Source organism: Falco biarmicus, chromosome 8 (genome assembly GCF_023638135.1).
Source record: "Falco biarmicus isolate bFalBia1 chromosome 8, bFalBia1.pri, whole genome shotgun sequence".
Classification (NCBI taxonomy): Eukaryota; Metazoa; Chordata; class Aves; order Falconiformes; family Falconidae; genus Falco; species Falco biarmicus.
In genome coordinates, this window is record NC_079295.1 from 527,839 (window position 1) to 599,927 (window position 72,089).

At 47.9% G+C, this 72,089-nt stretch overlaps 1 long non-coding RNA gene and 1 other non-coding gene across 5 annotated transcripts; both read right to left on the bottom strand.

Annotated features, from left to right (window-relative positions):
• Nucleotides 1-32,498: 32,498 nt before the first annotated feature.
• On the bottom strand, nt 32,499-59,340 carry LOC130153551 (uncharacterized). 4 transcript variants are annotated; one of them, XR_008823450.1, is made up of 6 exons: nt 58,905-59,340; nt 57,702-57,801; nt 41,416-41,541; nt 38,885-38,931; nt 37,010-37,078; nt 32,499-32,827 (listed from the first exon to the last, which is right to left on the bottom strand). It is a non-coding gene; the product is annotated as an uncharacterized LOC130153551 (long non-coding RNA). The 4 variants fall into 4 exon arrangements; XR_008823452.1 differs by lacking the exon at nt 32,499-32,827 and adding an exon at nt 32,834-33,478 and having other exon boundaries at nt 37,006-37,078; XR_008823449.1 differs by lacking the exon at nt 37,010-37,078.
• LOC130154514 (small nucleolar RNA SNORD45) lies at nt 57,212-57,296 on the bottom strand. The gene has a single exon (XR_008823778.1). It is a non-coding gene; the product is annotated as a small nucleolar RNA SNORD45 (small nucleolar RNA).
• Nucleotides 59,341-72,089: the final 12,749 nt, after the last annotated feature.

Here is a 72,089-nt window from a genome sequence, read left to right on the forward strand (position 1 = left end):
AAAACCAGACGCAAAAGACAAGACAGGAAACAGAATCTGGGCGGGAAATACCGCAAAAGACAATTGGTACCAGAAAATACAGGCAAAACAAGACAAAACCCAGTAAAAGACACACAACAGAAGGTACTATGCAATACATATAACATACAACAGAAAACAAAACACGAATACATACCATCAAAATCATCCTGCACAATAAAAGACAGCACAAAGAATACACAGAATACTGAACAGACAGTAAAAAATACTCTACAGAAAACAAAATCCATCCCATGCAATGTATACCATACAGCACACACTGTACAAGAACTACGACTCCATACACACAATACATATGCTACAATACAAAATACAAGTACCACAGTAGAAAAATACAGGCCAACTACAATGCGACACCATCCCAGACCGGACAGGAGATACCACAGGCAGGGACCAGACCCACAGTACCTACCCTAGGGTACGTACCAAATCACCAGCGTCAGGAAGATCTCCCGTGGGGCACTGCGATGCAGGGCTCCTCCAACATAAGTTGACACAGGTGCCCTAGCAGGCCGCACGAGAAGCGGCTCCTGCGGGGCGGCACAAAGAAAGGCTCCTCCAGGGCTGCGCAACCAAGGACTCCTCCAGAGCGGAAAGACAAAAGGGCTCCTCTGCCGCCAAGCCATCAGGGGCTCCTCCAATGCTGCACCACCAAGGGCCCCACCAGCATGGCACCACCAACAGCTGCTCCGCTGCACCAAAGGGGCTCCAAGAAGAGCTGGGCATCAAACAAACTGCTCCTCCGGCGCTCCCTGCTAACCACTGCTCTGCTGCGGCGGCACAAAGCCAACCTCTGGGGAGGCGCCAAGACACGCTCCTCCGACGGGGCGACAACAAGGACGCCTGCGCAACGGCACTAGCACGGGCTCCTCCAGCGCAAAGCAACAAATGGCTCCTCCAGGGTGCTGCCACCATCGGCTCCTCCGCGGCAGCGTAACAAAGGGCTGCTCCTCTGCGGCACGACGAGGGGCTCCCGAGGCGCTTTGCCACCAATCGCTCCCCTGCGGCGCTGCGCTACAGGGCTGCTCCGGGGCGGCGCCACTGGGGGCTCTCCAGGAGCAACGCTATCAGCATCTCCTCTGGGGTGGTGCGAGCGCAATGCAACACGACTCATACCACGCTGGAAAGAACAGACTTGAAATACAATACGTCATACCACGTAGTACAAACAGCCCAGCAGAAAACACAAGACGTACCATAGGATACAAAATACAACCCTACGCACACCATACCCACTAGGCCGGAAATACAAGATACAGCTCAAGAGACCCTCAGTACAATAAGCACTAAACCACGCAAAACCAAAACAATACATACAGCACAAAATACAGTCCAGATCAGATCATGCAATACTCAGTAGACACAGGACGACGCACTACGGAACACAAAACCAACTACAGTACGCTCCACCATGTACCCCCCGCCCTTGCTACAACCCATCCCCGACAAAGGACATTGTACAGACCACTTAAGAGACACAGAAGATGCCGTACAATCAAATACACCCAACCAAACGCCATACAAAAGAGCAAACGCAATGATGCGGCGATGACAGGCTCCTCCGGTGACATCTGGCAAAGGGCTCCTCCGGGGTGCCGCCATTCAGGGCTCCTTCAGCGCGGGGCGACGAAAGGCTCCACAGAGACGGCCTGGGCTGTGTGATGAACATGTCCTCTGGGGCTGGCACGATGCAGGGCTCCCCAGGCTAAACAACCCCAGCTCCCTCAGCCTCTCCTCGAGACACACACCACCGAAGAAATCGCAGGAGCCAGTACATTACAAACCATAGCGCATGTCACAAGACACTTCCAGAAACAGCGCACAAAACCAGACGCAAAAGACAAGACAGGAAACAGAATCTGGGCGGGAAATACCGCAAAAGACAATACGTACCAGAAAATACAGGCAAAACAAGACAAAACCCAGTAAACGACACACAACAGAAGGTACTATGCAATACATATAACATACAACAGAAAACAAAACACGAATACATACCATCAAAATCATCCTGCACAATAAAAGACAGCACAAAGAATACACAGAATACTGAACAGACAGTAAAAAATACTCTACAGAAAACAAAATCCATCCCATGCAATGTATACCATACAGCACACACTGTACAAGAACTACGACTCCATACACACAATACATATGCTACAATACAAAATACAAGTACCACAGTAGAAAAATACAGGCCAACTACAATGCGACACCATCCCAGACCGGACAGGAGATACCACAGGCAGGGACCAGACCCACAGTACCTACCCTAGGGTACGTACCAAATCACCAGCGTCAGGAAGATCTCCCGTGGGGCACTGCGATGCAGGGCTCCTCCAACATAAGTTGACACAGGTGCCCTAGCAGGCCGCACGAGAAGCGGCTCCTGCGGGGCGGCACAAAGAAAGGCTCCTCCAGGGCTGCGCAACCAAGGACTCCTCCAGAGCGGAAAGACAAAAGGGCTCCTCTGCCGCCAAGCCATCAGGGGCTCCTCCAATGCTGCACCACCAAGGGCCCCACCAGCATGGCACCACCAACAGCTGCTCCGCTGCACCAAAGGGGCTCCAAGAAGAGCTGGGCATCAAACAAACTGCTCCTCCGGCGCTCCCTGCTAACCACTGCTCTGCTGCGGCGGCACAAAGCCAACCTCTGGGGAGGCGCCAAGACACGCTCCTCCGACGGGGCGACAACAAGGACGCCTGCGCAACGGCACTAGCACGGGCTCCTCCAGCGCAAAGCAACAAATGGCTCCTCCAGGGCGCTGCCACCATCGGCTCCTCCTCGGCAGCGTAACAAAGGGCTGCTCCTCTGCGGCACGACGAGGGGCTCCCGAGGCGCTTTGCCACCAATCGCTCCCCTGCGGCGCTGCGCTACAGGGCTGCTCCGGGGCGGCGCCACTGGGGGCTCTCCAGGAGCAACGCTATCAGCATCTCCTCTGGGGTGGTGCGAGCGCAATGCAACACGACTCATACCACGCTGGAAAGAACAGACTTGAAATACAATACGTCATACCACGTAGTACAAACAGCCCAGCAGAAAACACAAGACGTACCATAGGATACAAAATACAACCCTACGCACACCATACCCACTAGGCCGGAAATACAAGATACAGCTCAAGAGACCCTCAGTACAATAAGCACTAAACCACGCAAAACCAAAACAATACATACAGCACAAAATACAGTCCAGATCAGATCATGCAATACTCAGTAGACACAGGACGACGCACTACGGAACACAAAACCAACTACAGTACGCTCCACCATGTACCCCCCGCCCTTGCTACAACCCATCCCCGACAAAGGACATTGTACAGACCACTTAAGAGACACAGAAGATGCCGTACAATCAAATACACCAAACCAAACGCCATACAAAAGAGCAAACGCAATGATGCGGCGATGACAGGCTCCTCCGGTGACATCTGGCAAAGGGCTCCTCCGGGGTGCCGCCATTCAGGGCTCCTTCAGCGCAGGGCGACGAAAGGCTCCACAGAGACGGCCTGGGCTGTGTGATGAACATATCCTCTGGGGCTGGCACGATGCAGGGCTCCCCAGGCTAAACAACCCCAGCTCCCTCAGCCTCTCCTCGAGACACACACCGCCGAAGAAATCGCAGGAGCCAGTACATTACAAACCATAGCGCATGTCACAAGACACTTCCAGAAACAGCGCACAAAACCAGACGCAAAAGACAAGACAGGAAACAGAATCTGGGCGGGAAATACCGCAAAAGACAATACGTACCAGAAAATACAGGCAAAACAAGACAAAACCCAGTAAACGACACACAACAGAAGGTACTATGCAATACATATAACATACAACAGAAAACAAAACACGAATACATACCATCAAAATCATCCTGCACAATAAAAGACAGCACAAAGAATACACAGAATACTGAACAGACAGTAAAAAATACTCTACAGAAAACAAAATCCATCCCATGCAATGTATACCATACAGCACACACTGTACAAGAACTACGACTCCATACACACAATACATATGCTACAATACAAAATACAAGTACCACAGTAGAAAAATACAGGCCAACTACAATGCGACACCATCCCAGACCGGACAGGAGATACCACAGGCAGGGACCAGACCCACAGTACCTACCCTAGGGTACGTACCAAATCACCAGCGTCAGGAAGATCTCCCGTGGGGCACTGCGATGCAGGGCTCCTCCAACATAAGTTGACACAGGTGCCCTAGCAGGCCGCACGAGAAGCGGCTCCTGCGGGGCGGCACAAAGAAAGGCTCCTCCAGGGCTGCGCAACCAAGGACTCCTCCAGAGCGGAAAGACAAAAGGGCTCCTCTGCCGCCAAGCCATCAGGGGCTCCTCCAATGCTGCACCACCAAGGGCCCCACCAGCATGGCACCACCAACAGCTGCTCCGCTGCACCAAAGGGGCTCCAAGAAGAGCTGGGCATCAAACAAACTGCTCCTCCGGCGCTCCCTGCTAACCGCTGCTCTGCTGCGGCGGCACAAAGCCAACCTCTGGGGAGGCGCCAAGACACGCTCCTCCGACGGGGCGACAACAAGGACGCCTGCGCAACGGCACTAGCACGGGCTCCTCCAGCGCAAAGCAACAAATGGCTCCTCCAGGGCGCTGCCACCATCGGCTCCTCCGCGGCAGCGTAACAAAGGGCTGCTCCTCTGCGGCACGACGAGGGGCTCCCGAGGCGCTTTGCCACCAATCGCTCCCCTGCGGCGCTGCGCTACAGGGCTGCTCCGGGGCGGCGCCACTGGGGGCTCTCCAGGAGCAACGCTATCAGCATCTCCTCTGGGGTGGTGCGAGCGCAATGCAACACGACTCATACCACGCTGGAAAGAACAGACTTGAAATACAATACGTCATACCACGTAGTACAAACAGCCCAGCAGAAAACACAAGACGTACCATAGGATACAAAATACAACCCTACGCACACCATACCCACTAGGCCGGAAATACAAGATACAGCTCAAGAGACCCTCAGTACAATAAGCACTAAACCACGCAAAACCAAAACAATACATACAGCACAAAATACAGTCCAGATCAGATCATGCAATACTCAGTAGACACAGGACGACGCACTACGGAACACAAAACCAACTACAGTACGCTCCACCATGTACCCCCCGCCCTTGCTACAACCCATCCCCGACAAAGGACATTGTACAGACCACTTAAGAGACACAGAAGATGCCGTACAATCAAATACACCCAACCAAACGCCATACAAAAGAGCAAACGCAATGATGCGGCGATGACAGGCTCCTCCGGTGACATCTGGCAAAGGGCTCCTCCGGGGTGCCGCCATTCAGGGCTCCTTCAGCGCGGGGCGACGAAAGGCTCCACAGAGACGGCCTGGGCTGTGTGATGAACATGTCCTCTGGGGCTGGCACGATGCAGGGCTCCCCAGGCTAAACAACCCCAGCTCCCTCAGCCTCTCCTCGAGACACACACCGCCGAAGAAATCGCAGGAGCCAGTACATTACAAACCATAGCGCATGTCACAAGACACTTCCAGAAACAGCGCGCAAAACCAGACGCAAAAGACAAGACAGGAAACAGAATCTGGGCGGGAAATACCGCAAAAGACAATACGTACCAGAAAATACAGGCAAAACAAGACAAAACCCAGTAAACGACACACAACAGAAGGTACTATGCAATACATATAACATACAACAGAAAACAAAACACGAATACATACCATCAAAATCATCCTGCACAATAAAAGACAGCACAAAGAATACACAGAATACTGAACAGACAGTAAAAAATACTCTACAGAAAACAAAATCCATCCCATGCAATGTATACCATACAGCACACACTGTACAAGAACTACGACTCCATACACACAATACATATGCTACAATACAAAATACAAGTACCACAGTAGAAAAATACAGGCCAACTACAATGCGACACCATCCCAGACCGGACAGGAGATACCACAGGCAGGGACCAGACCCACAGTACCTACCCTAGGGTACGTACCAAATCACCAGCGTCAGGAAGATCTCCCGTGGGGCACTGCGATGCAGGGCTCCTCCAACATAAGTTGACACAGGTGCCCTAGCAGGCCGCACGAGAAGCGGCTCCTGCGGGGCGGCACAAAGAAAGGCTCCTCCAGGGCTGCGCAACCAAGGACTCCTCCAGAGCGGAAAGACAAAAGGGCTCCTCTGCCGCCAAGCCATCAGGGGCTCCTCCAATGCTGCACCACCAAGGGCCCCACCAGCATGGCACCACCAACAGCTGCTCCGCTGCACCAAAGGGGCTCCAAGAAGAGCTGGGCATCAAACAAACTGCTCCTCCGGCGCTCCCTGCTAACCACTGCTCTGCTGCGGCGGCACAAAGCCAACCTCTGGGGAGGCGCCAAGACACGCTCCTCCGACGGGGCGACAACAAGGACGCCTGCGCAACGGCACTAGCACGGGCTCCTCCAGCGCAAAGCAACAAATGGCTCCTCCAGGGCGCTGCCACCATCGGCTCCTCCGCGGCAGCGTAACAAAGGGCTGCTCCTCTGCGGCACGACGAGGGGCTCCCGAGGCGCTTTGCCACCAATCGCTCCCCTGCGGCGCTGCGCTACAGGGCTGCTCCGGGGCGGCGCCACTGGGGGCTCTCCAGGAGCAACGCTATCAGCATCTCCTCTGGGGTGGTGCGAGCGCAATGCAACACGACTCATACCACGCTGGAAAGAACAGACTTGAAATACAATACGTCATACCACGTAGTACAAACAGCCCAGCAGAAAACACAAGACGTACCATAGGATACAAAATACAACCCTACGCACACCATACCCACTAGGCCGGAAATACAAGATACAGCTCAAGAGACCCTCAGTACAATAAGCACTAAACCACGCAAAACCAAAACAATACATACAGCACAAAATACAGTCCAGATCAGATCATGCAATACTCAGTAGACACAGGACGACGCACTACGGAACACAAAACCAACTACAGTACGCTCCACCATGTACCCCCCGCCCTTGCTACAACCCATCCCCGACAAAGGACATTGTACAGACCACTTAAGAGACACAGAAGATGCCGTACAATCAAATACACCAAACCAAACGCCATACAAAAGAGCAAACGCAATGATGCGGCGATGACAGGCTCCTCCGGTGACATCTGGCAAAGGGCTCCTCCGGGGTGCCGCCATTCAGGGCTCCTTCAGCGCGGGGCGACGAAAGGCTCCACAGAGACGGCCTGGGCTGTGTGATGAACATGTCCTCTGGGGCTGGCACGATGCAGGGCTCCCCAGGCTAAACAACCCCAGCTCCCTCAGCCTCTCCTCGAGACACACACCACTGAAGAAATCGCAGGAGCCAGTGCATTACAAACCATAGCGCATGTCACAAGACACTTCCAGAAACAGCGCGCAAAACCAGACGCAAAAGACAAGACAGGAAACAGAATCTGGGCGGGAAATACCGCAAAAGACAATACGTACCAGAAAATACAGGCAAAACAAGACAAAACCCAGTAAACGACACACAACAGAAGGTACTAAGCAATACATATAACATACAACAGAAAACAAAACACGAATACATACCATCAAAATCATCCTGCACAACAAAAGACAGCACAAAGAATACACAGAATACTGAACAGACAGTAAAAAATACTCTACAGAAAACAAAATCCATCCCATGCAATGTATACCATACAGCACACACTGTACAAGAACTACGACTCCATACACACAATACATATGCTACAATACAAAATACAAGTACCACAGTAGAAAAATACAGGCCAACTACAATGCGACACCATCCCAGACCGGACAGGAGATACCACAGGCAGGGACCAGACCCACAGTACCTACCCTAGGGTACGTACCAAATCACCAGCGTCAGGAAGATCTCCCGTGGGGCACTGCGATGCAGGGCTCCTCCAACATAAGTTGACACAGGTGCCCTAGCAGGCCGCACGAGAAGCGGCTCCTGCGGGGCGGCACAAAGAAAGGCTCCTCCAGGGCTGCGCAACCAAGGACTCCTCCAGAGCGGAAAGACAAAAGGGCTCCTCTGCCGCCAAGCCATCAGGGGCTCCTCCAATGCTGCACCACCAAGGGCCCCACCAGCATGGCACCACCAACAGCTGCTCCGCTGCACCAAAGGGGCTCCAAGAAGAGCTGGGCATCAAACAAACTGCTCCTCCGGCGCTCCCTGCTAACCACTGCTCTGCTGCGGCGGCACAAAGCCAACCTCTGGGGAGGCGCCAAGACACGCTCCTCCGACGGGGCGACAACAAGGACGCCTGCGCAACGGCACTAGCACGGGCTCCTCCAGCGCAAAGCAACAAATGGCTCCTCCAGGGCGCTGCCACCATCGGCTCCTCCTCGGCAGCGTAACAAAGGGCTGCTCCTCTGCGGCACGACGAGGGGCTCCCGAGGCGCTTTGCCACCAATCGCTCCCCTGCGGCGCTGCGCTACAGGGCTGCTCCGGGGCGGCGCCACTGGGGGCTCTCCAGGAGCAACGCTATCAGCATCTCCTCTGGGGTGGTGCGAGCGCAATGCAACACGACTCATACCACGCTGGAAAGAACAGACTTGAAATACAATACGTCATACCACGTAGTACAAACAGCCCAGCAGAAAACACAAGACGTACCATAGGATACAAAATACAACCCTACGCACACCATACCCACTAGGCCGGAAATACAAGATACAGCTCAAGAGACCCTCAGTACAATAAGCACTAAACCACGCAAAACCAAAACAATACATACAGCACAAAATACAGTCCAGATCAGATCATGCAATACTCAGTAGACACAGGACGACGCACTACGGAACACAAAACCAACTACAGTACGCTCCACCATGTACCCCCCGCCCTTGCTACAACCCATCCCCGACAAAGGACATTGTACAGACCACTTAAGAGACACAGAAGATGCCGTACAATCAAATACACCCAACCAAACGCCATACAAAAGAGCAAACGCAATGATGCGGCGATGACAGGCTCCTCCGGTGACATCTGGCAAAGGGCTCCTCCGGGGTGCCGCCATTCAGGGCTCCTTCAGCGCGGGGCGACGAAAGGCTCCACAGAGACGGCCTGGGCTGTGTGATGAACATGTCCTCTGGGGCTGGCACGATGCAGGGCTCCCCAGGCTAAACAACCCCAGCTCCCTCAGCCTCTCCTCGAGACACACACCACTGAAGAAATCGCAGGAGCCAGTGCATTACAAACCATAGCGCATGTCACAAGACACTTCCAGAAACAGCGCACAAAACCAGACGCAAAAGACAAGACAGGAAACAGAATCTGGGCGGGAAATACCGCAAAAGACAATACGTACCAGAAAATACAGGCAAAACAAGACAAAACCCAGTAAACGACACACAACAGAAGGTACTAAGCAATACATATAACATACAACAGAAAACAAAACACGAATACATACCATCAAAATCATCCTGCACAATAAAAGACAGCACAAAGAATACACAGAATACTGAACAGACAGTAAAAAATACTCTACAGAAAACAAAATCCATCCCATGCAATGTATACCATACAGCACACACTGTACAAGAACTACGACTCCATACACACAATACATATGCTACGATACAAAATACAAGTACCACAGTAGAAAAATACAGGCCAACTACAATGCGACACCATCCCAGACCGGACAGGAGATACCACAGGCAGGGACCAGACCCACAGTACCTACCCTAGGGTACGTACCAAATCACCAGCGTCAGGAAGATCTCCCGTGGGGCACTGCGATGCAGGGCTCCTCCAACATAAGTTGACACAGGTGCCCTAGCAGGCAGCACGAGAAGCGGCTCCTGCGGGGCGGCACAAAGAAAGGCTCCTCCAGGGCTGCGCAACCAAGGACTCCTCCAGAGCGGAAAGACAAAAGGGCTCCTCTGCCGCCAAGCCATCAGGGGCTCCTCCAATGCTGCACCACCAAGGGCCCCACCAGCATGGCACCACCAACAGCTGCTCCGCTGCACCAAAGGGGCTCCAAGAAGAGCTGGGCATCAAACAAACTGCTCCTCCGGCGCTCCCTGCTAACCACTGCTCTGCTGCGGCGGCACAAAGCCAACCTCTGGGGAGGCGCCAAGACACGCTCCTCCGACGGGGCGACAACAAGGACGCCTGCGCAACGGCACTAGCACGGGCTCCTCCAGCGCAAAGCAACAAATGGCTCCTCCAGGGCGCTGCCACCATCGGCTCCTCCTCGGCAGCGTAACAAAGGGCTGCTCCTCTGCGGCACGACGAGGGGCTCCCGAGGCGCTTTGCCACCAATCGCTCCCCTGCGGCGCTGCGCTACAGGGCTGCTCTGGGGCGGCGCCACTGGGGGCTCTCCAGGAGCAACGCTATCAGCATCTCCTCTGGGGTGGTGTGAGCGCAATGCAACACGACTCATACCACGCTGGAAAGAACAGACTTGAAATACAATACGTCATACCACGTAGTACAAACAGCCCAGCAGAAAACACAAGACGTACCATAGGATACAAAATACAACCCTACGCACACCATACCCACTAGGCCGGAAATACAAGATACAGCTCAAGAGACCCTCAGTACAATAAGCACTAAACCACGCAAAACCAAAACAATACATACAGCACAAAATACAGTCCAGATCAGATCATGCAATACTCAGTAGACACAGGACGACGCACTACGGAACACAAAACCAACTACAGTACGCTCCACCATGTACCCCCCGCCCTTGCTACAACCCATCCCCGACAAAGGACATTGTACAGACCACTTAAGAGACACAGAAGATGCCGTACAATCAAATACACCAAACCAAACGCCATACAAAAGAGCAAACGCAATGATGCGGCGATGACAGGCTCCTCCGGTGACATCTGGCAAAGGGCTCCTCCGGGGTGCCGCCATTCAGGGCTCCTTCAGCGCGGGGCGACGAAAGGCTCCACAGAGACGGCCTGGGCTGTGTGATGAACATGTCCTCTGGGGCTGGCACGATGCAGGGCTCCCCAGGCTAAACAACCCCAGCTCCCTCAGCCTCTCCTCGAGACACACACCACCGAAGAAATCGCAGGAGCCAGTACATTACAAACCATAGCGCATGTCACAAGACACTTCCAGAAACAGCGCACAAAACCAGACGCAAAAGACAAGACAGGAAACAGAATCTGGGCGGGAAATACCGCAAAAGACAATACGTACCAGAAAATACAGGCAAAACAAGACAAAACCCAGTAAACGACACACAACAGAAGGTACTATGCAATACATATAACATACAACAGAAAACAAAACACGAATACATACCATCAAAATCATCCTGCACAATAAAAGACAGCACAAAGAATACACAGAATACTGAACAGACAGTAAAAAATACTCTACAGAAAACAAAATCCATCCCATGCAATGTATACCATACAGCACACACTGTACAAGAACTACGACTCCATACACACAATACATATGCTACAATACAAAATACAAGTACCACAGTAGAAAAATACAGGCCAACTACAATGCGACACCATCCCAGACCGGACAGGAGATACCACAGGCAGGGACCAGACCCACAGTACCTACCCTAGGGTACGTACCAAATCACCAGCGTCAGGAAGATCTCCCGTGGGGCACTGCGATGCAGGGCTCCTCCAACATAAGTTGACACAGGTGCCCTAGCAGGCCGCACGAGAAGCGGCTCCTGCGGGGCGGCACAAAGAAAGGCTCCTCCAGGGCTGCGCAACCAAGGACTCCTCCAGAGCGGAAAGACAAAAGGGCTCCTCTGCCGCCAAGCCATCAGGGGCTCCTCCAATGCTGCACCGCCAAGGGCCCCACCAGCATGGCACCACCAACAGCTGCTCCGCTGCACCAAAGGGGCTCCAAGAAGAGCTGGGCATCAAACAAACTGCTCCTCCGGCGCTCCCTGCTAACCACTGCTCTGCTGCGGCGGCACAAAGCCAACCTCTGGGGAGGCGCCAAGACACGCTCCTCCGACGGGGCGACAACAAGGACGCCTGCGCAACGGCACTAGCACGGGCTCCTCCAGCGCAAAGCAACAAATGGCTCCTCCAGGGCGCTGCCACCATCGGCTCCTCCTCGGCAGCGCAACAAAGGGCTGCTCCTCTGCAGCACGACGAGGGGCTCCCGAGGCGCTTTGCCACCAATCGCTCCCCTGCGGCGCTGCGCTACAGGGCTGCTCCGGGGCGGCGCCACTGGGGGCTCTCCAGGAGCAACGCTATCAGCATCTCCTCTGGGGTGGTGCGAGCGCAATGCAACACGACTCATACCACGCTGGAAAGAACAGACTTGAAATACAATACGTCATACCACGTAGTACAAACAGCCCAGCAGAAAACACAAGACGTACCATAGGATACAAAATACAACCCTACGCACACCATACCCACTAGGCCGGAAATACAAGATACAGCTCAAGAGACCCTCAGTACAATAAGCACTAAACCACGCAAAACCAAAACAATACATACAGCACAAAATACAGTCCAGATCAGATCATGCAATACTCAGTAGACACAGGACGACGCACTACGGAACACAAAACCAACTACAGTACGCTCCACCATGTACCCCCCGCCCTTGCTACAACCCATCCCCGACAAAGGACATTGTACAGACCACTTAAGAGACACAGAAGATGCCGTACAATCAAATACACCCAACCAAACGCCATACAAAAGAGCAAACGCAATGATGCGGCGATGACAGGCTCCTCCGGTGACATCTGGCAAAGGGCTCCTCCGGGGTGCCGCCATTCAGGGCTCCTTCAGCGCGGGGCGACGAAAGGCTCCACAGAGACGGCCTGGGCTGTGTGATGAACATGTCCTCTGGGGCTGGCACGATGCAGGGCTCCCCAGGCTAAACAACCCCAGCTCCCTCAGCCTCTCCTCGAGACACACACCACCGAAGAAATCGCAGGAGCCAGTACATTACAAACCATAGCGCATGTCACAAGACACTTCCAGAAACAGCGCACAAAACCAGACGCAAAAGACAAGACAGGAAACAGAATCTGGGCGGGAAATACCGCAAAAGACAATACGTACCAGAAAATACAGGCAAAACAAGACAAAACCCAGTAAACGACACACAACAGAAGGTACTATGCAATACATATAACATACAACAGAAAACAAAACACGAATACATACCATCAAAATCATCCTGCACAATAAAAGACAGCACAAAGAATACACAGAATACTGAACAGACAGTAAAAAATACTCTACAGAAAACAAAATCCATCCCATGCAATGTATACCATACAGCACACACTGTACAAGAACTACGACTCCATACACACAATACATATGCTACAATACAAAATACAAGTACCACAGTAGAAAAATACAGGCCAACTGCAATGCGACACCATCCCAGACCGGACAGGAGATACCACAGGCAGGGACCAGACCCACAGTACCTACCCTAGGGTACGTACCAAATCACCAGCGTCAGGAAGATCTCCCGTGGGGCACTGCGATGCAGGGCTCCTCCAACATAAGTTGACACAGGTGCCCTAGCAGGCCGCACGAGAAGCGGCTCCTGCGGGGCGGCACAAAGAAAGGCTCCTCCAGGGCTGCGCAACCAAGGACTCCTCCAGAGCGGAAAGACAAAAGGGCTCCTCTGCCGCCAAGCCATCAGGGGCTCCTCCAATGCTGCACCACCAAGGGCCCCACCAGCATGGCACCACCAACAGCTGCTCCGCTGCACCAAAGGGGCTCCAAGAAGAGCTGGGCATCAAACAAACTGCTCCTCCGGCGCTCCCTGCTAACCACTGCTCTGCTGCGGCGGCACAAAGCCAACCTCTGGGGAGGCGCCAAGACACGCTCCTCCGACGGGGCGACAACAAGGACGCCTGCGCAACGGCACTAGCACGGGCTCCTCCAGCGCAAAGCAACAAATGGCTCCTCCAGGGTGCTGCCACCATTGGCTCCTCCTCGGCAGCGTAACAAAGGGCTGCTCCTCTGCGGCACGACGAGGGGCTCCCGAGGCGCTTTGCCACCAATCGCTCCCCTGCGGCGCTGCGCTACAGGGCTGCTCCGGGGCGGCGCCACTGGGGGCTCTCCAGGAGCAACGCTATCAGCATCTCCTCTGGGGTGGTGCGAGCGCAATGCAACACGACTCATACCACGCTGGAAAGAACAGACTTGAAATACAATACGTCATACCACGTAGTACAAACAGCCCAGCAGAAAACACAAGACGTACCATAGGATACAAAATACAACCCTACGCACACCATACCCACTAGGCCGGAAATACAAGATACAGCTCAAGAGACCCTCAGTACAATAAGCACTAAACCACGCAAAACCAAAACAATACATACAGCACAAAATACAGTCCAGATCAGATCATGCAATACTCAGTAGACACAGGACGACGCACTACGGAACACAAAACCAACTACAGTACGCTCCACCATGTACCCCCCGCCCTTGCTACAACCCATCCCCGACAAAGGACATTGTACAGACCACTTAAGAGACACAGAAGATGCCGTACAATCAAATACACCCAACCAAACGCCATACAAAAGAGCAAACGCAATGATGCGGCGATGACAGGCTCCTCCGGTGACATCTGGCAAAGGGCTCCTCCGGGGTGCCGCCATTCAGGGCTCCTTCAGCGCGGGGCGACGAAAGGCTCCACAGAGACGGCCTGGGCTGTGTGATGAACATGTCCTCTGGGGCTGGCACGATGCAGGGCTCCCCAGGCTAAACAACCCCAGCTCCCTCAGCCTCTCCTCGAGACACACACCACCGAAGAAATCGCAGGAGCCAGTACATTACAAACCATAGCGCATGTCACAAGACACTTCCAGAAACAGCGCACAAAACCAGACGCAAAAGACAAGACAGGAAACAGAATCTGGGCGGGAAATACCGCAAAAGACAATACGTACCAGAAAATACAGGCAAAACAAGACAAAACCCAGTAAACGACACACAACAGAAGGTACTATGCAATACATATAACATACAACAGAAAACAAAACACGAATACATACCATCAAAATCATCCTGCACAATAAAAGACAGCACAAAGAATACACAGAATACTGAACAGACAGTAAAAAATACTCTACAGAAAACAAAATCCATCCCATGCAATGTATACCATACAGCACACACTGTACAAGAACTACGACTCCATACACACAATACATATGCTACAATACAAAATACAAGTACCACAGTAGAAAAATACAGGCCAACTACAATGCGACACCATCCCAGACCGGACAGGAGATACCACAGGCAGGGACCAGACCCACAGTACCTACCCTAGGGTACGTACCAAATCACCAGCGTCAGGAAGATCTCCCGTGGGGCACTGCGATGCAGGGCTCCTCCAACATAAGTTGACACAGGTGCCCTAGCAGGCCGCACGAGAAGCGGCTCCTGCGGGGCGGCACAAAGAAAGGCTCCTCCAGGGCTGCGCAACCAAGGACTCCTCCAGAGCGGAAAGACAAAAGGGCTCCTCTGCCGCCAAGCCATCAGGGGCTCCTCCAATGCTGCACCACCAAGGGCCCCACCAGCATGGCACCACCAACAGCTGCTCCGCTGCACCAAAGGGGCTCCAAGAAGAGCTGGGCATCAAACAAACTGCTCCTCCGGCGCTCCCTGCTAACCACTGCTCTGCTGCGGCGGCACAAAGCCAACCTCTGGGGAGGCGCCAAGACACGCTCCTCCGACGGGGCGACAACAAGGACGCCTGCGCAACGGCACTAGCACGGGCTCCTCCAGCGCAAAGCAACAAATGGCTCCTCCAGGGCGCTGCCACCATCGGCTCCTCCGCGGCAGCGTAACAAAGGGCTGCTCCTCTGCGGCACGACGAGGGGCTCCCGAGGCGCTTTGCCACCAATCGCTCCCCTGCGGCGCTGCGCTACAGGGCTGCTCCGGGGCGGCGCCACTGGGGGCTCTCCAGGAGCAACGCTATCAGCATCTCCTCTGGGGTGGTGCGAGCGCAATGCAACACGACTCATACCACGCTGGAAAGAACAGACTTGAAATACAATACGTCATACCACGTAGTACAAACAGCCCAGCAGAAAACACAAGACGTACCATAGGATACAAAATACAACCCTACGCACACCATACCCACTAGGCCGGAAATACAAGATACAGCTCAAGAGACCCTCAGTACAATAAGCACTAAACCACGCAAAACCAAAACAATACATACAGCACAAAATACAGTCCAGATCAGATCATGCAATACTCAGTAGACACAGGACGACGCACTACGGAACACAAAACCAACTACAGTACGCTCCACCATGTACCCCCCGCCCTTGCTACAACCCATCCCCGACAAAGGACATTGTACAGACCACTTAAGAGACACAGAAGATGCCGTACAATCAAATACACCCAACCAAACGCCATACAAAAGAGCAAACGCAATGATGCGGCGATGACAGGCTCCTCCGGTGACATCTGGCAAAGGGCTCCTCCGGGGTGCCGCCATTCAGGGCTCCTTCAGCGCGGGGCGACGAAAGGCTCCACAGAGACGGCCTGGGCTGTGTGATGAACATGTCCTCTGGGGCTGGCACGATGCAGGGCTCCCCAGGCTAAACAACCCCAGCTCCCTCAGCCTCTCCTCGAGACACACACCGCCGAAGAAATCGCAGGAGCCAGTACATTACAAACCATAGCGCATGTCACAAGACACTTCCAGAAACAGCGCACAAAACCAGACGCAAAAGACAAGACAGGAAACAGAATCTGGGCGGGAAATACCGCAAAAGACAATACGTACCAGAAAATACAGGCAAAACAAGACAAAACCCAGTAAACGACACACAACAGAAGGTACTATGCAATACATATAACATACAACAGAAAACAAAACACGAATACATACCATCAAAATCATCCTGCACAATAAAAGACAGCACAAAGAATACACAGAATACTGAACAGACAGTAAAAAATACTCTACAGAAAACAAAATCCATCCCATGCAATGTATACCATACAGCACACACTGTACAAGAACTACGACTCCATACACACAATACATATGCTACAATACAAAATACAAGTACCACAGTAGAAAAATACAGGCCAACTACAATGCGACACCATCCCAGACCGGACAGGAGATACCACAGGCAGGGACCAGACCCACAGTACCTACCCTAGGGTACGTACCAAATCACCAGCGTCAGGAAGATCTCCCGTGGGGCACTGCGATGCAGGGCTCCTCCAACATAAGTTGACACAGGTGCCCTAGCAGGCCGCACGAGAAGCGGCTCCTGCGGGGCGGCACAAAGAAAGGCTCCTCCAGGGCTGCGCAACCAAGGACTCCTCCAGAGCGGAAAGACAAAAGGGCTCCTCTGCCGCCAAGCCATCAGGGGCTCCTCCAATGCTGCACCACCAAGGGCCCCACCAGCATGGCACCACCAACAGCTGCTCCGCTGCACCAAAGGGGCTCCAAGAAGAGCTGGGCATCAAACAAACTGCTCCTCCGGCGCTCCCTGCTAACCACTGCTCTGCTGCGGCGGCACAAAGCCAACCTCTGGGGAGGCGCCAAGACACGCTCCTCCGACGGGGCGACAACAAGGACGCCTGCGCAACGGCACTAGCACGGGCTCCTCCAGCGCAAAGCAACAAATGGCTCCTCCAGGGCGCTGCCACCATCGGCTCCTCCTCGGCAGCGTAACAAAGGGCTGCTCCTCTGCGGCACGACGAGGGGCTCCCGAGGCGCTTTGCCACCAATCGCTCCCCTGCGGCGCTGCGCTACAGGGCTGCTCCGGGGCGGCGCCACTGGGGGCTCTCCAGGAGCAACGCTATCAGCATCTCCTCTGGGGTGGTGCGAGCGCAATGCAACACGACTCATACCACGCTGGAAAGAACAGACTTGAAATACAATACGTCATACCACGTAGTACAAACAGCCCAGCAGAAAACACAAGACGTACCATAGGATACAAAATACAACCCTACGCACACCATACCCACTAGGCCGGAAATACAAGATACAGCTCAAGAGACCCTCAGTACAATAAGCACTAAACCACGCAAAACCAAAACAATACATACAGCACAAAATACAGTCCAGATCAGATCATGCAATACTCAGTAGACACAGGACGACGCACTACGGAACACAAAACCAACTACAGTACGCTCCACCATGTACCCCCCGCCCTTGCTACAGCCCATCCCCGACAAAGGACATTGTACAGACCACTTAAGAGACACAGAAGATGCCGTACAATCAAATACACCAAACCAAACGCCATACAAAAGAGCAAACGCAATGATGCGGCGATGACAGGCTCCTCCGGTGACATCTGGCAAAGGGCTCCTCCGGGGTGCCGCCATTCAGGGCTCCTTCAGCGCGGGGCGACGAAAGGCTCCACAGAGACGGCCTGGGCTGTGTGATGAACATGTCCTCTGGGGCTGGCACGATGCAGGGCTCCCCAGGCTAAACAACCCCAGCTCCCTCAGCCTCTCCTCGAGACACACACCACCGAAGAAATCGCAGGAGCCAGTGCATTACAAACCATAGCGCATGTCACAAGACACTTCCAGAAACAGCGCGCAAAACCAGACGCAAAAGACAAGACAGGAAACAGAATCTGGGCGGGAAATACCGCAAAAGACAATATGTACCAGAAAATACAGGCAAAACAAGACAAAACCCAGTAAACGACACACAACAGAAGGGACTATGCAATACATATAACATACAACAGAAAACAAAACACGAATACATACCATCAAAATCATCCTGCACAATAAAAGACAGCACAAAAAATACACAGAATACTGAACAGACAGTAAAAAATACTCTACAGAAAACAAAATCCATCCCATGCAATGTATACCATACAGCACACACTGTACAAGAACTACGACTCCATACACACAATACATATGCTACGATACAAAATACAAGTACCACAGTAGAAAAATACAGGCCAACTACAATGCGACACCATCCCAGACCGGACAGGAGATACCACAGGCAGGGACCAGACCCACAGTACCTACCCTAGGGTACGTACCAAATCACCAGCGTCAGGAAGATCTCCCGTGGGGCACTGCGATGCAGGGCTCCTCCAACATAAGTTGACACAGGTGCCCTAGCAGGCAGCACGAGAAGCGGCTCCTGCGGGGCGGCACAAAGAAAGGCTCCTCCAGGGCTGCGCAACCAAGGACTCCTCCAGAGCGGAAAGACAAAAGGGCTCCTCTGCCGCCAAGCCATCAGGGGCTCCTCCAATGCTGCACCACCAAGGGCCCCACCAGCATGGCACCACCAACAGCTGCTCCGCTGCACCAAAGGGGCTCCAAGAAGAGCTGGGCATCAAACAAACTGCTCCTCCGGCGCTCCCTGCTAACCACTGCTCTGCTGCGGCGGCACAAAGCCAACCTCTGGGGAGGCGCCAAGACACGCTCCTCCGACGGGGCGACAACAAGGACGCCTGCGCAACGGCACTAGCACAGGCTCCTCCAGCGCAAAGCAACAAATGGCTCCTCCAGGGCGCTGCCACCATCGGCTCCTCCGCGGCAGCGTAACAAAGGGCTGCTCCTCTGCGGCACGACGAGGGGCTCCCGAGGCGCTTTGCCACCAATCGCTCCCCTGCGGCGCTGCGCTACAGGGCTGCTCCGGGGCGGCGCCACTGGGGGCTCTCCAGGAGCAACGCTATCAGCATCTCTCTGGGGTGGTGCGAGCGCAATGCAACACGACTCATACCACGCTGGAAAGAACAGACTTGAAATACAATACGTCATACCACGTAGTACAAACAGCCCAGCAGAAAACACAAGACGTACCATAGGATACAAAATACAACCCTACGCACACCATACCCACTAGGCCGGAAATACAAGATACAGCTCAAGAGACCCTCAGTACAATAAGCACTAAACCACGCAAAACCAAAACAATACATACAGCACAAAATACAGTCCAGATCAGATCATGCAATACTCAGTAGACACAGGACGACGCACTACCGAACACAAAACCAACTACAGTACGCTCCACCATGTACCCCCCGCCCTTGCTACAACCCATCCCCGACAAAGGACATTGTACAGACCACTTAAGAGACACAGAAGATGCCGTACAATCAAATACACCCAACCAAACGCCATACAAAAGAGCAAACGCAATGATGCGGCGATGACAGGCTCCTCCGGTGACATCTGGCAAAGGGCTCCTCCGGGGTGCCGCCATTCAGGGCTCCTTCAGCGCGGGGCGACGAAAGGCTCCACAGAGACGGCCTGGGCTGTGTGATGAACATGTCCTCTGGGGCTGGCACGATGCAGGGCTCCCCAGGCTAAACAACCCCAGCTCCCTCAGCCTCTCCTCGAGACACACACCACCGAAGAAATCGCAGGAGCCAGTACATTACAAACCATAGCGCATGTCACAAGACACTTCCAGAAACAGCGCACAAAACCAGACGCAAAAGACAAGACAGGAAACAGAATCTGGGCGGGAAATACCGCAAAAGACAATACGTACCAGAAAATACAGGCAAAACAAGACAAAACCCAGTAAACGACACACAACAGAAGGTACTATGCAATACATATAACATACAACAGAAAACAAAACACGAATACATACCATCAAAATCATCCTGCACAATAAAAGACAGCACAAAGAATACACAGAATACTGAACAGACAGTAAAAAATACTCTACAGAAAACAAAATCCATCCCATGCAATGTATACCATACAGCACACACTGTACAAGAACTACGACTCCATACACACAATACATATGCTACAATACAAAATACAAGTACCACAGTAGAAAAATACAGGCCAACTGCAATGCGACACCATCCCAGACCGGACAGGAGATACCACAGGCAGGGACCAGACCCACAGTACCTACCCTAGGGTACGTACCAAATCACCAGCGTCAGGAAGATCTCCCGTGGGGCACTGCGATGCAGGGCTCCTCCAACATAAGTTGACACAGGTGCCCTAGCAGGCAGCACGAGAAGCGGCTCCTGCGGGGCGGCACAAAGAAAGGCTCCTCCAGGGCTGCGCAACCAAGGACTCCTCCAGAGCGGAAAGACAAAAGGGCTCCTCTGCCGCCAAGCCATCAGGGGCTCCTCCAATGCTGCACCACCAAGGGCCCCACCAGCATGGCACCACCAACAGCTGCTCCGCTGCACCAAAGGGGCTCCAAGAAGAGCTGGGCATCAAACAAACTGCTCCTCCGGCGCTCCCTGCTAACCACTGCTCTGCTGCGGCGGCACAAAGCCAACCTCTGGGGAGGCGCCAAGACACGCTCCTCCGACGGGGCGACAACAAGGACGCCTCCGCAACGGCACTAGCACGGGCTCCTCCAGCGCAAAGCAACAAATGGCTCCTCCAGGGCGCTGCCACCATCGGCTCCTCCGCGGCAGCGTAACAAAGGGCTGCTCCACTGCGGCACGACGAGGGGCTCCCGAGGCGCTTTGCCACCAATCGCTCCCCTGCGGCGCTGCGCTACAGGGCTGCTCCGGGGCGGCGCCACTGGGGGCTCTCCAGGAGCAACGCTATCAGCATCTCCTCTGGGGTGGTGCGAGCGCAATGCAACACGACTCATACCACGCTGGAAAGAACAGACTTGAAATACAATACGTCATACCACGTAGTACAAACAGCCCAGCAGAAAACACAAGACGTACCATAGGATACAAAATACAACCCTACGCACACCATACCCACTAGGCCGGAAATACAAGATACAGCTCAAGAGACCCTCAGTACAATAAGCACTAAACCACGCAAAACCAAAACAATACATACAGCACAAAATACAGTCCAGATCAGATCATGCAATACTCAGTAGACACAGGACGACGCACTACGGAACACAAAACCAACTACAGTACGCTCCACCATGTACCCCCCGCCCTTGCTACAACCCATCCCCGACAAAGGACATTGTACAGACCACTTAAGAGACACAGAAGATGCCGTACAATCAAATACACCCAACCAAACGCCATACAAAAGAGCAAACGCAATGATGCGGCGATGACAGGCTCCTCCGGTGACATCTGGCAAAGGGCTCCTCCGGGGTGCCGCCATTCAGGGCTCCTTCAGCGCGGGGCGACGAAAGGCTCCACAGAGACGGCCTGGGCTGTGTGATGAACATGTCCTCTGGGGCTGGCACGATGCAGGGCTCCCCAGGCTAAACAACCCCAGCTCCCTCAGCCTCTCCTCGAGACACACACCACCGAAGAAATCGCAGGAGCCAGTACATTACAAACCATAGCGCATGTCACAAGACACTTCCAGAAACAGCGCACAAAACCAGACGCAAAAGACAAGACAGGAAACAGAATCTGGGCGGGAAATACCGCAAAAGACAATACGTACCAGAAAATACAGGCAAAACAAGACAAAACCCAGTAAACGACACACAACAGAAGGTACTATGCAATACATATAACATACAACAGAAAACAAAACACGAATACATACCATCAAAATCATCCTGCACAATAAAAGACAGCACAAAGAATACACAGAATACTGAACAGACAGTAAAAAATACTCTACAGAAAACAAAATCCATCCCATGCAATGTATACCATACAGCACACACTGTACAAGAACTACGACTCCATACACACAATACATATGCTACAATACAAAATACAAGTACCACAGTAGAAAAATACAGGCCAACTGCAATGCGACACCATCCCAGACCGGACAGGAGATACCACAGGCAGGGACCAGACCCACAGTACCTACCCTAGGGTACGTACCAAATCACCAGCGTCAGGAAGATCTCCCGTGGGGCACTGCGATGCAGGGCTCCTCCAACATAAGTTGACACAGGTGCCCTAGCAGGCAGCACGAGAAGCGGCTCCTGCGGGGCGGCACAAAGAAAGGCTCCTCCAGGGCTGCGCAACCAAGGACTCCTCCAGAGCGGAAAGACAAAAGGGCTCCTCTGCCGCCAAGCCATCAGGGGCTCCTCCAATGCTGCACCACCAAGGGCCCCACCAGCATGGCACCACCAACAGCTGCTCCGCTGCACCAAAGGGGCTCCAAGAAGAGCTGGGCATCAAACAAACTGCTCCTCCGGCGCTCCCTGCTAACCACTGCTCTGCTGCGGCGGCACAAAGCCAACCTCTGGGGAGGCGCCAAGACACGCTCCTCCGACGGGGCGACAACAAGGACGCCTGCGCAACGGCACTAGCACGGGCTCCTCCAGCGCAAAGCAACAAATGGCTCCTCCAGGGCGCTGCCACCATCGGCTCCTCCGCGGCAGCGTAACAAAGGGCTGCTCCTCTGCGGCACGACGAGGGGCTCCCGAGGCGCTTTGCCACCAATCGCTCCCCTGCGGCGCTGCGCTACAGGGCTGCTCCGGGGCGGCGCCACTGGGGGCTCTCCAGGAGCAACGCTATCAGCATCTCCTCTGGGGTGGTGCGAGCGCAATGCAACACGACTCATACCACGCTGGAAAGAACAGACTTGAAATACAATACGTCATACCACGTAGTACAAACAGCCCAGCAGAAAACACAAGACGTACCATAGGACACAAAATACAACCCTACGCACACCATACCCACTAGGCCGGAAATACAAGATACAGCTCAAGAGACCCTCAGTACAATAAGCACTAAACCACACAAAACCAAAACAATACAGCACAATATACAATTCTGACAAAGGTCGTGGAATACATACCCATGAACACAACACATTCTTTAGAATACACGCAAAACACCATACAAAAACTACACTACACTACATTACATATGATGGAAGATATAATACAGGACATATACTACAGATTTCAAAATAAAATACTAAATACAGAATGCAATACGAAATACTACACATTGCATAAGATAAACAAGAGACTGTTATAAATCATTAGGGTAGAACACATTATTGCACAGTAAATACCATATTACACAGCATACAATAAAACCCACCCCACTCTACAAAGGACACATAGAACACAGGAAATACATTGCATAAAGAATTCTCTACAGAAAGCACAATCCATTCCATTGCATGGATACTACATAGTACATGCAGTACAAAACCTACAGTTCAATACACATAAGACATCCACTACAATACAAAATATAAATACAATAGAAAATACAATACATACAAAATGCAATACCTTACCATATGATACCATAGATACCGGACTTAGATTACATACCACACAATACATGCTACAGTTATACCACACCTGCTAAAAAAAAGGCATGCATACCATACATTACAATGCATACCATGCAATACATACCAGACCGTTCCCCACACCATCGCCTAAATACCACAGCATACCTGAAATACCCTGTAATAGCATACCATGCCATCCTACAGCATAAAAAAATGTACCTTCCCATACTAAAAAAACCCACCACTATACATACCATACTGCAAATACAGGAAAGGCAATACAAAATGCAATATCACGCTTAACGTAAAACAACGCAGACCACACAATACCATACCCAATGCCAAACCACATCCCACACTACAGCCAATGCTTCTGGGGCAGCACAGCGAAGGGCTGCAAGGAGGCCTGGGCAGCACGATGAACAGCTCTGAGAAGGAGGCAAAATATAGGGCTCCTCAGGCATGGGGCAACAACGGGCTCCTCCACGGCAGCGTGATGAAGATCTCCTCTGGGGCGGCGCAAGGAGGGGCTCCTCCCGTGCAAAGCTAATAAAGGCCTCCTCAAGGGCACTGCAATGAAGGGCTCCTCTGCGGGGGTGCAAGAACCAGCTCCTCCGCTACCAAGCGACTAGGGGCTCCTCCAGAGTCACATGAGGTCACATAATTCCACCGAGCTATACAACCCCACTTCCCTCTGCCGCTCCTCAGACAACTTGCAATACACACCCCAGATACAATACAAAACAAGATACACACCAGACATTCCATACCATACCCGACATACAAAACGTACAGTACAATTCCTAGAATAAACATAATAAATACCATACAACCTATAGAATACAAGAAAGCCAACAGATTACATACATAAATACCATACAATACAGAAAATACACGCTACAACACAAATAACCGCACACAAGATGGCACAAACTGAAGCACAATACAATACATATGAGACAATGCAAGAGCCCTACATAAAATACAGTACATACAAAACATACCAAACAACACAGGAAATCATACAGCACCACACATACCACACAATTTATGACAAACCACACCATACAAACCACAAAACAATACACGTCATCCTAAAACACACATCACAACACAGAGAGAATACAACACTACACACAAGAGACGGGAAATACTAAGTGTCAAATACCATGCAGACAGGGCATTACAAACCATCCAACAGAAAATACAGGGCATACCCCAGAATACAAGACTATACTATACATACCATACACGCAACACACACAGAAGTGCATGACACACAACACAAAATACAATCTATGCAATACCAAACCATACAACGGGAAACGCATGCAACCCAAAATACAGTCCAATAAAAAATACAACCCATACCACGCAATAAAATACAGACCACAAGAAACAATACATACATCTTACTGTGCGTGTAATACTATGCCACACAACACAATGCATAGAATTCTGCACAACACAGGCAATACACAATACAATATACAATCCAAAACAACCTGCAGTACAATATGGTACATACTGTATGGTCTGTCTCACAGGGTATCTACTACACCGTACGTACCATGCAACACAATACAAGAAAACACAGAATACAAAACACAACACAGAATGGAAAAAGTAGTATACAATAGAACACAAAATACAATAAAACACACAAGAGAATACAGTACATCTAACAACAAAATTCCCACACAATACATACAACAAATATACAACACATACAGTAGAAGTACTACACAACACAATGCACTAACACACTAACAGAAAAAATATAAAAAGAGTACATACGATCCAATATGATACTACACATACAATACATACAGATACACACAACACAGTACATAAAACCAATACACAGAATACATACAGTGCAATACAAAATATAAATACCATACCATAGAATAGAAAATACAATACATACAATAGAAAATACCATACCGCACTATACCATACCATACAATGGATACCATACATGCAAGACATATTATATTCCATACAATACATGCCAAACAATACTATACATGCTGTACAATACAATGCATACCATGCGGTACATACCATATAACTAAACACCATACCCTAAACACTGTACACTAGCATAACCTACCATAGGCACAATACCATACCACACATACTATACCATACAAAATACACCTTACCATCCAAACCAAAACACCATACATACACTAACGGCAATACAAAATGCAACACAACGGTCAAAGTAATGCATAGAACACAGTACCACAGCCAGTTCCATACCATATCCCGTACCACACCAATACCTCTGGCACAGTATGCTGAAGGGCTCCAAGACCACCAAGAAACACAATGGAACTGTCAAAAAACACCAACTGGGGAATCACCCCAAAGAAACTAGGAAGAGAATGGCTCCTCCAGGGCCATGCAGCGAAGCCCCTCACCGGCGTTGTGTGGTGATGCACTCTAATAAAAGCTGGATGATGAAGCACTACTAAACAGATACACAGTGAATGAAGCTCCCCAGAAAATCCAGGTGGTGAACTCCCCAGGAAAGCCAGGCAGTGGAGGAACCCAACAAAGCCACTCTGTGAAGGACTAGCTGGGCATTCAAGCATCCTCCAGGACCTCATGCTGACGCACTCCTCACATGCTTCAAAACCCTTGTGAGCACTTCTAGAAAACAGCACTGAAATAGCTGTTCTTATCCTCAGTCAGAAATACCCAGCCAACAACCGTACAGAGATAATTCCTAGGAAGCTGCAGGAAAGTTCCTGAATGCATCCAAATTCATCACCTCCTAGGCCTTCCTGGGAAATTCCTCATTTCTCACTGGTTTTACTATGCTAAAGAACTGCACTACACCATTCCCAGAATGGAAATGCTGCCTGCGTTTAGCCAGGCTACACCTCACAGGGACACAAATGCCGCATCTCTTCCCAGACCACTGCTGTTGCACAGGGATCAGTCAACTTTGTGGGCAACAGAGTTGAGAAGAAGCTATCCTCTTCAGTCTTTATGTTAAATATATACTACCTTTACAGGGGACATAGACATTCTCAAGGCCAAGGGAGGAAGGGCTTGTCCCTGCATGGCATTTAACAGTCTGTTCCAGAAGAAAAATAAAGTACCGAGATTAATTTCTGGGCCCCAACACCACAATCCAGCATATCCTGTAAATGCAGACTTAAAGGGAAAGCAGTGAGCAAGCCACTGCACTTTAGACACAATCCTGCAACACCTTCATGCATACGAGGGCAGGGGGGTCTCCCTGGCAGCGAGTTACCTCCTCCCCCTGCCAGCAGCAGGGACAGAAGAGCGACAAGCGCTCACACCATAAGCAAAGACATGTTTCTGACACTGCTTGGAAAAGACCACTCCACACCACCTACTCACACACACGGAGCACCACAAAGCTGGGCAGCACTAAATTCAGCCTGCTCAGGCAGCTCCTGCTTGCCTCGGGGGTGATCCACATACCCTTCTCCCCACAGCCAGCACAGGAAGACTGGAGCTCCCTGAGCACAAAACCCTGGCATCGTTTCTACATGCACCCCAGGGTGTAGCGCAGGGCATGGGCCAGGCTTCATTTATTCCACATGAAGAACTGCCTGAAGAACAGGTTCTGAATGGACTGGTGCCCATGAACCATCTTAGCTGCCCCTCACATCAACAGCACATCCATAACCAGCTCCGTTTAGTTTTCAAATGCCAAGGGGGGTGTGCGTTCAACGGCCTCTTTTGAGGTGGAAACTGGCAGCACCAGAGGTCCCCGGTCCCTATCTCCAGTGCTCAGCCTCTGAACCGCGGGGCCTGATGCTAAACCACCCGGCGTGACACAGCGCCACAGCCCGGCGCACACTCGGGGCCTGTCACCGTGCCGGCTCCTCACGGCAGGGCCGGGCACAGGCTCCAGACCCGCAGGCAGGCTGCCCGCCGCCCGCTCCGGGGGAAAAGCGCCTTTCTCCCCTCGCCAGTCCCGCCGGACAAGGTGTTGGCTCACCCGGCCGTCCTCCACGAAACTGCCGCCGCCGCCGCCGCCGCCGCCTCAGGGCGCTGCCGCCTCAGGGCGCCGCAGCCGCGTCCTAACGACAGCTCCGCGCGCGGCAGGACCCGCCCCTCGCACCGGCCGGTGCCGCCCGAAGTTTCCCGAAGCCGCGCGTGCTTCGCACCCACCAATGGGAGGGGAGGGGAGGGGAGGGGAGGGGCGGCCCGGGCCGGAGCGGAGCGGGTGCCGACAGCCCCGGCCGGAGGCCAGAGCAGCCCGCCCGCAGCTCTGGCGGGCCGAGGGAGGGGAGAGACAGCGGCGCCCGCGGCAGAGCCCGCCTGGCAGGGCTCGGCTCGCCCGCCCGCTCCTACCCAGCCCCCGTAACCCCGCACCTCAGCCCCGGCCCCGGCCGAACCCCACCTGAAGCCAAGCCTGGGGCGAGCCCCAGTCCCAAGCCGCAGACCAGCTCCTGCCTGTCCCGGGGAGGACTCGCTGAGGCGGCTCCGTCCCGACACAGCCCGGCTCCGATGCCTCGCTGCGGCAAGAGCTCTGGCCGCGGCAGCTCCCCGCCGAGGGCAGCTCCCCCCGCGGGCAGGGGCGGCTCGGCCACAGCGGCGGCAGCGGCGGCAGCAGCGCCCGCCGGCCGCAGCCGCCCGCGGGGAGGCGCTGAGGCGCAGTGCCCTGGCAACAGGCAGACGCGCTCCGGGGAACCCCTCAGATTCCCTCTCCTGTGACAAGGCGCCACCCCATTGGCCGGCGGCCCCGACGCCTCTGGGCCCAGCCAATGGCGAGCGCCCTGGCCCCCCGCCCGCCCGCCCGCCCGCCGGCAGCCCCGGGCCCGGCCGGGCCCAGTACAGGCCCAGCGCGGGGGGCGGTAGGCTCGGGGCTGCGGAGGCCGCGCACAGCTCGGGGCGGGAGCAGAGGGGCCCCCTCAGGGCCCGGTTTGAGTCCCCCTCGACTCCTTCCCCGAGAGGAGCCTGGTCACAAGGGGACGGCCACACGAGCTGGTCAAAGAACACAGCAGGGGTGTTGCAGAGGGCACCGCGTCCACAGAGGCCTCCTCAGGCGGCCACAGGGAGGGCAGCGGGCCTTCACCCCACTGCAGGGAGAGGGGACTCAGCCAAGCCCTGTAACGTGCTTCCCTGTCAGCATCAACACCGCTCACGGTGACTCCCTTGAGCAAAACTATTGGGGGACAAACTTGGAAGAAACCTGCAATAAACTTTGTCAGAATCCACGGCTGAGCCTATGGAAAGCTCTTACTCCTTTGCTGTCTGCCCAGATGTCACGGCAGGATGGTAAAGAACTAAGAGGCAAGAAAAGCAGAGAAAAATCAAATTCAATTGAAAATAAATTCCTTTAGTTTAAAAATGAAATCACATTAGTTTAACTAAAGAACTCCTTTTCAGGTCCCACTCTAAGATTAAGTCATTATCCCAGAGTTACGTGTATTCGGGCCACCACAACAAAAAATGGCAATAAAGAGAGGACTGTGCAACAGGAGCAGCAGAGCAGCTCCCTCCTCTAAGCCCCTGTCAAGGGCAGGTACCTGGGCACGGACCCCAGACGGCCTCCGCGCCCCCTCACCTGCCATGCCCATGAACAGGCCAGCAGAGGTTTGTCTCTGCAATCACTGACCGTCGGTGGAAAACCCCTCCCAGGATCATGCCTGGGCTGGGGTCTCCTGTCATTCTCACCCGAAACAGTGTCTGTTTCTGAGGATCACTCTTCCAGAAAGACATAAGCCAAGGAGAAAGCAGCCAGAGGCTATGGTTAAGAAGGGTCAGGGCTTCAGGAAACAGGGTCTCACAGGATTAATCATAGGGTGAATGGACTTGTTTAACATCAGCATCTTCTTAACAGAAGAGCTGTCTAAGGGCCTTTAAATATTTAAAAGGATGCTACAAATCAAAAAGTAATTAACTTCTCCCCATGCTCTGGGTTGAGGGCACTCTGTGTTGACCAGGCTTTCAGTGAAGCAAAGGAAATGCATTTGAGGTGTTACGGAAGGAGAATTTGGGGGCAGTTTGAGAGCAGTCTGTAGCACCACAAGATAAAAGGAGGGAGGAGTTACGGTCTGCGCCCCATCACACAAGGAACAGAGGCTTGCACATCTTAGCCATATTATTAAAACAGATGGGTACCCTCTCAGGTGGCAGCTGGAGAGAAGCACTTCCTACTCACTTCATTTGAAGTACAGTATTTCAAAATGGATTTTCTGGGGAGGAGGCAGGGGGGTAAAGATTTCACCAGTTGCTTTTTTTCAGAGCAAATAAGCATGTATTACAGGGTAATGTGATGCAGAGTCTACGTGGTGAAACGTTACCCTCTGCCTTTCTGGGTAACTTGAAAATTTTCAGGGTCTCCTGAGTGCCCGGGTACTCTCATCTGTATCTCCAACAGAGTAGTTTCAATCAGTATTCCAGTATCCTGGAGTTACCAATTCATCCTGCCAGAAGAATAAAAATGCATCCTGCTCTTAAGGAAAGAATACAAGAACAGGGAAATGCACTTCAACAGAGAGAACTTCAACCTACCAGCACAGAGCAGCTCACAACGGCTTTGACTGTCCCAGTGTGCTGCTTTGGTCATACCCAAGTTTTTCAGTCCCGATGTATCAGTAATAAAACTTGATCTATCATGCAACATCAAAATTTACTTCCAAATGTGCTTTTGTGATTACAGATCTGACTGGGAGCCTCCAGCAATAAAAAGCTATTTCTGCTTTCAAAATAAAGGCTAGTAACTCCTGTGAGCAGCTTAAATAGCCATTCACAGACTAATGCTGTGATACAGAATGCTTTAGCTTGAGGAAGGTTATGGTCACAGAAATCACTGTACAAAACACCAAATGGATTCTTTCTGTATGGAATAACTTGAGCAAACAGTAAGCCATTGGCCAACAGAAGCTGATGTTCTCCAAATTCGCAGGAGTTCCCCATCATAAATGTTTGTATTTTTGACATCTACAATTTTTGAGAGAAGCTTCTGACACACAATTGGCAGAAGATGGTCCCCACATCCAAAAGCACCCAATGCCAGCTTGCAGCAACAGCCATTTCATTTTAAGCAGAGCACACTGAGCCACACAGCTGAAAAGCTTGAGCGTATTTGGATGTCTGTCTCCAGCTCTCAGGGGAGCCAGAGCCACACAAGAATAATTCCCCTGCAGAATTTCCAGATTTGGCACCTTTTTGGACACAATTCACATGGCTCCAGTCACCTGCCCTGAAACACACTAAAACTTTTACTTTCTTGAAAGCTCAGGCGTGCTGCAAACACACAGAAGGCAAGATCCTTCAACAGTCTTTAGAAATCACAGAGACACAGGCAAACGTTTTTCCTGCAGTATGTTACAAGTTTAATTGTGCAAAAATACAGTCATCAAGACTTAAGCTTTGTTGTAAACTGAATGTAATTCCAGTGAGGTACAGGCATGGAAAGAGGTCCTACTGTAATTACAGCAAATACACCATAGTCACTGTGTGTATGCGGTTCGATACACTGATATACTGTTCTCAAGTGATTTACACATTCTGTATTTAACTGTATTAATCTGTATTTAATCTGTATTAATCAAGAGAACCAAAGAAATGACACCAAAGAGGAAAGCCAGTAGCACTGCACTAACTCAAAAGAACGTTAACAAAATTTAGACAAACTCCCCAGTGATGGCCAAGAATTAATCTGTGATATGGCAGGTGGGCAGTGTAACTCCCCTTCATCCAACACAGTATATACTGTGCTTCAGCAAAAGAAAAGGCTTTCCTAATGCCAGCATTTATTTCAAGCACAGGAAGATGAAGCATTAACAACCTTTAAAACTGTGTTTCAAACCATGAAATACCAATGGTGTTGCATAAGAACATAAGAAATAGATGGGGGGGGGGGGGGGGCAGGAAACACAAAAAACTTTCAGAGCTCAGTTCTCTGGCTCCACCACTTAATAAGACAAAAAACCCATATGGAAAAGACAGACACTGCTGAATCCCCTCGCTGACTAAAATCCTCCTGCAGTGCCTACATCACTGAGGAAAAAATAGCTTTCAAAGCAATTCCCCTCCTTACACATTCATGTTTTAACATAACCAGCTTGGGCATTCGTAATGCTGTCCCCCTATGGCTACCTTTTGGTTCTAACAAATCTAGACGCTTCTTGCAAAAGCATTTCAACATCTTTGTTATCCTTGTCTTCTGAACTTGGTTCCCAGTCAGAGTCTTCATCGGTAGGTTTGCACACCTCTTCCTCATCATCTCTAAAGCCGCCATTAAGGTCATACTCATGTGGTTCATCTTTCTGCAGAAGCGGGCTGGAAACCAGGACCATGCATGGCAATCAGTTAGCTGAGGGGAATGTGCTCAAGCTTGTCTAGACAACAATTAACATGATGAGACGTGTTTACAGAGCACAGGGGAGTGGGAGACGGATGGCGCCAAGGATGGCGCCAAGGAAAGGTAACAGCTTGCTGTTAATTGATGGCAGTTAACCACCAGTCAGGGATTGCCTAGGATGCAATGCTTAGCTTCAAGAACCAATCTGTTTAAAACGCGCAGCTTCTGAAAGTGTATATAACCTCGTGCTTCTGTACAATAAACTGACATTTGCTTGCATCAAGCTGCGTCCCGTCTCTTCATTCGCCGCATCTTTCTCCACAGCCCTTTCTCCTGTAGGGACAAAAATGCCATATATTCATGAATAATAAATACAGAACGAAAGAGACCTTGCAGGGGCCATCTAGTTAGCCTCTCTCCTCAGCAGGAGAAAGGCTCAACTAAAGCACTCTATCCAATGCTGACAATTTTGTGTTTGACTTTCAAGACTCTCATGTAAAGCTGTACCATCCCTCTCTGACCACTACTGCAGGGCTTACCAGTCTGATCAATTAAGAAAGTTCTCCTTAGTGGCTTTTCTTCCAGCACTTGGAAAACAGTTGCCAGGCCTCTTCTGATAACATCTTCTGATATCAGAAGAAAACGGTATCAGATAACATCTTCTGACAACTCTCCTTTCCTGAAGGAGTGGCATACACAATTTTCCTGGTCATCTTCCTGCTACTTCTATACCTAAACAAGGCATCTTTCTTGCCCTTTAGCCCCTAGCTCTTGCTAGACAGCTATTCCGACTCTAAATTTTCTGCCTTCACCCACCCATATTTACTTAGGGCTACTTTATACTCTTGCTCTTTGGAATCTGACATGGCTTTGAATTCCCATTCACTTCTTTCCTGAGCTTCAGGTCAGCAAAGACAATCTGCTAGATCACTCACCTCCTACGTTCTCAACTTCGATCTGTGCTGTGTAGTCTGTGCTTCCTTTCTGAACACACGTTAAGGAAACAACAAATGCTGAACACTTCTTTCCTGAGCTGGATGCAGCCTACCCCTTTCCCAGTTCAGTCTATTCTATCGCGCTGCTGTCCAATCTGCTGCCTATCCATCTTCTGCACAGCTCACACTTTGTGATTAAATTGCCTTCTCTCTTCCCAGTATGTCACAATACTCTACATTGGCAGGAGTCAAAACTTGGAAACCTCTATTCACAAGAAATGGATGCTGCTCGCTGCATGTTCCTAAACTTTTTTAGGCAGCTTGTCTTGCAGTAGTCTTTTAATTGCTCAAATATGTTGACATATATAAACCAGTTCCCAGAGACAGGGCAAGCCTGATTTTTGAAGAAGCCTTATCTACCTGACTTGGTAGCATCGATGCAAAGCTGCTGCCATAGCAGCATTGCATTCTCCTTTTACTTATCGGTAGCTGTGAACCTTTAACAAGTTTATTTCCACTGCTTTGGGACTTTGGCAGATGTGCACGACCATTGCTCTACCAGCCTACGCTACCTCCCTTTTTCTTACAGGCCCACAATTCCTAACTAGCCACAGTCTGTTAATATTCCAGTCATGGTATGCTGCCCTTAAGTCACACCCCCGAGTAAAGCTGTATTTGTTCCTTTTCTTCCCAGCCTCCAGTTTCTGCATTCTTACCTCATTTGGAGATAACCTGTCAATGATCTCATAATGATTTATCTGTTGAGCAGTTCTTATCATCTTTTATATGAAACTAGAAATGTGTCTTCTCAGCTACACAACCCAGTCCAAATCATCCATGTTTATATTAACCTCAGGTATTTCTTAGCAGCTTCTTGAAACCTCAGGTCAGAGCTCCAGACACTCAAGCTGTGCGTGTGGTGAACAAGCAAGAACACCAGCGCCTGGTGTAGTCAGATCACATCCTCTGTCAGTTACATTTTTCTGCTAGTGGGAATGTTACTATTCCAGAATCATCTTATGGTCTGATTAACATTTTATACTCTATAGCAAGGTTTTCAAAAGCACTTACAGCAGCAGTCAATTCCCTCAAAGGTACACAATTTTATGGGTGAACTGTGCTACAGAGGCACCCAATGACTTCCTAGAATAAAGTCAGCCATGTGTGACACAGCCAATACTACAACTGAGAAATATCCTATGGCTAGCAACCTATATAGCACCTAGCAGAAAATCCTGAAAATATCAGCTGTCAATTTCGGCTGTAATCCCATCCCATATGATGCTTGCTAGTTTACTGTTTACCAGACTTTAGAGGAAAGTAATTATGCCCATGTTTACCCATAACAGCAGAATTTTTTCTAAGAATCACAGACTATAGTCGTGCAGAAGGAATTATGTCTGGAGGGAGAAGTCGAAACAAAGATTCTAAATACCTTAAGAACAAAATCTCTCTTCTCAGCCTAAACCTGTGAGAATAATAAACCCAAGACCGGATTAACAAAGAAAAACTGCTCTTCACTTTCACAGCACTGCAGGTGGTATTTTACAACAGAAATAGGAATTCTGGAAAAATACTGATTACTTCCATATTTCTCCTACAAATGTATGAGGAACATACGATGTTGGTTTTCGTCCACCAGTGTTTTTAGATTTCAGCAGTGAATGATGCACTTCCTTCCATGTCTTCCCACTCCTCTCTTTCTGCTATAGTTTAATTCAGCTCCACAGCCCCTGAAGCTGCTCATTAAGCACAATTCTGCCTTTCCCCTAGTACCATATTTATAAATATGACCTTGAAACATTCCCTGGAAGTATCTCCTTCACACGGGGAGAAAAAGCTTGCTGACCACCCCTTTACAAAGGGTTATGTTTGGAAGTGAGCCGATCAGCTTGCTAGAAAACATACACAGAAGCGTGCAGGAGAACTCTCAGACTCCATAGCCACAGCAGGTCATTCATCTAAGTAGCAACAAGGCAGTGAAGTCATTCACTAGTGACAATTTAATGACAACACACATTCCAGCCTTTCTTTTTTTTTCCCCTTCCTCCCTTACAGCTATTTCCCCAGTAATTAGCCTTAGACTGTTTCTCAGAACATAGACCACATTCTCTATTGGCAATTTGTAATCCATCTCGCAGCAATTAGACTATCAATGTTAAAAACTAAACATGGCAAATGTCATGTAGATAGCACCCTTCTTTTCTTGGCTGGTGGAGTTTCAGTGCACTTGAACAGAAATTAATCCTGCTGTGCTTAACAGTGCAGTTGTGCCAAACAGCACGAAATAAAGGCTAATGGAACCTTGCCTGTGTGATCTTGCATGGCTCGGTACGACCGCCTCAGACGTGAGCTTGCTGAGTGCAACCTTTTACAAGCTTTGCCCTCAAGAGAACGAAGCAAGCCAGTCAACAAGATATTGAGGGGAAAAAAGAAATTTAAACAATCATTAAATATGAACAGAACTTTAATTAATGAATTCCCTTCTTCCCACTGTGCATGGAATATCATTTTTTCCCTGGTTCGTTCTTAGGATGAGGAGTTGAATTTAACAGATTGAATTTCACTTCCATGTCAAAGATTTACACATTTACAAGAGAAGCACTTTTCCATCCATAGCCATGCCTGACTGACCACCTGCCATGAGCTGCACACACAGGATCTACCATTCTGGTAAGGAAGGTCCTCTTATGAAAGACACAGCTACAATTTTAAACCTTCAAGATTAGCTTTAAACTTCAGATATGCACACAGTCCAGCTTGCTTCATTATTAAAATTTTAACCGCTCGCTGCACTTACAACGCTGCTTACAACTCTTGCCACTCTTTAATGCACATTTCTGCAAGGGAGCGGTGATCAAGATGGGGCTCATACTTGCATCATGGGATGTGGCAAAGCGTACAGATAACAAATATGCCTCAAAATATGCTAGTGCACAGATACACCCATATCAAGCATTCAGTGACAGCAGAAGTACACACACATGATAAGGAAATGGGATGGGAAAGACATTCCCGAGTGGAAAGTAGGTCGCAGAACAGAATGGAGGCCAAAACACTTTGTCTAGAAAACTACAGCTATTTGCACTTTACTTTCTCTAGAAGGCAGATCTCTGTTTTGAAGATTTCTGTAGGAAATGCCCAGCCACACCTTGGTGATCTCAAAGAAGACAAGTCAGTTCCCACCTCCACTCGAGATGCAGCAGTTCCACATCCTCATGCCTTGTTCAGGCCAGTGAAAGTAAAGATGGCATATCATCAGGCTTTCAGACTGCTCTTCAACGCTCACTTTTAAATTATTTTAGAAATAACAGGAAGCTTCACATTTGGAAGCCAAACTGAGATACAAGAGATGCCTTGAAACAGAGCTAAAGGATATTTAAAACTGGAGCCCATGCACCTGCCACATGTAAGTTAATATTATTGGCAGCAGCAAAGCAAGCTAGGTGTACTACTGGTAAATGGAGGAGATACTCATACACAGTATTACAGGTTACATTATCAAGAGAGACTACAGCTTGCCTGTGATACTACACAATCCTCACTGATTTCTAGAAACTAAAGTTCGAAGGATACATACATAGTTCACAGGGAACACTGCCCCAGCTGAAAGGCATTACCCTTCTTCGACACTTCAGTCCTAACAAGCCTGTAACATCAATACCTCAGAGTAAATATAAGAAAAGCTCATCACCACATCCGCAGATATCTTTTGACATTTATTTAGAGGTCAATGCAATGCAGAAGGAGTATCTCAATGTTTCAAGAGCAATCAGTCTTCATGGGGTAACCTTAACTAGCTGTGGATGAACTATTGGCTCCTTTCATCCTATTATGAACCCTGTTCAAGGAAGGAAGAATTGACTTGGTCACACATGTCTCTCAAAACATTTGTTTGTTTCGCTGCCTGCTTCCAGGGAAGGACAGGTGTGCTCAGCACACAGGAATTCAATTCCAGCACTATTACTTGCAAAAAAGGAAGCAGAGTTTTACTAAAATAATGACTACCTTCTTCTCAGGTAAGTATTATCAAGCATCTCCAGCACCACTAAATGCCCCAAAACCCAAAGCAGATCAGTTGCATCCCATGCTGATGGGCCCATTCATAACATCAGAACATACCATTTTTTGAAGTTTTTGTCGTGTTCTTCTTTCAGGTACTAAAGAAAGAAATGTTATTAGCCAGAACAGAGTACAACCTAGCAATAAGGTTATTCGGAGAGGTTGCTACAACAGAAGACTGACTTATTAAAAGAAATGCTGCAATGGTTGTGCTGTATTTACAAGTATAAAAACTACTCTGCTGCCCCCAAAAACCTTTTTTTTTGTATTAAATGATTCTTGAAAGATTACCCAGATGAACTGTTCTTACAATTATGAACCATGCCATCTGTAGACAAACATCATCGGTACTGTTTGGGGTTTTTACAGCAGACAATTGCAGTATTTCAAAGCATTTAAATATTTTACGCCATTGTTTCCATAAATGCAATTTCTCCTTAATAACCATAGAATCATAGAATGGTTTGGGTTGGAAGGGACCTTAAAGGTCATCTAGTTCCACCCCTCCTGCCATGGGCAGGGGTAATGTCATAATCCTGATTTTTTGAAGTAAAATGCATTATCATTACATTTCCCTAACTGTTCTGCTCTAAAGTATTGTCTTTTTGCATTGGGAATTAAATTGGGGAAAAAAAACCCTCCAAGTCCAATAATTAAGAAAAAGCACAAAAAGAATGCAAAGTACATCTTTGAATTCTCTAAGAACAGACAAAATATAAACAGTATATTCCCCTGTGTTTTTCAACAAGTCTAGTTACTGGAATACAAAAAGACTTTTAGAATAGAATCTCAGATTCAGTTTTAATTATATTCCCTCCAAGCCTCAACAGAACATACATGCTATAGGGATATACACATTTTGCTGTGGGGATGGGAAAAAAAGCTACAGAAAAAATTTACTGCAGTATCCATTTGAAATGTTGAGAAATACTTCAGTATATTCCCTGTTTTCACTGTAATACTCCAGCTCCAAATGGAGGAAGCAGAATAGAGAGATCTGGTAAGACCATGCTATACCATGCTTAGTTTTCAATAAAACCTGTTAAACTCATGAAAACAGCCACTTGCCACCTGGCATTTTTGTCAAATCCTAAGATATAAAGCATACAAACTATGTCAGCGGTGTCTGACCCAGACCATCTTGTTTCAGTTGAAAAACATTTGAAAAAGTGAATGTAAGTGTGCAGCGGCCAAGCAGCCTTACCTTCCTTATCACAGACAACGGCAACACCGCATGCTCAAGAAGAGCAAGGGTGCAGGGCAATACAGAGCAAGCTGCAAATGCAATGTTACTTTCTCACTTAAAGCATTTTATTCCAAGGTGTTGGCATCCATTACTGGGTTTGGGGGTTTTTTCCCCCCACTTTGAGCTATACTGAACAACTTGGCTTACCTGGAGGTGCACTGTGCTTGTATTCTAGTTTATGCTGTGGATTCTTCCTGCAAAGAAAACAGTAAAAGCTTGATTTGCCACCTTGTTCCACACCTAACAAGAACCTAACAAGTTCCCAGAACTCCTCTGTATTTTGTGAATAATTTTCACTTCTTTTTAAAATAAAATTCTGTGACCAGTGCCTTACTGCAGTGTCTCAGCTTACGTAATGTAGGGTGGAAGAAAAAAAGGGTTCCATAAGAGTTCCTTTTGTTTCAGCCTTTTAAAAAAAAATAAAAAAGACAGCTGACCAAAACCAAGAGATGAGATAGTTTCCAAACTTGTAAGATGAGATGCATTTGTTCAGCATAATAAGAACTGATCCAATTATTTACTCTCACTAAAACCAAAACCAGAACATAACCTCTGGTGCACAAAGTGCAATGCACACAGTGCATCACAAGTCTGAGATACCCAGCCGTAACTTCCATATTCTGCAACATAAGGCTAAAAATCAAATAGTTTGGGAAAATTAAAGAAATTGAAAAGAATTGCCTGTCTCAAAGTATCACAGGGAAAGGCCAAAGAAGGACTGTTAAGAGAGTTTACTCATTTCTGCAATATGCTGCTGCAATCTGGGAAGTTCAATATACAAGTGTGTATGTCTTCTATTAAAAAACAGCATCAATGCAATGAAAATTAAAAATTTAAAGTCAACTTACTCTTTGATCTGCAATAAATGCTCCCCTCATTCAGGCTGCGATCCAGGTCATGAACACACTGATTTATCCCACCCCCTAAAGCAGTTATCCAATGCTGTTCTAATGTTTTAACTTGGTCCCACTTACACCGTGCTGATCTGTTGTGTTAGTGTATTAGAGCGGCACGTTAAAATTGTTTCAGCTCAATTTACTTCTGTGCAGAAAATTAAAATTAAAAAAAATTCTAACTTTGGAAGAAAACTGGTTCAGTTGTCCTAATTTCTCCTTCTGAAAAAGAATCAACAATTAAAGCCCACTATTTAAGAATGACAGACCATTTGACATTGCTTGAAACACAAGATTAATTTCTATAACTGCAGAATTTTTTTGATATTTTACAAAATACCCTTGCTGTGAAGACTGCCTTGTAAAACTAGTTGCTTATGTTTTCTTATTCTTCAAAAACAGAATACTCTTCAGTAAGAAAATCTTATTTTTACATCAAATAACTTGTTACACATTCACATACTTGAAGCTGATTTACAGTTTTATAGCTACTGCTATCCCAAAGTGCATTTCATGTGCATTAGAAGGGACAGTTATCTGAATAAAAACATGCAAGTACAGCTTTCTATTAAATACCGTACTGAAACAGAACAGTTGCTTAATCCAGTGTTTTGCAAGTGTTGGTAGCATCAGAGCATTTGATCCCAACTCAAGGCACAGCATTTAGATAACTCAATTATGTATTCCAGTAGTAGCCAACAGATAAAGACAACAAAAATAACATCAAAATCCTTCAAATGACACCTGTTGCTTTGTGGAAAGAATTATCATTGCTTTGTGGGTGCCTCCTTCCTTCTACCCCAAAAAGAATGAAACGCTGTTTAAGAAATGATCAACTAATACAGCACAGGAGTTGACTTATCTGCAAGGAGAGACAGTTTTAGTTTTGGACAGTGTCCATCGTACTCCTGAAAAGTATGTTGGCAATTTCAGGAGCGGTATAAACCTAGATTTCGCATCCTGAGATGAGAAATTCATCTCACAGATGGTTTTTGAGAAAAGAAACACTTCTTCTGCATTAGTTGAACATAAGATGGCTTTTCCTTAAAAGTTACTCCCATTTTGTTACACTTTATAAAGAACACGCTCTTTAGGATCATCACGCTTCCAGGGAGAGAGAGAGAAAATGTTTCTGCTCAAGCACAATCTTTAACAGCAGCTGTTAGTTTCAATATGCCCCCACAGAAGGGCTGTTGTCTCAAAATATATCCTTTTGTCCATTGCATCAATTACAAAGCAGTCCTTACACTCTGCTAAATACAAGTGTAAAACCTAGATATTGAGAAACAAATGGAACAAAAGGATCTTTTGAAGAAAATCAACAGCTGCTAAAAGAAACAGCAGTCAGCCATAAACTGGATTTTCTTGCTGGTACCTAAATTATGCTTTCTAACAAATCAAATACTGACTAAAATAGAGGTTTTGTACAAAATCTTAACAAATATTTTGTCAAAATCTGAACTAAAAGTTACATATCAAGAAGAACATGTAACAATAAATTATTGTTTCTATACAAGAACAGTTTACTACAGGTTGAAAAATGAGAAAGTTTTGATCTCTAGGCCACTGAACAGGTTCCAAAAGTCAAGGCTTCATGTTCACCAGCTGAAATCACAAATACTTTGCACAGACCTTGGTGGCATAAAGGTAGCAGTCTGGCGCCAGTAAATTTGGAAAGCCACAGTCAAGATTTAACATCACTATCCTACTGTCAATTTGCAACTCCAGGGGAGAACATTCTTAACCTGTAAAACAAGAAAAGCCATTTTGTACAGTGCTTCTTACCTATAACAAGCCGTTCCATACGGACATTCAGGCTGGTTATCATTGTTATCCTGAGTTACGATCTCTGTTTCATGATTGTCATCGTCATTAGGGTGACTAAACTGCTGAAAGTGAATGGGATTCTTCCTGCAAAAGACAAATATAGATCAAGAACTGACTATTCCATTTAAACAGGAGAAGTGGAGGTAAGAAAGGTGTTACTGAATCAGTGACATTTTCAGCGGTTACAGAAAGAGAAGCTTTTAACGTTTAACTTGATGCAGAATGTAAGACCTGCTTTCAGGATAATTGAAGAAAAGTTTTGTTTCAGCAGAGGCCGCAAGAGGTTAAAACATGAATTTTCCTATTTGCCATCATCAGCTTTACGTTTCAGGCCTCCAACACATACACAATCTACTGATGTAGTCCCATAGCGTGAATCTCGCTCTGTGGCTTGCTCCGTCATGACTCCCTCTGGAGTTACCAAGTGCTACACAAACCTCTCGCAAAGTCTGAGCTCAAGCTGCGAGGGCCAACCCATGGCAGCCGAGCAACTGCAGTCCTGAAGCCTTCCCACGCTCTCGGGTGATCACCTGTGAGCTTCAGGCAGTATGGCTCAATCATTACTTCTGTTCCGTATGCAAGTTACTACTCACTTGAACACTTCAAATGCCAGCGTATTATTCCAGAGGGATGAAGTGCTGGGGCCTGAGCAGCAGGCCCTGAGCCAAAGCTGACCTCCAGAAGAACCCGCCAACCCAACCTTAAATATATGTATTTAGTATCCAATCATTAGCGAAATATGCACGGTCATTAGTGAACCATGTATGGCCATTAGCAAAAGATGCACCTTGGATAAACTACAATCATGACAGAAGAGACAGCGCATCCTTCCTTGCTTAGAGGCGGGCGGCCAAAGCCATGAATCCAGCTGTTTGGCCTTGTCTGGAAACCGGTGGTTAAAATCCAGTCGATAAACGGAACTCCCTCGGTTCCTCCCAACCCCTGGCCAGGCTTTGGTGGCATCTGACAGGAGAGTGAAACCAGATGTTTCCGCGTTTGGAATTACGTGAGCTTGTTTGTTAATAGTGTAAAAGCTGAACCCTCTTGCAGCGACATTGCAGACCTCACCTACCAGGAGATGCCCTGCGCAGGACTTCCCAGCTGCCGGGACAGGCTCTCCAGATCCTCGTGCAACAGGGGCTCCCCAGCGACTGCGGAGCTGGAGGATGGCAACCTGTTAGGGCAACGGGTGATGTATCTTTCTGAACCACTACAGCTAGCTGTGAATAGTAACGATTAGGTGCATTGCCTTGCTTATCTGTTTTATTGTTTGAATCAGGGTATCGTAGGCTAATCCTTCTGTATGTGCATATTGCCTTATTTTCTGCATTAATTTGAAACAAACAGTGCATCAAGGGTATCTTCTGTATTGGTGTCTGTGTGCTATCTATTGACTCCATCAACTGGCAAAACAATGGAGCAGTCTCCTGGACATTACATTGATTATGCTCTCAGGTTTGCCTTGGCTACCGTGGCATTTTATTTGAAATACCAAATCACAACGATGACATGAAGTTGTACCCTAAGACATAACTCTGTGTGTAGCTGAGCCACACCGATGTTAGTGATGAGAGCACCATACAAGACAAGGCAGCTATAAACAACATCACTTTGTGAAGAAGTGATGTTAAAAAGAACACAGAAAAATACATTATGACTTCAGGAGAAATTCATGGGGCAGATCAAAAGACACTACAAAAAATTATGTCATAGTGAACATACTGTACTAAAAGCAAATCTACTTTTTCCCTCTGATTTCTTTTAGAGACACTTTTTTTCAAGCATATTTGAAAGCAAGAAAAGCGAGATGTTTTAATAAATGATTTTCCAAAAGTTATACACAAAATACTTCAGTGATTTACCACTAATTCCCAGTGTACATAATCAACATCTTTGTGCAAACTGTAAAAGTGAACTGCTTGCCTCAAGCAAGAGCAATGCTAACTTTAAACTGCAGAGGGATTACTGCTGTCATTTGCACTTGTTACAGCTGCATTTAGAAACACCAAGCCAGAAGCACGTATGCAGCTAGCGACATACACAGCAGCTTCCTCACTGACCACAACGGGCTCTTATGAACTTTCTAGGGAACAGTCAGTATTATTTTCAGCATTTCAACCAACACTGTAAGAGAAAAAGCGTTTGTTATAGCTTTTGCAAAATGATTACTTAAGCACCGTGAGCCCCACTAACCATTCAGGCCTCCTTTCAGGCACCGAAAACAGATTAGATATTTAGTATTAATACTTTTACATCTCCATCTGCTTGGTATCTTTCACTCGGGAAACTCAGCAAGCAAGCTACAGATAAACTCTTCCAGGAGCTACTTATCAGAGATCCAGTGTCCCTTAGTCCTATTTACACAGGTGACAGACGCCTTGTTCTGGTTCTGGTCTTTTCTGTTGATTTCTGCAGACTGTAGGGTAAGTAAATACTGTTTCACTAGATATCATTGCAAGGCTGCATTTACCAGTCTTTTATTCTACAAGTTCTCAGAAAACATCACTTCTAACGCCACATTCAGGCTGGCTGCCTACTTCTTTTGCCATTTAAAAATAAATGGGATGAAACCAAGTCATTTTAGAGGCTACTTGCTTTGTTTTCTAAATGCACAGAGCTAACGTACTAGCAATATTAGCCAGAATTTGAGTTCAGTCATTTGAAACACAATTCATCTTCTCAAAGGGACACAGAAGCAGCTGATGCTCTGTGAAATCATTTTAATACTTATTCCTACAATAAGATACATGCAGCATCATAGTCATGAAGGAAAGAAGGCCTAAGAGCTGCCAGTTAGCTAACCTATTCTGTTTTAGGTGATAGCCAGTTCCTTTCATGAATTTACTTCAAAAGCTATTTGGCCAATACCAAAGAGCCTTTATTGCAGGAGAGAAAAAAGAAAAAAAAAATTGTATAGGAGGAAGCAAGAAAAAGGGAAGGGTCTTGAGGTACGCACCCTATCACTGGGCCTCAGGATTCTTTGGGCCAGTGGATGATGCTCCTCAAATTATTCATCACCTGTGAAGCACCTTAAACATGTCCTATTTCAGATGCTCAGGACTAGTAACAACATCATAGTTTCTCTTACCTTTATGTGGATAATTTATACTTACTCCATTTCTAGATGTTGTGCAACGATATCCAGCAAAATAAATAGAAGCAGAGAAATGCACAGCTAATATTAAGTACACATTATCCCTTCTTGCAAAAATCTTCTTCCTTTTATTAAGAGTTTGGTTTGTTTGAGGGTTTGTTTGGGTTTTTTTGAATACAAGAGATCTGAGTTGTAAGAGCACAGCACCTTTCACGCTGGAAGCTGCACTCCAAAGTTAGTTTTACAACAAAACCTTGCTGCACAGGAATACGTTATTAATTTGATCAAAACAAAATCATTAAGCTTTACTCGCACAAAAAATAACCAATTAAAAGCCTATTTTAAGAATAAAGTTTTAGGAGAGTTGCCTTCTCATACACAGAAGCTCTGAATTTGTGGCAGAAAATTATGCAAATAAAAATTATGCAAGTAACACTTACAAAGTTCTTCAGAATCAATGCAGTCATCTCCAGCAGCAGCTGAGCATCGCTCAGTGAAATACTCAAGACAGTTTTCATCTATGCAGCTCCCAAAAGCATCTTAAAAGCTTTTTCTAAAACAAATTTAAGTGGTAAGGTCAGAATCCCTGGCTCTTCTTAATCACATGCAGGAGACCCCTGTCATCTCAAGGGCTTATTTTCTCAGCCTACTAAAGAAACTGGTAAGGAAAACGTAATGACTCACCAGCACTAGTTATAAAGCCATAGTATTCAAGCCTGAAGTTAACGCCACAAGTGCGTGTAAGATGTTTATAAGTTCTAAACTCTAAGTCTTACTAGAAAACAGGTCTCATAAAAAGACAGATGCAAGTCTGTAGCTGCCAGATTTACAAGCTGAAGGTGAAATGAAAAATACTTCTTTTCATAAACAAAGAGCACAGTATTTAGAAGAATGCACATACAAATCCAAAGGCTGGTTGAGCATGCCCTGCTTTGACAGTTACAGGAAAGATTCACACACACCCAGTCAGCACAGAACTGTACCACAGGCTAGCCAAAGGACAGAATTGTGGACAAAAATTGTGAAATTACAGTTTCAGAGATGAGAGTTCAGCTGTACCACACCCCTACTATGCAACTCGAAATGGGGGTTGGGTTTGAATTTGTTTTTGTTTTTAAATCCCTATTCTTCTAACTTCTGAAAAGCGAGCAGCAGACAAGAAAATGAACACAAGACAGTATTCAAAGAGTAAGTTCCTTGACAACAAATATAGTCAGATATAACACAGACAGAGCACTTGCCTCCTAGTGGTAACAGCAGTTTCTTTCGATTTGGAAAAAGCTTCAGACTGCCACAGGAAGAGAATCTCACACTGACGGAGGATAAGAAGAAGAATCTCTGCAGAGAGAAGTGTGAATCAAGCTTGACTCTTTCAAAAAGCAGTGTTTTCAAATTCATAAATGAAGAAACTGAGCTATGGGTTACAAAGTTATTTCCTAAACATTTCAGCTATGTGTTAGAGACATCTAATAAAGTCAACTAAACTAACATTTCATCTTTTCCATTTGTGCTGTTCAACCACGCACCCACCAAAGGTGCCTGTCATATGCAGAAGACAAGTATCTCTTACTAGGAGTTTATAAAATACGGATTAGAAAACTGAAGGGCATTCAGTTATTGGAAAAATGACATTTTATATGAAACCTCACCTAGAAAGAACACTGTAAGGAAATGTTATGGTTACCAAAGCAGTCCTCATTTAAGACGTTGACTCCTACAGCACATTGTGCTAGAAGACACCTTTCATAAGGTTAATGGAAGGAGACAAAAACCAGCTACTCATCGTACTCAAAAGAGCACTCAAAGCAGCTCCTCTTCCTTAGCAACTCTAAAAAACAGGTTTTGCTCAAGGAGAACACTACACAATCAAAAACTGAATACGCTATCAGTGCGTTCCTTCAAAGCGTCCATTCACATCACACTTATATACACTTCTGTCAAGAATATGGGTAACTGCAATGGCTTGCTTTACTGCAACATAGCTATCTCATTGATGCAGAATGACTACTTGGTGGTCTTGCATTAAAAGCACATACAGGACAGACGATAAAGCACCTTTCTTTGCAAACAAGCAGGTTTAGTCTCATCACATTTCCTGAAGATCAAAGCTGATGGTTTTGATACTTCCTATTTACAAATTTCTCCAACAAAATAAGATTTCGTTATGTGCTATTTCAGAGCATTCTTTTCTTCTTACAAAGCAACACTTCCCAAAAGTACTGCTGCCAAATGTTTTAGAATAAAGACCCAAGAAGAAACGTGCACATGCAGACTCCTATTGCATGTTACCTGTAACTAAAACTTGCCTTCCAAAACATTAGGAATCCTTCAGCGTGTCAGAGCACTGAATCAGCTTCACCCCCACAGAGGGGAAAACTTGTCTGAGCAAAATGAAAAGTAGCTGGAGCAAACTAAAGGCTGCATTTGTACTACTGGATCAGCTTGGCTGCCTAATGAACCATGTCCTCCTCATAATCATGAAGGGCAAAAACTGAGATATGCGAAGGAATGCTACATGAAAACTGGAAGTCTGATGTGCTCATGAACACAACAGCTTTACGCAGCTATCTGCAGCAACAGGCACACCAAACATACACAAGAACCCATTTACTTGTGCTTGCTTGTTTGCTGAACAACCTAAGCTTTTACTGTCACTCAAGCCCCTTGGGGGAAGAGGTAAAAAATACAAAAGTAGTAACAGTGATAATATTTAAAAAAAAAAAAAAAATCACAGGACCTCCTGTTTCCTGGATTAGCCTTATCTTTTGTGCTTACAATGTACATAGATTTATGTAGTGCTCAAAATCTTCTCCTAAAGGCAGTTCTCAGGTCACTGGTCACTTGCTACCCTCAGGAACACCTCTAGACGCCTATCTTCTCTTCAATATATTAACACATGGCATTACAGATCTTTTCTGGGCAGAAAGAACTAGCAGGAGACCAGGCACTCAGCACTGGGGTTTTTGGGATCTTGCTGGAACATTTGTATCGCACAAAACATTTGTATGACAGATTGTGAATTGAGAGGATATGAGTAGCAGAAAAAAAAATAAAAATCATCCCTCAATTGAAGTATCGCCAAAGACACTGACCAGATAAGGGTTCACAGGGAGTTTATAAGTGTGACTTGTTCTGGTTTTAAGAGGGGACTGAATGCTTAAAAAAAAAAAAAAAAAATAAAAAAAAAAATGGTGCAGATTGGCCAAGTTACAACAGAAGTAATTCTCCATTGTTTAGGGATAACAAATAATAAGCATTTTAAATAGTCAGATCACAAAGCATACAATAACTTCATCTTTCATAAAAGTTTCAGCTGCAAATAAAATAAGCCTACAGGGTCTATGTTGGGCATTTCAATCATTTACATCTCTTCTCCCTGCCGGTACATGTACTGTACACACAGGGGGGTTTATTTCTTTCCTTTTTAAAGTGGACCTTTGTTTCTTATTTCCTAGAACTCTGCATCGTTTAATCTGCTGAAGTACATCATCCCTTGTTTAGGTTATATTGAAAGTTAGCAAGACATCCTGGCTCCTCCTTTTATACTTTTAAAATTCTTGCTATGCCATTGGTTTCTCATCAGTCCCCATTTACCAAAAGATTTCTTTCAAATCAAAGCTTGTAACGACTTTACTGTTTTTGGTAGCTAATACAGTACTTCTTAATAACAAGCTAGCTTAAGCTGGGTTTATTTTTGCTTCACCTGTAACAGCCTGTTCCATACACGCAAGGTGTCCTCTTACGCTTGTTCTGTTTGGAGCTTTCTGAAGTATCTGCACTTCTGGTTGAATCAGAAATCTGTCTTGTAATCCAGATTTGCATCAGGCTCAAGAGTCCCTTCCTGGGCACCAAAAGATCAGGAAGTCCTGCCCAGTGAGCCTGTTGGCTTGCAGAACCAGTCATCTGCTCTTTGTTTACTGTTTCCTCAATTCTATTTCCTTTACTGGAGATCTGACCTACTCTTTTAGACAATTTACTATGCTGCTGCCTAGCTTTTCTTCCCACAGAACTTCCAGGGGTTTTTGTTCCAGTCTTGCCATTCCCTGCCATGTTTCTCATGGTATTCTCAAGAGGAAATCCAGAGCATTCTGTGGAACAAGGTTCCATTTTGAAGGACCTGAAAATGTACATTCTTCAGAACTAAAAGCTTTAAGGTCAAACTCTGCCTCATCATTCCTGTTTTCAAAGTGAGAGAATCATAGTAGAGCCCAGGCTGGAAAGGACCTTGATAGAGATTAAAACCAGCCCCGTGGGCACATATTAGCTTGGGGCTCATCGTTAGCCAGCAGATGTGTTACACTTGAACAAAAGGTTAGATGATGGAAGTGTAAAGAACTCTAGTAGGTAACAGAAACTAAACAACAGACTGCTAATGTATGCAAAGGTAAGCAGGAAATTTAGGTAACTGCCCAATAAGATGAAAAGTACATCCTGAAGAGGCGCCAGAGGGAGGAGGTTATGATAATGAATTTTTGGAAACCTTACGTATTTGCATGACTTTGTATAATAAATATCTGTCGGCTTGTTGAAACAGCGTGCAAGTTAGGAGTAGCGATCCCCCTTGCACCCAACGCTGCAATAAACATACCTCTTTGTAACTGCCCTCGAGTTGTACAGTTCGATTCCACATGTCAGTTTGGTGACCCAGGTGAGACCCTCTCTGTCCGGCTGTAGGACCTGCTGAGGACAGGACTCCTCTGGGTGCCCCCAGGGTTTCTCAGGAGGACTCCCCTACTCACCTAGATGACTGCGAGGACAGACAGGGACCATTGTCGGTGGACCAGGTATGTTGCAGTTGGGTTGGGGATACCTGTAAGTTGTGAGGAGACGTCCTACGTGAGGTAAAGAGCGCTGGTGCTTGCCCCTGGAAAGGCTGGGGGTGGGAATTCGGGTGCTCTCCTCGCTGCGGTAGCGGGAAGGGGCCTCTCGAGGGGTAACAGGTTTTCTCCCAAGTGGTGTGTTTTGGCCAATTTGGGTTCTCTTCAAGAACGTCTTTTGGCCATTTTGTCATCTGTTGTAAAATTCGGTACCGTGTATTAGTTGAGACCTCTTGTTGATATTTGACATTCTGGGGTGGCATAACGGTGTTTGAGGTCGGAATGTCCATCATAAAATGGTATTGTTGCTATCTATCTGAGTAGCAGAGTGAGTGTGTAACGGGCCCTTTTGTGCGAGTGTTTTGTGCAACTGAGACGTAGCTCAGCTACAAAGCGAGTGCTGAAACCTGCAACTTGTGATAATTTGTATTATTTACTGTATTGCATAAAGGTGAAATGGGAGGTCAACAGAGTGGGGAAAGAGTGAACATGAGCCCTTTGGGTTGTATTTTGGCTCACTGGAAGAATACAGGAGGACCGCAGGGTGGGAGTGTGAGGGAAAGGGTTAAAGAAGTTTTAGTAGGTCTAATTGCTTAACGATTTCCTAGATTGTTGTTGATAAATAATGCTTTGTTTTACTAACTATTGTGTAAATTAACTGAAGCAAGGAGTCTACAGCTCCTCCTGAAGGACAGTTTGTGATGAGAACTAGCTAAAACCAACTCTATAGTCTGGACAAAGACCAAGGAGCAACTGAGTCTGGCAAAGAGAGAAGGTTCAGAGTGAGAAAGACTACCAAGCCTTCATCCCCATGACCCCCATGACCAGCAAGAGGCACTACGCAAACGCAGTTGGGAGGGACATATGGAAATGACTTCTTGGAACTAATTTTAATATGAAGCAGGGCTAGGTTATGAATATGTATCGGTATATTTGGAAATCTTATGTATATGCAACATTTGATTATATAAATTGAGACAAGTTGTTGCCCCTGGCGCACACGGCTTTGGTGGGACTACCCCTGGTGCTGCCCAGCGCTGAATAAACATACCTACTTTACAATCTGATAAAGATTGTGGAGTCTGATTCCACACGTCAAGCAAACATTGATAAAATATTATAACCAATGGTGGCCTTTATGTATCTTAGAAGATCAGGAAACTGTAACACCTCGCTACAGTTAATGCTATTTTTAAGATGACAAGGGAAATGGGACGACACATGCAGATTTGTTTTTCACATTGAGAAGCCATACAGAGTGTGGCAGAAGGAGCGTGGGATTAATATAGCACCACCTGATCCTTTGACTTTGGCTCTAGAAAAGGACAAGGAAAAACTGAGACCTAAACTAGAAAGATGCTCTTGTTGAAGTTTTTTGTGTAATATAGGATCGCTGTGTTTTGTAAAGACAGAGCCTCAGGCTGTGGCTCCTCCTGGGGTGAAGCGTATTGGGAGATAAAAACTTGCACTAATGTAGGACCTGAGGCGGGGGAGTCAAGGACCCCAGGGAAGGGTTAAAGTCTTGGGGTGAGTTTGTACAAAGCCCCACACCCGCTGGGAGGTGCGGCTGAGCCAGGCTGGACGCGTGGCAGGCTGGTTGCTGGTTGCTGGCAAAGGCACCACAGGTAAGGACACAGACTTAAAGCAGCACAGAGCAGATCTGCGTTCAGGGTTCGAAAGGGTCAAAGCAGAGGTGCTGTTGCAGAGGCAGGCACTTGTGCCTGCTGCAGAGCAGGGAGCATCTCCTGCCCGGAATCCTTCCAGTGCGAGGAGGCGGGGGTCGCTGTTGCTGACACCAGAGCTGAAGGACCTGACAATGTCACCCCAAGGGCCGCAGCATTTGCAGCACGACAGGACCGGGAACTGGCCCCTTCAGGGCACGCAGTGGGGGCGGGGGGCGGGCGGGAATAAAGGCGAATCTGTGATGGGAGATTTAGATGCTTGGAAGTCGGTTGTGAAAGACTATCAGGATGACCCAACAGGAGTAGAAAAAGGGTTGACTATTACTGGGTAATCGCCATGTAGAGAAGCTGACAGAAGCAGCACGGCACAAGCACAGCAGGTCAGAGAAGAAAAGCTGAGTCGTGCTGTAGTCACAGCTACGGCGGCGGCTTCGGGAAAAGTGAAAACTGGCAGAGGGACTAAGGTGAGAAGACGAGGCAGAGGCAGAGGCAGAGGAGGGATGCCTGGCAGAGGTGAAAGAGCGAACCCTGCCCTGCGGGCCCAGATCAGTGGGCACATCGTAGGGAAGTGGGCACGGGCAGCCAGATTGCCCAAAGCTGAAGAACCATCAGGGGGTTCCGGTGACTGCATCAGAACCAGACTGAGAGGCCTGGGGAATCCGCCCTAGCGGATCCACTGGTTAAATTAAAGCTGGGGACTAGAGAAAAAGGAGGTGGGATTTTTAGTGAATACAAAACCAACTTATTTGGTGTTAAACTTCAGCGAGAAAAGAATTTATTACAGTTGTGGGAGCTACTGGCCGCCAGGAAAAAGCATTGTGAAACCTCTGAAGTACAAATTAAGAAAAAAAAATCAGAATGCCATTTCACCAAAATCTTTAACCAGGTATATCCGGGAGTAAACTCCAGGCAAGGCGAAAAATGCTTTACCTGTTACAGCAGAAATGAAAAGGGGGGCCTGCCCAGTTCGGGTAAAACAGTATCCCTTGGTCAGCAGGGCTGTGGGGGATATTGGCACAAAAACTGAAATAAAACGCACTGTGTAGTGGTTCTACTACCAATGTAAATCTGTGTGTTTTACCACGACACAGACTTGTTACGGGATGCGCAGATGAAACTGCATTGACAACAAAGTACAAGGAATAAGGTTGGTCAAGTGCCTCCTACCGTAGTCAAGGGCAAGACTGGGTTGGCCTCTGTGTTTGCCACCAAGAAGAATCTTGAATTCTGCTGTTGGCTGCAAGCCAGTAGGTGCCGAGTGGTGGGAACATGTGCCATGCCAGACCTTGATGTGAGGAATGGCCCCCGCTGTTGTAAGAGGGTCACCCAGGAAGGAAGAACGTCACAAGACCCATTGGGGCACTGACTCATAGTATAAATATTTAGACTGACAAAATTGTAGGGAGAACATGAATCAAATGGGGACAATTGGAGAAGAAAAATATCCAGGGCAACCGTGACAAACTGATTTCTCAGAACTCCCAAGAAAAGGGGGGTCTTGATACCTGCTGGTCATGACGGATGCCTTTTTAGGGTGGCCAGAAACACACCCTTGCTGAACCAATAAAGCCAAAGCACTAACCAAAGCACTATTATAAGAAATAGTACCGTGATTTGGGGTTCCAGCAGTAATCTCATCAGACTGGGGGCATTAGCAAAAAAGGTTGCACTTGCTATCCAATACTCAGCAGTGGATACAATCTGTAGCCACAGGAATGTTAAGGGAAGGTGTCCCCTACAAGAAATGGGTTTCTGCCTTGAACTAGCAAACATCTCTGTGCTTAAAGAGAAGCCTTTTTGCCTTGATGGAGATAATTTATTCTGTATTCTGTATTTATGCTGTATTCTGAATGTGGAAATTGGCTGGGACTAGGAGGCTGGCTTAAAGGCATTTTGCAAACAGGATTATTATTTTTGATCATTATTGTAATAATAGTTTTTTGATCAAAACCAGCCAAAATTATTTGTAAGCATTAGGCATATCTGAAGAGAATGCCTTTATTTGAATCAGCAGTTAAGGTGTAGTTTAGTCTGATGCTGTGGTTTTATCTGCTTCTGGTGAATTTTTGAAGTGATGAAATCAGAGATACTAAGAGTTATGAGGTAGTAAGGTAATAATCTAAGTAAGGGTGCTGTCTTTTATATCCACAAGTGCAATATGCTTTTATGTAGCAGAGAGAAACTTTGACAATAATGTTGCTTGAGCAAGATGTGCATGTGACAACTTGGGAAAAGGGATATCACAACTGGAGTGCAACAGTGTTTCTATGTCTGGCAGAGTGAAATCTTTCAAGACCTGAGTTTAGACAGTCTAAAATAAATTGTCAGTATTCAAAAAACCCATCTTAAGCCTCTTTTGCTTACATAGTGTTATGGAAGTCAACTGCTATTGTAGATAATTAATGATTTTTTAATACATATTAACAAATACTACTATTTTAACTTGAGGCAGTTGAGTAAGAAATACTCACGTGTAGCATTTGAGGGAATGTCAGCATAAATCACACTTACAGTAAGACTGCATTTTTAATTACTGTACTCATTAAGATTCAATGATGCCATAAGGCTAAGGCCTTATATCACAGATTGGTTCTGAACTAAAAGGTGTGTGCACATGTAGTTACGCACATTTGTGTTATTTTCCTTAATTGGCTACAAAATAATATAATTAGGTTGGGGACTAGATCTTGGGAATTTACCTATTATACTTCTGTTTGTTAAGGAACGTGCATAACACAGCACCCATGTAGGCTTGGCTTGTGGCATAGTTGTCAAATTTAGCATAGACATTCAGACAGATAAGCAACGTACTCTTCTTGTGTGTATCACCTACAAGCCATTATGGCTTAGTGTGTAAATCTGTATGTAACTATTGAAAAAAACACTTATGAATGTATATAGCTTAGAACTAATTTTTTCCCTTTGTTAATTCTTTGATATCAATGAGGAATTCTTCAGAAAATGTATGGATTGGTTGGTTGCATAAGGGCAGTTGTTATTTGGACAGAAAATTGTTAATGGTCAGGGATTTTCCACTAAAATATTTGCAAATATTCCTAGTCAAACATCATTTTGGTTTCTTTTTGGGTTTTGAGCTTGCATTAGTCCATGTTCAGAACTTTAAAATTACCTTTGAATTTTTTTAACTTTTTATATCACTGGAACAGAAAGAGCATCTAAATTAAAGCTTCAAGCTAACTTTATTTTTCAAGTATTTCAGGAATTATACTTCTGAACTGAGATTTTATAAGTTGGCTGTGTATTTTCCTGTGTTAAAATGCTGTTATTGAAAATGGTCAACCAAGCCTATGTCGCCCAAAATAAAAACGGGGGAATTGTGGATAACTGGCTAGCTGAAAAGGGTCACATAGACATAGTCCAGCTGGCTGAACAAAAGTGCGCATCGCTCTCAGCTTATCTGAAGTAAAGCAAAATACACTGTCTTTGGCTGTCCTTGTTACACAGTAACAGGAAGATTTTGGTGGGAAAAGAATGTTGCAGGTGGGAACAGAAAACTACAGAAGAGAAACAAGGGGCGGGCTTGGTATTTAGGCAACTAACCAATAATGAGCTTAACTTTTGTAATATGTATGAGCTAATTATAACAAGGCATAAAAGGTGACTGTAAGGGACAATAAACGAAGTCTGCTGATCACTCATATTGAGTGACTGTGTCTTCCCTCCGTCGCAACAGGAAGGAACATCAGGAATACTATCTCAAGAAATAAGGGAAATAATAGGCAAAACCAGCCTCACCACTCAGTTTGAAAAACATCACCAGGCTTGGTGACAACTAGTAAACTTCACCTACAACGCACAACAGGAGCAAACTGAAGCATATGTGCTCCCAATTAGTGCAGCAAAAGAACAGGCAATCTTTCCCGTTGCGACACTAGGAGCCATACACCAGAAAGTCACTGTCAGACCCCTAGGCCATAATGTTTGGGCAAGTTATGGTCAGACCAAAGGCAAGTGGCAGTCAATGAACATGGAATGAACATGTTCCCCAGGGAACAACTGGGATACATCTGTGAAAACGCAGTAATAAGAGAATGAAGATCTGTGTTTAGATATCAAAAAGGCTATGCGTGCTTTTGAAATGTTTCCACATATTAAAGCCCAGCCACAAATATTTTATGTAGGAAATGGATGCACATGTGTTACAACTTCTTCTGGTAACAAGAGTATTGATAATTGTCATGAAATGGCAAATGGTACTAAATTTTGTATGTATAATTTTACTAGAATTGTAGGCTGTGACTTTGGTTATGTTGTTCCTGTAACTACCAGACAGTTAATTGGAACTGATTATACCCTGTATCATGATATACCTAAATTAAAAATAGGCATGAACATTAGCCTCTTCAAAGCAATGCTTAGACACCCCAACATAGAAAGACTGGTCCAAGAAATAAACAGAACGGCCCAACACATGCTTCGACAGGAGAAACGTGACTCTGAAAATATAAAATCCATCTTTAGCCGATGCAGAACAAGTTGGAGAACATCACTGGTGGGACACCTTTGCAGGCCATTCCCCCAAAGCAACACAAGTATTCTACTATTTAATACATCCCATGTTAAGTCATGTTGGAAGGAATGATCCTGTTATCTCTCTTAAACGTCTGTCTGTGGTATAAACTAAGTATCATAGTCAGAAGAACACAAATAATGTGATCAATGATGCATGTCTACCAAAACCCTTTGTCTTCAGAACTTGACAAAAGACTTCCCAAGTCCTAAGAAAAAGGGGGAATGAAACAGAGCAAGGTCTTGAAAGATTATTCGGGATGAGTTTGGTACCATGCTCTGGGGGATGCTCTGTTTATGTTGAGATATAACAGAGACGGCACGGCCTGTTCTGTTCTGCTGATGCTACTGAAGTAAGAGACAGGAGAAATGTACTCTGAGCAATCTAGCAGTCATAAATAAAGATAAGGTGGGCATTTGAAGGAGATGAGAAGGCCATGAGTCAGGAGGCTTTGCAAGCTCCAGCCAAAGAACGGAACGACCACCCAAAAGTCTCCCCAAAAGACAATTCTAGAAGACTCCACTTCAAGCTCCGCCTAAACCCCATCTATTATGAATATGATGATTAGATGTCAAAATCAAATGAATATGTATGTAAAGATGTTGTAACCTCTCGTGAAAACTGTATAAATTACCTGACTTTTCACTGAAAACTTTGGGGCTAGTTTGTCTGGTGCGAACTGGCTAGCTCCCCAGCATTGCACGAAATAAATACCTTTGCTGCTTAAAGACAAAATTCATCTCTGAGCAGTTACTCTGTGCCGTTTTGGCATCACCCTCCTAGAGAACTGCAGAGCTGTGGACTTTCAGAAACACCGGGGCACAACGCTTGGCCAGCCTGAAATGTTCAGGAGGCTCTCAGCAGTAGAAACCGTTCTGACTTTACAGCAAGGCTGACCACACTTGCGAGTTTTCTTTTGCATGCTCACACCTGCAAGCCAAACCAGAACAGCTGCACACACAGCAGAGCAATTGCTCAGCACATCTACACCAACAGAGCTCTCCTAAAGCACACCTGGAGCCACTCATACCCCAAGTCAACATCTACAGCGGAACCTGGCCACAAGCTTTGACACAATGTCATTTTGGGGTCAAACTGATGCACACCAAAAAATTAGTAAAACACACCTCCTTCTCTGCCACGTCAGGTATCGTGCTCCTTCAGTTGAGCTGTAACTGTTACATTATTTCCCAAATGCAAAGCCAAACAGAGAAAATATAACCAAGCATGCTCCTTAAAAAGCACAGGCAACTGTTCATTGTGTGTGACCAAGGGATGATGTGACCACGGCCCTTCAAACTTGCGGGATGCCTAGGCGGGACTAAACAGTGCTTGCAAACAAAGAACATGCCTGCTCGTTAAGACAGGCTGGTCAAGTTTACCACCAAAACTCTACATCACCATTTGCCAACCCTGTCCAGCTTTGGGTCGCCAGAGCCACACTCAGTTCACTTGAAAGCATCTCCTAGTAGCAGTATCAAGCTCAGAACTGTACCTCCCAGATGCCTACGTGGAAGAAAATTCAAACTGTGCCCCCTTCTCCTTAAGCTGGGTTACAGCTTGTGACAGGAATTTCATCCCACTGCTTGGAAAAGCTCCAAGGCTGCAGCTGAAGGGAACTGGAGTTCCCTGGGTCTCAGAGTAATTCTAGAGCTAAAGTGGTGACAGACATCAGCTCTAGATCAGACGATACATGCCAGCACTCACCACTGACCCAGGGTGGCAACCTCCTTCTGTCCTACCCAAAGGTTTCAAACCCAACACACTGTCTTCCTACGGCAGGAAGCTTTTAATTTTTTACAAATTTATAATTCGTAACACCGTTAACGCATTCCTTGAGACGGGACTACAGATACATTATGCAGACCACCAACCTGCCATTTGGAAGCACTGGAGCCTTATGGTGAGAAATTTTTTCTACAACAGAGCGAGCAATGGTGAATAAATAAGACTGAGACAGGGTCCTTTTCCTCGAGGGAAAAGCACGCAACACATCAGCGATTGTTGAACAGACGGGCAGAATTCTCAGAAAAAGCAACCCCTAACTCTTAACAAGAAAAAGGTCATTCCTCTTAATAAAAGCACAGCTGTGCTGAAACAAGTCAACACAATCTACTCACCTGTCCTCCTCCCAGATGAAGGCATATAAGCAACATGTTTCTCTGGAAATGACACGCTTAGGGCATCAGGTTTTCTTACCCCATCCTTTCATGGCATCACCTTTAAAAAACACCAAGAAAAGGTCAGTTGTGGTGTTGGCTTGGGAGATTCCCATGCCTGGGGGGAGTCAGGAATTCCACAGTAGTAAGTGCCTCTTTGGACACAGACTTTCCTGAGGTGCTCCCCACCTCCAGACAACTCCCTGGACCCCGAGTGGCACGTACAGGTGCAAGGAGGAAAAGAACGTCAGGGAACAGACCAGAGGCGTTAGGGAAAGGCGGGGGGGGGGAAGAGAAGAAGAAAACCTAAAAAGAGACGGGGATACAGATGAGGACAGAGATGTAAAGGGAAAACCAGCCCTGGGCTGCAGGACAGAGGCGGAGGATGAAGAAAAGGGGAGAATGAGAGGGAGTGGGACACAAGCAGAGAGAGTAAAAGAGAAGGGAGCAGCAGAATGAGAAAGACAGAAGGGAAGAGGGAGCAGGACAGAAGAATAGGATGGAGAGCTACAGGGAATCAAAACACGATGGGTTTGTATGGCAAGGTTTGGGGAGGAGGAGGAAAAGGAGGAGAAAGAAGAAGAAACAACTGTGTGATCAACTGACCGCAGCTGCCGTTCCCCATCCCCCTGCGGGGAGGAGACAGGGAAATCGGCAGTAAAGTTAAGCCCCGTAGAAATGGGGGCTGGAGGGAAGGTGTTCTGAAGATTTGCTTTTCCGGCACGTTCTCCTGCTCTGACTTGACTGCTAATCAATCGCGCTGATTTCCCCAGGTTCAGTCTGTTTCGCCCACGGAGGTAATGGCGGAGTGACCTCCCCATCCTTGTGCCCACTCGTGAGCTTTTTGTTATATTCTGTCCCCCCTGTCCAGCGGAGGAGGGGGAGCGGTAAGAGCAGCTTCGGTCCAGCCCGGGTCACCCCCACACAAAATCACAGCGGCACAGGGAAGGGGAGGGGGGGCAGAGGAGGGGCAGGGGGCGCCTGGGGCACACAAGAGGGGAGACAGGGTCCCACGGACCAGGACTCACCACAGCTCTCGCTTTGGTACCGCTGCAAAAATGTGCCAGTTCAGACGCGCCTTTCCCCCTCTCCCCTCCCTCCCTCCCTCCCGCAGAACGCCGGCCGCTCGGCTCCCCCACCCCCGGTAACCCCCGGGTGTCTCACAGCTGTTCCTCGCAAGACGCGGCCTCCCGGACACGGCGCGTCGCTCCCTCGCGCACCGGGGGCCGCCCCAGGCTGTGGGTGACACACGGACCCCGCGGGTGACACACGGACCCCGCTGTGCACGCTGGCACCCGGCTGCTGCGGGGCTGGTCCCCCCCCACCGCAGGGCCAGGCCCTCTGTGCCCGCAGCAGGAGGCAGCTGCTGCCCGCCTGCCCTCGGGTTCCTTCTCCTTCGCCTCGCCCCGGCCGGCCCGGCTCCTGCCCACACCGGGCCGTGCCCCCGCTGCCCTCCCGCACCCGCGCCGCGGGGGGCGAGGCCGGGCAGGGACAACCCCCGCCAGCCCGAGGCGGCGCGGCCCCCGGCAGAGGGACAGAAGCGCAGGGGGCCGTGACCGGCGCCGCTCGGCCCCGCCCGGAGCCGCTCCTGCCGCAGGCCCTTCCCGAGCGGCAGCGGGGGGGCCGGCTGGCCGCCGCCACGGCAGCGCCGGGGGCACCTGGGGCTGGGGCCCGGCTGCGGGGGAGATGCTGCAGCGGGGGCAGCGGCGCGGGGCGAGCGGGGCCGCGGCAGGCTCGGGGGTCTGGCGAGCTGGGGAGGCGCCGGCGCCCGGGGGGCGGCCTCCTGCTTCCCCGCCTCCCCCCCTCAGCCCCCGGACCCTCCGGGGCTCCCGCACCCGGCTCGCGGTCGGCTGGAGTCCCCCGTGCCGCCCCCCGAGGCGGCCGGCGGGCAGGAGACACCCCCACCCCCCACCCCGCCGGGTCCGCTCGCCTCCCCTGCGCCCCCGCACCCCCCGCCGGGCTCGCCCCCCGCAGCAAAGCGCCCCCCGCGCCGCGCCGGCAGCCCGGGCCCCGCCGCTCCGGCCCGCAGCGCCGCCAGCCCCCGGCACGGCCCGGGCAGCGCGGCCGCAGCCCAGTGCCGGCAGCCGGCACCGCCCGGCGCTCCCGGCACAGCGCGGCCGCCCCCCGGCAGCGCAGCCCCCGGCCCCCCGCGCAGCCCCCGCGCCCCCCAGCGCGGCTCCGGCCCCGCTCCCCGCCCCGGCCCGGGCCCCGCCGCCCCCCCGGCGCTCTCCCCCGCGCCCGCCGCTCGCCGCCCCGGCCCCCGCTCACCTGCCCCGGCGCGGCCGCGGCCCGGCGGCGCTCAGCGGCCGCTCCGCTCCCCGCCCCGGCCCCGCCGCCGGCAGCCGCCCCGCTACAGGGAGGGGCCGCCGCCGCCGGCCCCGCTGCCCGCCCCGGGGTCCCCCCGCCCCGGCCCTCAGCCGGAGCCCCGCGGGGAAAGGGGCCCTGGCCCGACCCCTCCCCCGGGCTCCTCGCAGCCCCTCGCCCGGCGCCGGGGGGTTACTCGGGGCACGGGGAGCGAGCCCCGGGAGCGAGCCCCGGGAGCGAGCCCGCTGCGGGGCTGGGGGCCCCCGCGCCCCCCCTGCCCCGGGACGCCTCGGCCGGCGTTCCCCGAGCCGCGCTCGCCGTTCCGGGGGGCTCTGCGACGCTCCCCTCCGTGCCCGCGCCGGGACGGGCTCCCCAGGGCACGGACCCCCCCGGCATGTGGGCACATGAAGGAGACCCCAGCGGGGTGCGGAGGGGCTGGGGCGGGTGCGGGGCGGGTGCGGGGCAGGGGGCAGCTGAGCTGAAGGGGGAGCCGGGAGCCAGGTGAACTCCTGAAATCCCCGTGGGGCCGCGGGACAAGGTGGCACCGTCATCACAATCCAGGCTCACCGACCCCAAAAGGGGGGTCCTAATATAATACCTGCTGGTCATGCAGGAGGTATTGAGGATGCCTTTTCAGGGTGGCCCGAAGCATGCCCTTGCCGAACCAACAAAGCTAAAGAAGTAACCAAAGTACTATTACAAGAAAGAGTACAGAGATTTGGGGTTCCAGCAGTAATCTCATCCGATTGGGGGCCACACTTCATTGAAAAAGTCATTCTGCAAGTTATTAAATTTTTAGGAATAGACTGGCAGTTACACACCCCATATAATCCACAAGCAAGTGGTCAAGTGGAAAATGAACCACCTAATTAAGCCGCAAATTGTAAAACCTGGACAGGAGGCTGGTTTATCTTGACCTCAGTCATTGCCTCTGACGCGCCTGAGAATCAGAACCAAGCCCAGAGCTAAAGAAGGGCTAAGTTCTTTTGAGATATTGTATAGGAGACCTTATAGTATACAAACAGGAGCAGAGCGTCAGCCCGAGTTGAGAATGAAGTACTTACTGATTATGGAAGAAGCATGCAGAAACAGCTTCGAGACGTAGTTTTAGGAACTGGAGCTCCAGGTCTTGATGGACCTGTGCATAACATGGAGCCAGGAGATTATGTATGTGTCAGACCTCTTTCAGGTTCACCTCTGGAAAAGAAGTGGGAAGGTCCTTTCCAAATACTGCTTACATCCCATACCACACCAGAGCGAAGGCAGCCCCTAAGTCACAATGGAAATCAACACCTACCAGACCTCTGCGGCTTCGGATCCAACAAAAAGACCATTGATTGTTTGTATATTAACAATGTTCTGTACAATAGGAACTCATTCTTGGGACCAGAATCTGTTTGTACAATTAACCCATAATGTAACGAATGCTTTGAATCTGGCAGATTGCTGGGTATGTTCAGCATTTTCCAGAGGTAGTAGAGAATTTCCATTATATGGTGTAATGGTATCACAGGCAAATTGGAGCTGGCCATTTAATCATACAGGATTTGGTTGTTACAAATCTCCAGATAGTACGGCAGGACCCTGATATGAAGTACAGAAATCAGGAAATTCTACAATAATTAGAGGGAATGATGGGAATGAATGCTCCACTGACAGGATGGCTCAGTTTAAACTATACTGCTCTGAATTGGAGTGTATGTGGCCCGCCAATTCTAACACCAACTAATACAAAAGGAAAATATAGTATTACCCTGAAATGTGGGAAAGTGCATCTAGATATGCTCGCTAATCAGACCTATAGCTGCTTACATCAAGGATTATGGTGGTTATGTGGAGATGGCAGGGCCAGGAAAAGACTACCTAACTGACGGCAAGGTGAATCTGGGGTAGGATACCAGTTCCCCAAGGCAGGGTATTTAATCATTCGCATCCTCCACCAGGTGTTTTGAGATCCCCATGGAAATTGGTTAAATGAGGAACTAATAACCCCCTGATGACCCAAAAGCCCCTCAGCATTCCATAGTTTTGCGAGACGGCATCTTCCTTCATTAGGGGTGAGTTAGAAAAAGCAATAATAAATATTTCTGCCACAATAGAACAAATGGAAAAACTCACCATGGACGCTGTACAGGGAGTCCAACAAAGTTTCTTCATTAAGAAATGTAGTACTTCAAAACTGAATGGGTCTGAACAGACTTTTAGCAAAAGAAAGAGGATTGTGTATGGTTATTAATCAAACTTGCTGTGTCTATGTTAACCAAGAAAAACGTATTGAAACGGATTTGCAACAAATTTGGATAACCCCCAAAATACTACATCAAGTATCCCTAGATGACACTTCCTTTGGATTTTCTGACCTCTGGGAAAAGTTTACTTCTTGCCTACCTCATTTTATGTGGCTGAAGCAGCCCTTTGTTGTAGTTATCATAATTATTGTATTAGAATTATTGATTTGTATTACGTTACGATGCTTTCTGTGCATGTGAAAAAAAAATAACAATAGCAGTTATGAAGACTGGAAGAAACAAGGGCTAAGACAAAGGCTAGAAGATGGGAAATATTTTACCAGAATCCATACTGGGGGAAGGGGTGCATCTCAGAGGCAGAGGGGCTCTAATCACCCCGTTTGCAGTGAGGAAGTAGCTTGTGCAAGTGAGTCCACATCACAGAGCAAAATCCTGCCACAGGACCTGGGCTACCCAGGAGCACACAGCTAAAATGTATGGAGAGTGGGATACTGCACTGCCTGGTCCTACTCCCACCTCACACAGTGCCCGCCTCAGGAGCCCTCAGTGGGGAATTCCCCTGTTTTCTCGCAATACCCAGTATCCCCATCATCACCTCCACTCCAGCCAGTTCACACCCCCATGCCCCTTCGATGGGTGTGCAATTGCATCCGCAGCCCAGCAGCAGCACAGTGAAGCGGTGCAGTACCCAGGTGGGTGGATGCCCCCTCCGTGGGGCAGATCCGTCACACAGCTACAGCACGAGGTAGAGCACAGCACTCCCCACTGTGCCCGGTGAACAGGCATGTCAGTACTCATTTCTGAATTTGCTGATCTTTTTAATGCATTCTGTAGCCCAAGGCCTTATTTATCACCCATGCTATCCTCTGCACTGACAGCAGTGCTGATCTTCCTCGCAGGCTGTTGTTTTCTCATCTCACCCGTGACATCAGAGTGCATCAGAAGTAACAATTTTTTTCCTCTGTGGCCTCTTAATGTGAGGGCAGTTCCCTGGCATCCCTGTCTAACAGCTAGGCACTGAGGCACAGGGCAATTACAAACATCCCTTAGATCCTGGGCCAGGTGAGCCGTGGGTTTTGCTGGCAGACCCGAAGTGCACGGTGCAGTGAGTATCTGGCTCTGCAGCCACAGCAGCGGAGCGCTGAGCACCAAGAGGTGCTGTGCCAGTGGAAAATGAGGGACGCACCCTGGCACGGTGGTGGAGAGACTGGATGAAATGATCTTCCTGTAGGCCCTGTGTAGCCTCCGCCAATAACATTACCCAGAGTGATTTAAAGAGTCAGTCACCAATATTCGAGTGAGCGGAGGAGGTTATCTTTATTCACCAGCGCTGGGTGCATGGGGGATCCCTCCACCAAAGTCACCCACACCGAGGGGATTTTTCAGTCCCCTCTTTATACAAGCAACTCAGACCTATTCATTAACTTTCCAGGAAATCGTTTACATATTCATTACAATGCCAGGAACTCATTTACACATCTCACTAAACTAGTGACCATGATTTAAGTCCTTGTCTTTGCCACCTTTCATAAACAGCAGGAACTTAGGACCAGAGAGCCTTTTTAAAGATGACAGATCCAAGGACTTTGCAATTAGTACATCCCTCATGTTAGCAATAAGGGTCCTTGCATGTTTCCCAGCTTTTAGATAAACATAGGTACATCATCCTATAGATAAGTGGTGCATCATTCATCATTCAGCACTTCGTTGTCAATGCAGTTTCATCTGTGCATCCCGTAACAAGTCTGTGTCGTGGTAAAACACACAGATTTACATTGGTAGTAGAACTACTACACAGTGCGTTTTATTTCAGTTTTTATGCCAATATCCCCCACAGCCCTGCTGACCAAGGGATATTGTTTTACCTGAACTAGGCAGGCCTCCTGCTTATCATTTTTACTGTAACAGGTAAAGCATTTTTTGCCTTACCTGGAATTTACTCCCGGATATACCTGGTTAAAGATTTCTTTTACTTCAGGGATAAAGATAAGCTCAAGATTTCAATTAATTGATTATTTTTAAATTTTGGGTTCATTTCTCCTTCTTTAAACATCTAGATGTTCTAATAAATCTCATCCCAACAAAGATTTTGGTGAATTTGGCATTCTTACTTGTTTTCTTAGTTTGTACTTTAAAGGTTTCAGGATGTTTTCCTGGTGGCCAGCAGCTCCCACAACTGTAACAAATTCTGTTCACTGAAGTTTAACACCAAGTAAGTTGGTTTTGTATTCACTAAAAATTCCACCTCATTTTTCCTAGTCCCTATTTCACCAGAACCCCTTGCTGGTTCTTTAGCTTAGGGCAATCTCGCTTCCAGTGTCCACTTTCCCTACAATATGCACAGTGATCCGATCCCATAGGAGAGGGATTCACTTTTCACTTCTGCCTGACATTCCTCCTGTCTCTGCCTCATCTCCTCTACCAGTTCAGCACGACCCAGCTCTTCTCTTACCTTCTGTACAGGTTCCCTGTTCCTTCTATCAACTTTTCTACATCACAATTACCTAATAACAACCAACTCGAACCTTTATCTAGTCCTATTAGATCATCCTGATGAGTCTTTCCCAACCAACTTTCAAACATCTAAATTTCCCCATCAAAGACTCACCTTTATTCTCCTCAGACCCACCGCCTGCCCTAGAGGGGCCGTTACCGGTCCCGTTGTACTGCAAATGCTGCAGCAATTGGGGTGACATTGTCAGGTCCTTCTGCTCAATCGTCAGCAACAGCAACCCCCTCCTCCTCACCATCAGAAGGGTTCGGGGCAGGAGATGCTCTTCCTGCTCTGCAGGTTACACAAGCCTGCCTCTGCTACAGCACTTCTGTTTTAACTCTTTCTTACCCTGAATGCAAATCTGCTACTTGTTGCTCTGTGTTCTTACATATCACGCCTTCGCAGGCAAACAGCAAACACCCTGTCATGCGTCCAGGATGCACCTTCGAGGGGGTATGGGGGTTTGTACAAACTCACCCCAATACTTTAACACTTTCACAGGGTCTTTGACTCTCCACACCCCGCTTTAGGTCTTACATACGTTAGTGCAAGTTTTTATCTTACAACGTGCTTCATTCTGGTTGCTCCACAGAAGGAACCACAACCTCAGCTCTTCTCTCTCTTCCCACCCCCCCCCACCCCCCAAAAAAAAAAATTCAACAAGAATATCTTTCTAGTTTAGGTCTCAGTTTTTCCCTTATCCTTTTCTAGAGCCATAATCAAAGATCAGGTGGTGTTAATTCCACTTTTGTTCTCTATGAAGAAACAGCATAAGGTGTAAAATTGTGTTGTAATATAAGACTTCCTTCGAGTGGCCATCTTTCACCATCACCTAATGTATACAAAGGCCACCAGTTCTGACAATATTTTAAATATGTCTTTTTGTTCAAATTTCCACTGGAAATTCTGCCAAATTCTTTCCAATGCTTCAAAATACATCCCAGGGGTGTTTTGGTATTTATTTCTTGGCTCAGTCTGCCCCCCATCGTCCTAATAAGTCTGGCATTTTTCTACAATGTGTTAGTTATTACTGGAGGTACCATACTTATCTCAGAACACACACCACAGTTCCAGACCTCTATTTAGCCTTATTTCTTGGTCTCATTATTTTTCTTCTTCTTCTTATTATTGGGGTTTTTTTGCAAGGAGATAATATATCTTAGACACTTGCAACCTCTTGCTCGAGTATACAGACAGCACCTACGACACTAAGGGCAGAGGCTAGTTCGTGCTTTTTCCAGTGATGTTAGTTCTAATGTTTTGTCCACAGTCTCCCGCTATAATGTCTAATTATGCATTCCAACACTTCATAAACTGATTTTGCAATCGCTCCGTCCATCTCTGGCCGGCCCCTCGCGGGGAACACAGACACACAGATCGGGACTCCCCAGTCGCTTTGCAGTGACACCACGTCTCTCACACACGCCACACTCTCTGGGCAGCCCTCAGTCACACAGGCAGTATGCTACACGGTACCGTGCACTTCCATACAACTCTAGGAATGCTGACAGTTTACGTTATCACACAAAGTACGCATTTCAATGAACAATTGCCAAAAAACAGATTCTCATTTTTTTCTGGCCTTAAGCAGAGTGTTAAGTTTTCAGCTATTTGCCTAGAATTACCAGAATATTTTATTTTTCAACATACATTTCATAACTCCAATTTTGAACATGTAACAAGACAATACATAGAACAAACAAGACACAGAGCGCTATTTCAGTTGTTATATTCTAGGAATTCCTCAAATCTTAAGACAACCTAAAGGAAGTTTTTAGCTTCCCAAATCTTAAGATAATCAAATAGGGCTATTACCCTTTTCAGAAGGCGTCCCTTCTTCTCAACCCTGCAAGACGGCGCCCTGTCTTTTGTCTTATGGGGTAAAAACAAATCTTAAGACAATCAAATATTCAAAACAAAGAATAAATATAAATACCTTTTATGTTGTGCAGAAGTCCTTGTCCACCTGTGTGAGAAGCCGAGAGGCAGGGGAGTCTTGCCGACAGAAGATGCAGTCGGGGGCCCTGAGGGTCCCCAGGCCCCTGGATTCCAGCACTGGTGGAGAGCTCTCCTGGCTGGCTCGCAAAATCGATGCCAAAACAGCACAGAGTAACTGCTCAGAGACAAATTTTGTCTTTAAGCAGCAACTCCCACCATATACTCACTAATTCTTTACACTATATGCGCTTTAAAACATATAGAGGTTTACACTCACCCCTCGGATGTTCAAGACAATAACCACATGTCAACATTCATAATATACCTAATACAGAAATGTTCTCACATTTCCAGCATAAAATGAGTATAACAAATATTATTAGTAACCCTATAATTATTAATCCTATATACACAGATTGACTTCAAATCATCAAACGTGTCAGTCTTCCAACCAAAACAGAATTAGAGTTCCGATATTACCTCAATATCAGAACAAATACCAGAACAGAATCAGAGTTCCGATATTACCTTAATACCGGAACAAATACCAGAACAGAATCAGATGTATACCTGCGGTGCTAGCTACCCGGCATACGCCATCCTGCATAAGCATGCAATGATCTTATCTCTTACGGACAGCTTTACAGATGGACCAGTCCCAGAACAGAAATATCCAAAACAGTACTGTTCAAAATATAATATTAATATAATATTTACAATTAATATAATATTTGAATAAAGATAGTACCTTTGCTCCGCAAGATGGAGTCCTTGTCTGCTCCTGCGGTGATCCAGATGAGACGAGGAGCCCCTCCGGGAAAATCCCCGGGGGTACCCTAGGGAGTCCCCGCTCGCTCTCAATGGGTCCCGCAGCCGAGCAGAGGAGGTCCCACCTGGGTCGCCAAATTGATTTAAAGAATCAGCCACCAATATTCGAGTGAGCGGAGGAGGTTATCTTTATTCACCAGCGCTGGGTGCATGGGGGATCCCTCCACCAAAGTCACCCACACCGAGGGGATTTTTCAGTCCCCTCTTTATACAAGCAACTCAGACCTATTCATTAACTTTCCAGGAAATCGTTTACATATTCATTACAATGCCAGGAACTCATTTACACATCTCACTAAACTAGTGACCATGATTTAAGTCCTTGTCTTTGCCACCTTTCATAAACAGCAGGAACTTAGGACCAGAGAGCCTTTTTAAAGATGACAGATCCAAGGACTTTGCAATTAGTACATCCCTCATGTTAGCAATAAGGGTCCTTGCATGTTTCCCAGCTTTTAGATAAACATAGGTACATCATCCTATAGATAAGCAGTACATCATTCATCATTCAAGAGCATGAGGAGGGGAAAGATATTCAGCTGCTTTAAGGTTTCTATTCTACAGCACCTTATCTTCTCACTGCCTGTCATCTAGCACCCACAGCAAATAAGCAGGGCACCCGCAGAAGGCACCTTCCTTCAGTTTACAAACCCTGACCCATTCCTTGGGCAGATCGAGCATGAATGAGTGTCCCTGAGTCCCAGAGCAGCTGCATTATAGAGCCTTCACTGCAATGCTTGCAAGGAAAGGAGCACCTCTCAATTCTTACTGCACTGTTTCACCATAACTAGTTGTCCCCAGCACCAAATCTTGTGCGTTTCTACTTGAAATGCAGTTTAGAAAGCCCTAAATGATGACAAAGTTTCTTTCTAATTTTTTGCTCCCAAGTAAACCAAGTGTTTTGTTTGTCTTGCAATAAAATGTTTTTGATTCATATCCCAAAACTGTCAGGGCTTGGTGAATCCAACATGGATTTCTTCCAGGATACAGAATGAAAAGGTTGAGTTGTTCTCACTGCTCTGGTCTCCAGGAGGAGCAAAGAAAAGACCGAACTTGCTCCATACAGGAAATCGGGCCCATTGATGGTAATAATGATGAGGGAGAAGTGGAGCGGCACTTTCCTAACAGCTATTCTTGGTCTAAATTCTAATATATTTTGCAAATGCTGGGAAAGTAGTACCCCTGAAAGCCAGAAGGTCAGTCTTTCTGATGAGTGCTGGCTTCTTACCACTGTGCCACCACCAGGCACAAACAATACATATATTTCTCCTAAACTAACTTTCAGAGGCAGCTGTGGAAATAAACCATTGTCAGCCCAGCCTGAGAAGAGCACTTGAAATGTTATCCCAAATTACTGTTTTGGAGGCAATGGTGGGAAGCCCAAGTGACTTGGAACTAGTGCAACCAGTTCTGCCTCTTACACAAGAGGTCATTAGCATTTGAACAAGGTAGTGACATGACACTTCACAGGCAGAAACCTTGCTTTGAAGAATACACAAAAGCACACACATATCTCAGTTATTTGAATGGGGGAAAAGGTTTCTCTTGTCCATCCCAGATTTTCCAGGACACCGCTATGTTTTTTACTTGTCTGGAAGATGTGCCTTGTATACCCACCCAAAAGTAACTCACACTCCGGTGTGGAGACAAACACACACACGGGTTACTGGTGACAGGTCTTTCCCAGTGTTGGTAGACACAAACTGTTGGGATGCTGTCAGGTACTGCAGTGCTGTCCCTGCTTGCCACAGCTGAGAGACGGGATGCAGCTTGATGCAAGCAGACGTCACTTTAACTAGCCGAATATCATGATTATATACACACAAGCAATTGTTACATCTAATTCTGATCGGTTCAAAAACTTGCTTATTCAATAACTATGTGGCAACTCCTGCGAGGATCTCACACTAGCTATTTAGCAATTCAGCAATAAAGACAACAATGTCTGCAGCTCTTGCACCACGTCTTTGAGCAAGCTGACAAACTGACTGCCTTATTCCTTGTATAGTCTCAACTTGATGATTAGTCCCTGTTTCTATACCCTTCAGAAATTTCTCATGTCCCTTTCACCAGGGCTTGTGACCCACAAGCTCGAGCACATTCCTTTCAACTAACTGATTGTTATTTGTGGTCCTGCTTCCCAGGCCCCCTCCTGCACCTGCTCTTGTCCAGCACATCTGTGTGGTTCCCCCATTCCCAGCTGATCTGCTCGCGCCCACATGCCAGGACCTGTCCAGAGCAGTTTTTCCCCTGTGATGGAAAGTGCAGCACAAGGCTGTGCCGCAAGTCTGGAAACCCCTCCGTGCCCCAGCAGAGTACGGGACAGACTACCACAGCACAGCGCCTTCCCTTACCTCCTCCCACCCTTGGGGTCTGCAGCTCAGAAACGATCCCTTCCCCTCACGTGCCCTGCAGCTCTGGAGTCCTCATTTGAAATTTCAGGGGCAGAACTTATGAGCGGGGCTCCAACAGTCCAGCTGTCTGGGCATGCTGGACTGGCAGAAAGGCATCAGTCCAGTTTCCAGGGCCTTGGTGCAGTTTGGTGCCTCACAGCACAAGGGTTGTATCGACATGATGAACATCCGACGTTAGGGGCAACCTCCATCTGCTCCCCTTCAGGAGAAGTTTAAAGTGGTTCCCAAAGTCAATAGGAGTCATGTGTGCATATCTGAGGGTCTTCACTAATCCATCTGCTAATTAAATAATAATTAAAAGCCATGCTGTCCACATGCACTGCAATCATTACTTTTCATAATTAGCTAAACGTGTAAGTCAGAACCACTGCTTCAATTTTTTTTTTGTCCGCTGCCTCAGCCATCGCTTGCTTTGACTGCCTAGGCTCTTCACCAAGGCAGAAAATTGGTTTAGCTGCATTTAATGGGTCTGTGCTAAGTACCACTACATGCTGTGAACTCCTTGATGCCTATTTAATGACTCTTGCCTATTACAACGGAGAAAAAGAGATGATTTCATGATGACGTTCAGCAGTGGTCTGGAGCAGCAATTGAACAAATCCAACGAAACCCAAAGGAAATGGTCATGCCGCCTTAAGGTTGCTACAGCAGGTGCTTACAATTAGAAAGCACTCAAAGAAACCCTGAGTGTGGGCCAACGCTGTTTACTACGTATTGACACGCTCTTTCTTCAGCTAAACACGTCTGTTGGACCACTTGCATTGGTGCTTTCCCCAGCTTTGGAGAGAGAACAGAAACAGTGTGAGCAAGACAAGAGAGCCACGGGCACAGGGAGGCTCCCACCTGTGTGCAAAACACTGGCCCTTGGGTTGCTTTTAAGACTCAGCCCAGTCCTCACTGCCTGGAGCACATTTTCTAACAGAATTCAACTCCAGTTCAGATAAAAGCCTATGTTTTGGGCATTATTTTGATGTGGTGTAAGGAGAGAGAGACACACAGAGTAAAATTAGGCTATGGCTGGTTATCAGCCCAAGGAGGCTCCCTAGCACCAAAGTAGGGTTGGGTCCTCTGCTAAGCAGAGCAGAACTGCCAGTTGGACAACTCAAGCTCAAACTTCTCTGGAATAAGGCCCCACCTTTTTCCTGAATGAGTATTATTCCCTTGCCAAACTGCAGTTCTACTCAGACCTCAACATTCTGCCTGCAGGCTTCTCGGGAACAAACATAAGTATTACTTTTATAATGGGGAAAGTTTCTTTTTTCATGCTGCCCTAACTCAAAGCCAGCCAATGCAATTTTGCTCAAGCTTTCAAACAATAATGCCATCCCAGAAAATGTCTACAGATTGTATTTTTGAATGACTCCAAAACTTGGAAGCCTGTGTCTACGTTGCAGGAGAACAGACTGCCCAGTTACACGATTGCTTGAATACTCCCAGATCATCCCATCACATGTAGGCTCTCAACTTCAGCATTGAATTTAAAAGTGCAGCAGCTTTAGGCATCCCTGGAGGCCACAGTACAGGCAAGTACCTCAAGCAGAAATTCAGATCTTTGGTGCTGAAAACGGTCTCCTGGAAGTGCTCACCTGCCTCCATTCCCTAAAGATGGAGCCTAAAGCAACCATACTCCTAATGTAGGTACCACACCTAAGTGACTAATGGGTAACTGCTGGGCTCACGCTGACAGTGCAGCTCACCACCCGGGGAAGCCGGGGGTCTCTTTGCCTGGGAGGGGTCCGTGTTACATGGCTCCCAGCAGCGAGCGGCAAGATACAGGTGTCTGGCACTGCACTGAATGATGATGTGCACATATATATATATCTCCAGGGCGACCAGGCAAGCCCAGAAGAAACTGACGCTCAGGCTGAACACAGGTAAACGAGCCCAGCAGTGGATCTGGAAAAAATCTACACCTAATCCTGCCCAAGCCTGAAGGTGCTTAAATTCCAGAAGTATATTCTTTTTCACCTGCAAGAGCCCCGGGCATTCAGAGGAGTATCACTGCAAACCCCCAGCCGGCCTGATGGTGCAGGGGAGCTGGAAACACGAGGCACAGCTACGCCCGGCAGGACTTGGAGAGGACTCTGTTAAATAAAGTCCCCTGAGGTGTTCAGTTCAGTAG